Source organism: Pinus tabuliformis, chromosome 1_1, assembly GCF_031772625.1.
Source record: "Pinus tabuliformis cultivar Carrire ecotype Pingquan chromosome 1_1, CPIR1, whole genome shotgun sequence".
NCBI classification, from domain to species: Eukaryota; Viridiplantae; Streptophyta; class Pinopsida; order Pinales; family Pinaceae; genus Pinus; species Pinus tabuliformis.
In genome coordinates this window covers 385,080,662-385,152,750 of record NC_142297.1, presented here as the reverse complement: position 1 = coordinate 385,152,750, position 72,089 = coordinate 385,080,662, and positions in this window count along the sequence as shown.

Below are 72,089 nucleotides of genomic sequence, written 5' to 3'. Positions count from 1 at the left end.
ACTACACAAAGACATGGATCTATATTCATAAAAAGCTTAGGATCAGATTTAAGCTAAACATACAAATGTAACAAACATCAATGATACACAAGCATGTAGGAGAAACTCAAATAGTTTTATTGATATAACAAGAAGACCCAGGAGGAGTTACAACCGATGATTCCTGATCCAGCATCAACCTCCCAGCAAAGAATCCCCTCTTCACCTCCAACAAAGCATAAATCACCCAATACTCTGATATCTATCTCAAAACCAACAGCAATTCTTTGCAATGTACAAAATTCCAGCCTCTGGATCTCTGGGATGAGGGATCCATATATAGATGTATGCAAGGAGGATGAGTCAGCTTATGATTTGACTAGTGTCTTCTCTCTGTCAGTTCTTGGTTCCACTTGGAGACTGAGAGCCTCTTACTCATCCTTGGTCGAGTTCAGTGAGGCAAGTGTCATTGGAGAAGATTCTGGAAGCTTCCATTGTCTTTCCACCTCATGGAATGACACTGCCATTTGTCATTTCCCGCTCAACGCACCCTGATAGTGCATTTAGGTGTGTTGCAACGCACCTAGCTAGTGTATTTGGGTGCTATGCAACGCAACTAGCCAGTGGAGCAGCTGAAATGATCATGATTTGACTGATTCTGAGTAGTTTCTGGTGGAGAACTTCTGGGAGAAGCTATAATTTGTTGACCTTGTTCCTTTAGGGGTCGGAACAACACTTTTAGGGACTTAGGATCCCTTGGTTTATGGACATTTCATGCTTGGAGCTGCAAGGCACAAAAATGTCTATAACAAATATCCAATAAACATTGAGTCAAATTTTCCATTGAGTCTGAATTCTAAGGACTATGACAGTAGCACTGAATAAGGGGAAGACGAAAAAATATCCTCCAAGTCAGTATTTGAAAATCACAGCTGATATTCCTCTTAATGAAGATGAAAATCCTTATACAAATGCTGATTCAATGATGAAGATGTTGCCAAGAAATATTGTATCGAGGAGTAGAAGCAGACCTTTTCGTATCAATGCAAGATGTTCTAGTTATACAAGGGGCAGAGCAGAATATCTGGCGAGAAGAAGTTCTATCAGTGCACTCATTTCAAGTGAATGTTGCCAAAAATATTGCTTGAAACATATGGATTTCAAATTTTCATTAGAGAGTAGGAAGAGATATTTGTCAATGGATAAAAGCATGAAAAATTCATATTTAGTTGGGTGCATGCAATCTACATTGTCAAGTTATGATTATCATATTAAGACTTTATTTATCTGTAGAAAAGCTTTCAAAATGTTTCATTCGATTGGGAATTTTCGTCTCTCGAGAATTCAAGAAAATTTTGAAAAGAATCCCACATTTTATTCAGAAGTACGTCATAAAAGACAGTTTGGGCCATTATCAAATACTGCAATGTCATGGATGAAAATTTTCTTTTCAAAGCATGGAGATTGTATGCCAAATACAAAGACAATACATATTCTAGATAATTTTTCAAGATGAGAAATCTACAACTTATACAAAGAATATGTAGAAGGTGCTGAGGGACATGGTCAGTTTATTACATATCAATATTTTGTGAAGGTATGGAAGAAAGAATTCAACAATGTTCGTATTTCTAAGAAGGCAAGGATGGGGATTTGCAGTACATGTGCTTCTCTTAAATAAAAAAGGGACAAATGTGAAGGGTCATAAAGAGGTAAGAATTCATAACTTTAACTTTTAAAACTGTATATTCATCAAGTATGAAAACATATTTCTTAATGGCTTTCTTTTATGTTGTGTAGATTCAATTGTCAAAGAACTTCAGAAGCATCACGAACAACAAACAATCGAAAGGAAGAAGTTGTACAAGCATTGAAAGAACTGTTATGATAATCCGAATAAATTTTGGGTTTGATCATTAATGGTATGGACCAGAAGAAAACACTTTTACCACATTTTGTTTGCACACCCAAAAATTTACAGGAGGAAAATTTTATTCAGTTTCACTTGGTCAGGTGTATGGTCTTCAATGGGAAAATGTTGCCAAGGGTGTACTTCACAGCTCCAAATATTCATAATGATGCAAATCTGACCATAACCATAATTCATGATGTGCTTTCTCATTGGTTTGGTAATCTTCCTGAAGTTTTGTATCTACAATTGGACAACACTTGCCGTGAAAACAAAAATCAAGTTGTTTTTGGATATCTAAACATGCTTGTTGAATGGAGAATTTTTCAAAAGGTAAAGGTTGGTTTCCTTCTTGTTGGGCACACTCATGACCATATTGATCAGATTTTCAGTCGTTTTTCAGTCACATTGAAGAGGAAAGAAGTTGGGAGCTTGCCATCACTAATTGAATGTATTAAGAAATCATACATGCCAGAGCCTACTTTTGATGTGTTGGAAGAAACTGTTGACATGCGAAGGTTTATTCTGGGATCATATGGTGAGGGGAAACGCATTGAACAACTTAATGAAATTAGCTTCCAACATCAATTTCATATCAAAAAAATTGATGGGAAAACACTAATATGGGGCAACAAGTATTCAACTACTGCAGAATGGGCACCGTCATTAGGTTTGCAATTTTTGAATTTCATTCTAGATCATCCAATATTCGCATCAAAAATATTGTTATTACAATCAGTTGGTGAAGTTCATAATGCATGCAAACAAAATAGAGATAGAAATTATTCTGATTGCCTAGAAGAAATTAAAAAATGTATTAGCTATACATATGAGTACTTTGACATTTCTAATTCAGTTTGGTGGGAGTCATTTTTCAATAATCAAAGTGATATCATTTCAACAACAACAAATGAAGATATACCTTTGAAAAATCCATTTATTTGGCCACAAAATGTGTCGAATGAACATGAGGAAACAAACATTGTTGAACAGCAACAATCTCAAGGTATTACTAATTCTTCACAGGCAGAGGAAAGAGAGATGTATATTGGTTCCAGAAGATCTCATGCACAACGTGAAGCCATGGAAGACCTTTACAAGGGTTCAGTACAGGATATTAAGGAGGGTTGCATGATTGCAGTGCTAGCAGATGGAGATCACAATGGCTATCCATTCTGGGTTGCTAAAGTTATAAAGGTCTTTACAGAAAATGAGGATGTTACAAGTGTTGAAGTACATTGGTATGCCACAAATACACACCCATTCAATGGTGTGTATAAGCCAGAGATGGTAGTTGACAAAAAAAATGGTAGAAAGAAAAAGAAAGGGTACAGATATAAATCGCCGCCACACAGACATATTAAAATCGGAGGATGTTGACATACTTGTTTATGACTTCAATTTAACAAAGAGAGGAACTCTTCACTTCAAGACGATAGAGATTCTGAAAAGGTTGTTACCAGAAGGAACAGTGTTGAGATGGGAGTCTGCTGAAACCAGTCGTAGATCTAGAAGAATTTTGAAACTTGAAATGATGGGCTTGCATGTGGACTCAGATGGAGCACTAGTTGATGAAAGAGAAGAATATGGAACATCTTCATCAGCATCCAGTCACTCATCTGAAGATGTGAATTCTGATGGTGTGCAAGAAAATATGAGTGATTTTGAATAATTGTTTAAGACAGTTTATATAACTAATGTATGCATCGTATCTTGAAATAAAATTTATGATTTCCATATGGTGTTAAATGAGAAGTTATGAGGCATTTTTATGTTGTTGGATTATATGTATTAATTATGATAATTTTTATTGTTTAAAATATCTACAATGCAATATTAAATTAGAGATATAATGTATGTTTTATTCAATATACAAATAATGACTTTTGAATTCATTTAGTGATGTAATTTGTTCATAATGTCATGGTTTTTTTATTTTATAGTTGAAAAAATTTCAATTTCTTTTGTATCTAGCATGTTATGGTCGAGAACATGTTGAATTTATACTTAGGAAAGAAAATTGATATTCTACCAAAAACATTAATGTGTTTTTTTCCTCATAAACAACTTTGTTTGGCACATAAAAATTTGGTTTTACTAGCATTTTTTAAACATTTTAAAGTTTGACCCTAGACAAATCATCGTTCTAGTATCATCACTTTTTTGTTTTCAAGCTGTATTTTGTACGAAAATTTTCTTTTCACTGCCATTTTTAAAGCATGTTCAAAATTGACCTTAAAAAACAAAAATCATCGTTCTAGTATACACACTTTTCGTTTTTAGCACTGTTTTTGATGTTTTTTCGGGGTTTTTTGGCCAGAGTTCCCGTTTTGAGTTTATATTTCCCGTTTCCAATTTTACATTGTTTTCTCCATGATCTTTGACTTAATTAAACAAAGAGTGACTATGCCTGGACTGTTGCCTTGGTAATGTTGAAATGTCCTGCAATCTTTGCCTGTGACAAGATGCAATAGCCCTAATGCGACAACACAAAAACTATCTCAATTCAGTGTTTAACTGCCATGACCAATTCCTTCATTTTCCCATAGTAGCTATGCTGCAATAGTCTCACTTGGAGCAAGGGTTAATTTGCACATGGACATCTCTCTTTTGACAACGAAGGCATTGTCTTAGGCTCTCATCTAATATATGTTCCTAAGATATAATAAACTTATGGTGTATGAGTTATCATCATTCTTACTCCTTAGTTATATTATATGTGTTGGAAATAATACTGAGAGGGGGGGGTGAATCAGTATTATCAGATCAGTAAAACCTTTACAATTTCATACTCAGAAATATATACGCTACTTCAGTTAAGTGAACCCGTGTGTACACGCTACTGTGTCTAAGGCAACTAGCGTATATCCAGAAATCTTATGATTCAGTTAGCTTATGTTCAGTAAATGCATCAGAACATTATTAACCATATTAACAGTAAATAGGTGCAGTATAACAGAACAGATCATCACACAAAAGCCACACACATGAACACCATGATATAAGGTGGAAACCCAATGTGGGTGAAAACCACCTGCTGCAATTTGTCTCTTTCTTCTCTATAAAGAAACTTCTTTTACAATGTATGTAGAGCCTCTAACTTGCACTTGATTATCCATCATTACCTACAGCTTTTCCTCACTTATCCCTCTCTTTTGCTCTATTTTCCGCATAAACTTACCCAGATCATTACATTTGATGTCTTTAAGCATAATTAGTTAACTTTGCTTATGTTTTACTGTTGGTTTAGATTTTTGACATATAAACAGAGTTTCCGCAGTTGTTCAGCAATTCCGCAGCTGTTCAGAGATTCCGCAGCCTTTTTGTTGTTTGATATGCTCCACGTGTCCTCTCAAGGAACGAGCCACATGGGCATGTTGGGTTGGATGTACACATGGATCGTATGCTATTGGTTGAGCCAAACCAGTCACGTATGCCCTTGGTCAACGCAGGTATTCCCTCGGTCAAACGGTCAAGTTCTAAACGGTGGCATGAGAGCCGTGAGAAGTTGGGACACGGAACCATAGCTGGCACCTCCTCCACGCCACGAAGACAGCTAAAGACAGGATCCAAACATAGATTTGTCTCCCATGATGACCGTTTCCCTCAAAAGTGCACGGAGTTGCCTACGTGTTTGCTGCACAAGTTAATTAGTTAAGACTGCGTGTTGCTGTGTAGTTAATAAGTTAGGCTGTAGTTGCTTAGTTCACGCAGAGAGTAGTTGCCTCTGTGCTTATAAATAAAGCGTGTGCCAACGCTTATAGATTAGCTTTTTGAATTTTGTAATTGCTGCGCTGATTCTGTTATAAAAACTCTGTTTTAGAAGGCTGTTCCTACAGCACTTTTCACTGTATTTTGACATGCTGGTTTTATAAAAAGAAGACTGTTCTGTTCACCTTTTCATAGCTGATCTTTTAAGTTGGTTGCGTGGATGGAGGGCCCCCATCTATGACAGCCCGTGTACATAGTGTTTGATTTCATTTTCCTGCTTTCAGCAATTTCTATTTCTTTCATCATGTATAATAGTGTACCATTTGATCTCATGTCATTTCATTTCCAACCTTTATTTTAAATTGATCAGTATTGTTCTTTTGCAAGTTTTTAACCCGGGATTGTTTTGTCTTTGTGTATTTGCTTTATATCTGATGGTATTTTCAGTTGACATGTTCAAAGTTGCTGCCTTTACTCTATTTTCATAGCTGATTTCTAGTTTAGTTTCTCAAAGTTGTATGTTAACATATTGATGGTCTCTTTATCATAGGTTGTTCATCTTTTAGAGATCAGAATACTAATAAATTACAGCTGGCTTTGAGTGCTTTTTAGACTAATCATTAACTACTTCCTAATCGTGCTTCACATAATTCCATATGCTGAAAGCAGAGAGTTAGGAAGAGCTGAACATTATAACTAGTCTTTAAGGTAGATTTTTCTCATTTTTGATCACTTTTTAAACTCATCTCTAACTACTTCCTAATCGTGTTTTACATAGTACCATATGTCGGAAGCAGAGAGTTAGGAAGAGATAAACATTATCATTGGTTTTTAAAGTGGTTTTCTTACCTTTTTATTTGCAGCAGCATGAATAGTGTCTAGTGCCATTAGAAAGTGGTTCTTTGCTTTCAGTTTCATTTCAAGTTATTTATTTATTTCAAGCTTTTTCTTCGCAAGTTTAGAAGGTAGTTAGAAATCACTTGTAACACACACTCACTCATCTATTTATAAAATCTCCATTCCATCTTAGGAAGATAAATTGACCACAAACAACACCCCCAAACGACAAAAAGATCTAAGAGGTTGCTTAAGTACATATAGTACACCTTCACTTCATCAGCTTACGAGCTCCTGGTTGACAATTAATGACATCAATTTAGAAACACTAAATTGACTAAACATTTTGGCGTCGTTGCCGGGGAAGTGAAATTAAGTAGCCATATTCTTAGAAAAAAAAACATAAAAATTTCAAGGAAAGAAGTTGATAACCTATCAAAGTATGCTCTCCTCTTGCACTTCAAGGTGATCTGGAGGATCAGAAAAGAGAAAGTTATTGATTTGGTAGTTTCTTGAGTATGCTCTCTTCTTACACCTAGAGTGAACTGGAAGATCAGAAAAAGAACTATTAACTTGACTTGAAGAAAAATAATAAAAAAAAATGACATGCATAGAGCTAGAGATTCTAGGGGAAGGTTTTTAGCTAGAGCTCGAAGTTCAATTTTTACAAGTCCATCTGCTTCAAGGGATAGACAAGAGACACCTCCCTTATCTCCAACCGACACTCCTAGTCCTAGAATTCCTGGAATTCAAGAGCCAAGAGTTGACTCTCCTACACCTTCTATTGAATTTGAACCAAGAAGAGACTCTTCTATTTCTCCTACAGAAAGACCAATTGTAATTGAGGAAGTGGAATCATATGAAGAAGAAGGAGAAATCTCTTCTCATTCACCTTTTGTAGAGGAACCAGAAGATTTTGAAATCCCTAGGAGAACCATCATGGCAGACGAAGAAGGAGGTGGTAGAGGTAGAGGTAGAGGTAGAGGAGGAGGAGGAAACAACAACAATAATGGAGGTAGAGGTCCCCTTGGAGGAGGAAATAGAGATGGGGATAATTCATTTGGGTTTCCCATTGTTAATGAGGATTCCCGAGCCACTATGAAAAACATATCACCATCTGTCCTCCCAAATTTCCATGGGTTAAGGACTGAGGACCCTGAAACATTTTTATTTGAGTTTGAAGTGGTGTGTCGAACTTATGACTACCTGGATGACTCTCAGAAACTCAAATTGTTCCCTTCAACACTGAAGGATCAAGCCTTGAAATGGTTCATGGGGTTACTCACTCAATCCATTAGGTCTTGGGATGAAATGAAACAGACATTTTTGGATAGATATTTGGACTATTGTATGCCTACTAATCACAAGGACGAGGTTTTTAAAATGATACAAAGAGAAGATGAGAGCTTAGAAGATTTACTTGAAAGATTTCAATATAACTTGAAAAGAGCAAAAATGAGTAGCTTGGATGAAGAGACCTTAAAAGCCCTCTTATTAAAAGCCATTAGGGATGAATGGATAGATATCTTAAACATGATGGGGAAAGGGGATATTTCTCAACTTTCACTCAATGATATAGCAGAACTTTGTATCCATCTCTCAAGAGGCAAATCAAAAACTCAAAAAGGGCCTAGAGATCCTTCTCTCCTTAGAGCAAATAAATCTGCAACAGGATCAGTAAGTAGGGCTGAAATCGGCAATATGCTTGATGAATTAAAAACTGACATCTTAGGGAGTCTTAGTGAACAACTAGATACCCTTAAGATTCACAATAAACAAAAAGCAGAAGCTGAGGCTTTGGCCATTTTTTGCCCGAAATGTAGAAAGAAACATGCTTTAAGGGAATGTCCCTTGCACACGCACGTTGTAGAAACATGTGTAATTTTCTCAGAAACTCATGAGACTAAGGATTGTCCTTCAATACCTGGCCTCAAAGCAGTCTTTCAATAGGATCCAAGTACACTTGAATCTCTCTGTTTTATTGCAAGGAGACCTTGGCAAGGGCAACAGAATCAAGGGTTTAACAACTCTATGAATTCTCAATCCCAACCAAATTGGAATCCTTGGCAACAACCTTGGCCTCAACCTCAAAATGCTTTTCAAGCATGGATGCAAAGCATGCAAAATCCTTATGGGAGATTTGCTCAATTCTATCAATATCCTCCATCATTTCAGAATCGGCAGGCTCCACAACTTCCAAATCAAGGTCAACAACTATCATTGCCATACCCTCAACAACAACAACCTCCTCCACAAAATCAAAATTCTCAACTCTCGCTTCAATCCCAGCAGAAATCAAATCAACTTCCCTCTCAGCCATTACCAAATCCAAATAATAGGAACCCTCAAAATGCTTACATGATGGAAGGTCAACCATTCCCTACCTATATGGTTGTTCCTCTCAATGAAGTACAACTCAGATTAGGTAGAATCTTAGATCAACCTTCTACAAGTGTTCAAAAACCAAGCATTTCTGAGGAAGAATCTCTCAAAGTCAATAAGGGTTCTGAAGTATCACTTCAAAACCAAAATATCCAAAAAGAAAAAGAAAAAGAATCAACCTCTACAACTCCCATAGTTGAGCAACCTACACCTTTAGCTACACCTCCTTTTCCTGAAAGATTACAAATTGACAAAGGAGTGGAAAAGCAAATATGGGTGCCTGACTATAGTTTTCTAGATGAATTGAAGAATGTCTGTATCAAGATCCCCTTGTTACAAGCCATTAAGGAAATTCCCATTCTAGCGAAGACAATAAAGGAGTTGAGTTTGAAGAAAACAGGAAAGAGAACCAGAGATACCAAAAGGATACATCTAGTTGGAAAAATTGCAGACATTATGATGGGTAAGATTACCATGCAAAAGTATGTGGATCCGGGTAGCCCTATTGTCAAGACTCATATTAATGGGGTTGAAATCCCAAATACTTTGATTGACTTAGGAGCCGCGATCAACATCATGAGTAGACAGACCATGGATCAGTTAAAGCTTCCTAACCTTCTCTTTACACCTACTTTACTGCAACTTGCAGATAGATCAATCATTAAACCTGATGGTGTATTGGAAGACATTCCTGTCTCCCTAAATTCTTGGGAATATCCAGTTGATTTTATGATTTTAAGTCCCAAGAACAATCTAGGAGGACATCCTCTTATTTTAGGAAGACCTTGGCTGGCCACAACTGATGCTTTTATCAGTTGTAGGTCTGGGGACATGTATATATCAGATGGTAATTCCACCAAGAAATTCAACTTGTATCCTCCAGCAAAGGCAATAACAGAAATAGGAGAAGATGAGTGGGTTGATGATGAGGATACTATTCAACCTGTTCTAACCATCTCTGAGATCAGTGAGGATAGTCAAATTCTAAATACACTAGAAAATTTTGAAATACCTTTAGAATATGACTCTACACAGTTTCAGTTAGATGCAGACATTGAATATCTCTCCTCTAGACAGATGTCTCTCTTCTCAATGGAAGAGTTTGGTAGTTCTACAGTTGAAATCCTTCCAGGAAAAACATTGAACATTAACAAAAACTTGGAAAGACCACAACAAGAAGAATTAACTAAACTTTTGCAAAAACATTCCACTGCATTTGCATGGGAATACACTGACATGAAAGGAATCGATCCTAAGACTTGTATTCATCACATCTATATTGAAGAAAACAACAGACCTATTAGGCAACCACAAAGAAGGATGAATCCAAACCTTAGGGAAATCGTGAAAGAAGAACTCCAGAAATTGCTCAAGGTAAACTTCATTTACCCCATTTCATATAGCCAATGGGTTTCTCCCTTGGTTATAGTGCCCAAAAAGAATGGTAAATGGAGAGTTTGCATTGATTATCGAGAATTGAACAAGGCAACCTTAAAGGATCATTTCCCTCTACCTTTTATTGATCAGGTACTAGACACTTTAGCAGGTAAAAAGTATTTCTCATTCTTGGATGGTTTTAGTGGGTATAATCAAATTCAGGTACAACCTGAAGATCAAGACAAAACCACATTTACTTGTCCTTGGGGAATTTTTGCTTACCGAGTACTCCCTTTTGGATTGTGCAATGCACCCGCTACATTTCAAAGGGCTGTACTAGGAATCTTTTCAGATCTGATTCATGATTGTGTAGAGGTATACATGGACGATTTCACAGTTTATGGTAATACATTTGAAGAAGCTTTGGAAAATTTGGAAAAAGTACTGATAAGATGTAAGGAAACAAATCTTTCTTTAAGTCATGAAAAGTGTTTTATGATGTTTACTGAAGGGATTGTTTTAGGACATCATATTTCAGGAGATGGAATTAAGGTTGATAGATCCAAAGTTGAAGTCATCTCTAAGTTACCTGTTCCAAATTGCCAGAAAGATGTTAGAAGTTTTCTTGGGTTTACTGGATATTACAGAAGATTTATTGAAAACTTCACTAAGATAGCATCTCCTCTTTTCAAATTGCTTACCAAAGACTGTGAGTTCAAATGGGATCCTGAGTGTCAATCTGCCTTTGAAGCTTTAAAGACTAGAATATCTGAAGCACCCATCTTAAGGGGGCCAAATTGGAAACTCCCTTTCCACATTTCTACTGATGCTTCAAATACAGCTCTAGGAGCTGTTTTGGGACAAAAGGATTTGATCCCTTATGCCATTTATTACACCAGTAAAAATTTGACTCCCACTGAGTTAAATTATACTGTTACAGAAAAAGAGTTCTTAGTTGTGGTACATGTGATCAATAAGTTTAGACACTACATAACCGGCTATGAAACCTTTGTCCATACTGATCACTCTGCCATAAAATATTTAATGAACAAACCTGTTACTAATGGTAGAGTTACAAGATGGCTTTTACTCTTACAAGCATTCAACATTACTGTGTTAGATAGACTTGGAAAACAAAACACAGTAGATGATTTCTTGTCTAGAATCCAAAACACTAATGAGGATTCTCCAGTAGAAGATAAGTTTCCAGATGAATACTTGTCTGCAGTAACTACCAAGACTCCTTGGTATGCAGATATGGCTAATTATCTAGTTACGGGGAAGCTTCCTCTACACTTATTTCCTAATGAGAAAAGGAAAATCATTCAGGAGAGTTCACATTATTCTTGGATTTCTAATGAATTGTTCAAAACAGGGCCAGATTGTATAATCAGAAGGTGTGTTCGGGAAGATGAAATGCCTGACATCCTTAAGGCATGTCATGATGAACCATGCGGCGGGCACTTTGCTGACAAGAGGACAGCCTATAAAATCCTTTCTCTAGGATATTATTGGCCTTCTCTCTTTAAAGATGCAAAGCAGTATGTTAGAAGGTGTGACAGCTGCCAAAGAGTTGGGAGACCAACTCCTTCAAATGAAATGCCACTACAGCCTCAGGTATGCATCGAACCCTTTGAGAAATGGGCTCTAGATTTCATTGGACCAATTAAACCACCATCAAAGCAAAAGAAGTATATACTGGTTTGTACTGATTATGTTACTAAGTGGGTAGAAGCCAAGGCATTGCCTTCTGCCACTGAAAATTCAGTTATTCAATTTCTTTTTGAGGATATTTTCACTCGTTTTGGTGTCCCAAGGGAAATTGTAACAGATCAGGGAAGCCAATTTACATCTAAATTGATGGAGAAGCTGATGGAGGAATATAAGATCAAGCATAGAACATCTACTCCATACCATCCGCAATCAAATGGCCAAGTGGAATCTACCAATAAAGTTCTTGAAGGCATTATCACCAAGACTGTTCATCTTCATAGAAGAGATTGGGCGGAAAGGCTTCCTGAAGCCTTATGGGCCTATAGAACTACATGGAGGAACACAACAGGACATTCTCCGTATGAACTTGTTTATGGGAAGGAAGTCCTGTTCCCCATTGAGTTCCAAATCAAGACCTTCAAGATGGCAGTCCAATTGGGGATGAGCCTCACAGAAACCCAAAGACACAGAATGGACCAGCTAAATGAGCTAGATGAAATAAGACAAGATGCAATTCTAAGGACCGATCTAGTTCAGCACCAAAGATCTAAATGGCATGATCGTCGTATCAAAGAAAGAAAGTTTCAGAAAGGAGATTGGGCTCTATTGTTTGATTCAAAGTTTAAGGACTTCAAAGGAAAATTTCAAACTCATTGGCTTGGGCCATATGAGGTTGATGAAGTCTTTAGTAATGGAGCAGTTCGAGTGAAAACTATTGATGAATTTCATACTCCTCTTATTGTGAATGGCCATAGATTGAAAGTCTACCAGAGGCCACTCTCAAAAGAGGAATTTTTCAAGTTGCTTAAAGAATATTCTGCAATCAGTTTGGTGGAGAAGGATTCTTCTCCTCCATCAGCCTAATCTTTGGTTTAAAAAAAAAAAAAAAAAGAATAAATGTATAAGCCTGAAAACCAATCTCTGATTGGCAGTCTTATGCAGAAAACCTGAGGTGAAAATCAGGGTCACCTGACACCTCATGTTTTCCAAAAAAAAAAATCTCTCTCTCTTCCATCTCATTTCGCCATTTCATCCACTTCATTCACCATCTCATTCATTCAATCACTCTCACTCCACCTCATTTCTTTCCATTCATCCATCCATTACATTCCATTCCATCAATAAAGTCATTGTCAGATTTATTTTTACACAGCTAAAGTTGTTTTGTGCAGTCAGAAGGGTATTTCTGCAGTTTCTGCAGCTGAGGAGCAATTCCGCAGCCAATATCCCAATTCCGCAGCCAATACACTTTCTGTACCTGCATAAAAAAAACACAGTCTGTTTAAAGAAGGAATCTGCAGTCCAAAGGTCATCAACAAAAATTGAAAGGTCATGTAGCCGCAACAAACAATGAAAGGTTAATGTCAGATAAGCAAAAGGAATCAAAATGCGGACACCTAAGGTATGATCTAATTTCTAAAACTATGGTTATAACATTTTGCATAGTTTACGGGTAGTGTTTTTTGCCATTCAATGTAATGATTGCCAATCCTCTCCATTACTCGACCGAAATCCCCGTATCTCTCAGCCTTAACAGCCACCATTCATCACGATTTAAAAGCCCACACACGGCTGCGTTTCCATTTAAATTTTTGTACCTAAGTGACGTAGACAATTGTACTACGACTCTCTGCGTTATGATTCCGCAGCCAAATGTACACTCATGACCGAAGTCTAAGGACTTAACCGTTTCTTCCCATCATTCATAACCCTCCTACGCATGTATTATCTCATTCACTCAATTGTTTCACTTCCGCATTTTCCTTGCTTTCCACTGCTCTACCTTATTCACCACTCTGTCATCGTAACCATACTCTGTTTCGTTTCTCTCCTCTGCTAAACTTTGACCGCTGTTGTGAATGTATTACGGCTGTTGTGTTGAAGTCGTAAGTCTACTGTGTGGAAACCACTGTTGAAGCCGTAAAGCTGTTGAGTTAAAGCCACTGTTGAAACCGTATAACCCTTCCTCAAGAGTATTAAAACAGAGCCGTAAAATAGAGCCAGAGAATCGATGGGTAAACTTCTGAGGGCAGAGCCAGAGGGCTCCAAATTTCTGGAAGGATATCCCCAAGTCAAAGACCCTTTGCAAAAGGCAAATTGGCTCCAGTGCATTCAAAAATTCAAGGGTTATCACAGAGAGGTCACAAAGACTTTTGCACGTTCTTTCAAAGAGAAAGACAACCAAGTGGAGATAGGAGATCTGAAATTCACAGTCACCGAGAGCAGTTTGGCACAGGCCACTTCACTACCACAAACTAGAGAGAGATGGTTCAAAAACCGATCAGTACAAGACCAAAAATGGAAGCAAATTTTGAAGAATCCAGGTATGGACACTAGCATCTTTATAAAAGGAATCCCTGTTAATCTTGTCAAAGAAGAATGGACAGCTCTGCTTCTACTAGTACAAAAATTCTTTACATGTGAGGGAAGGTTTGGATTTCTATATGTTTATCATGCCAAAATTATGATGCATTTCTTAGGAGAGCATGACATTAACCTTCCATACTTTTTACTCTCAATCCTTAGAAAAATGTGCTCAATAGTCCAAAGAAACCCAAGAAACATTGAGCCACATTTATACCATCATGGGCTTGTCAAAATACTAGTTGAAGAACAGTTAAAGGCCAAAAGGGATACCTAGGAAAGATTTCTTGTGAGAAACCACTTCGAAGAGGCAGGAGAAACCTCTGTGCCTCGAAAGAGTAGAAGAAAAAGAGAAGAGGTTACCCCAGAAACTGTTGTCCAAGAGGAAACTGTCCAGGACCTTGTTGAAGAAGAAAATGTTGCCCATCATTCTGAACATGAAATTGACCCTGAACCTGCTGTAGACATTGATCAAAGAGTCCAAGGAATCATTACAGAAACCCTGCAAGAATTTCTACAAGAAGCTGCTCAAAAGAAAAAGGAGAGTAGGAAGAAACAAAAGAAAGATAAAGGAAAAGCCATAGCCCAAGAAACCTACCTTACTCTTGAGAATTCCAGTGAAGAGGACACTCAGCCATTGGCACATAGGTTGGCCCAACTTCATGAGGCTACCCTTTCCAAGAAGATGCAAAAACAAAAACAGAAGCAACAAAAAGAAAAACAGAGCATCACCACCGTGAGAAGGAGCAGCAGGTTACAAAGCAAAATGGGGGCCACAAAGAACAAAGAGTCATTCTTTATTGACTTGAGCACACCTAAAAAGGTTGCTACAAGACTTGACTTTGAGAAAAGCTCTCCACATGTTGAGCAGGTTGAGACTAGCCCTCCACGTGAGGAAAGTCCTTTTGAGCATGAGCCTGAATTTGAGCATGAGCCTAGTCCAAAGAGGTCACCAGAGATTGACCCAGACCAGCAGAGAGTATATAACTACTTGGAAACATTAGAACAAGCTGTTGCTGGTCCAAGCACTATTCTACCTCTTGAACAACAAGTCCAATCACTGAAGCAAGAAGTATTTGAGCTAGAGGTACTAAATCGCCACATCAAACAAGAAAATGAAAAACTGAAGGAACAGAGCAATGTGGACAAGATGATCCAAGATAATACCATGCTTCATATGGGCCTTTGGCAAAAGGAAAACAAAAAGCTCAAGAAGAAATGCAGGAAGTTAAACAGAGCTTTGATCAATTTAAAATTCAGATGTTTGATGAAAAGACCAAGAGTCAATGTGGCCACACAGAGGAAGAAGAGAAGACTAGATGTCTTAGCAGAGGCATCTCAACAGGTGGATTAAACAATGTTTTTGTTGCATGAGGACATGCAACACCCTCGTAGTGGGGGTATGTAGAGCCTCTAACTTGCACTTGATTATCCATCATTACCTACAGCTTTTCCTCACTTATCCCTCTCTTTTGCTCTATTTTCCGCATAAACTTACCCAGATCATTACATTTGATGTCTTTAAGCATAATTAGTTAACTTTGCTTATGTTTTACTGTTGGTTTAGATTTTTGACATATAAACAAAGTTTCCGCAGCTGTTCAGCAATTCCGCAGTTGTTCAGCAATTCCGCAGCTGTTCAGAGATTTTGCAGCCTTTTTGTTGTTTGATATGCTCCACGTGTCCTCTCAAGGAACGAGCCACATGGGCATGTTGGCTTGGATGTACACATGGATCGTATGCTATTGGTTGAGCCAAACCAGTCACGTATGCCCTTGGTCAACGCAGGTATTCCCTCAGTCAAACGGTCAAGTTCTAAACGGTGGCATGAGAGCCGTGAGCAGTTGGGACACGGAACCGTAGCTGGCACCTCCTCCACGCCACGAAGACAGCTAAAGACAGGATCCAAACATAGATTTGTCTCCCATGATGACCGTTTCCCTCAAAAGTGCACGGAGTTCCCTACGTGTTTGCTGCACAAGTTAATTAGTTAAGACTGCGTGTTGTTGCGTAGTTAATAAGTTAGGCTGTAGTTGCTTAGTTCACGCAGAGAGTAGTTGCCTCTGTGCTTATAAATAAAGCATGTGCCAACGCTTATAGATTAGCTTTTTGAATTTTGTAATTGTTGCGCTGATTCTGTTATAAAAACTCTGTTTTAGAAGGCTATTCCTACAGCACTTTTCACTGTATTTTGACATGCTGGTTTTATAAAAAGAAGACTGTTCTGTTCACCTTTTCGTAGCTGATATTTTAAGTTGGTTGCATGGATGGAGGGCCCCCATCTATGATAGCCCATGTACATAGTGTTTGATTTCATTTTCCTGCTTTCAGCAATTTCTATTTCTTTCATCATGTATAATAGTGTACCATTTGATCTCATGTCATTTCATTTCCAGCCTTTATTTTAAATTGATCAGTATTGTTCTTTTGCAGGTTTTTAACCCGGGATTGTTTTGTCTTTGTGTATTTGCTTTATATCTGATGGTATTTTCAGTTGACATGTTCAAAGTTGCTGCCTTTACTCTATTTTCATAGCTGATTTCTAGTTTAGTTTCTCAAAGTTGTATGTTAACATATTGATGGTCTCTTTATCATAGGTTGTTCATCTTTTAGAGATCAGAATACTAATAAATTACAGCTGGCTTTGAGTGCTTTTTAGACTAATCATTAACTACTTCCTAATCGTGCTTCACATAATTCCATATGCTGAAAGCAGAGAGTTAGGAAGAGCTGAACATTATAACTAGTCTTTAAAGTAGATTTTTCTCATTTTTGATCACTTTTTAAACTCATCTCTAACTACTTCCTAATCGTGTTTTACATAGTACCATATGTTGGAAACAGAGAGTTAGGAAGAGATAAACATTATCATTGGTTTTTAAAGTGGTTTTCTTACCTTTTTATTTGCAGCAGCATGAATAGTGTCTAGTGCCATTAGAAAGTGGTTCTTTGCTTTCAGTTTCATTTCAAGTTATTTATTTATTTCAAGCTTTTTCTTTGCAAGTTTAGAAGGTAGTTAGAAATCACCTGTAACACACACTCACTCATCTGTTTATAAAATCTCCATTCCATCTTAGGAAGATAAATTGACCACAAACAACACCCCCAAACGACAAAAAGATCTAAGAGGTTGCTTAAGTACAATGTACTGGTGCAGTCATTTACCAGAACGTAGGCTACAACCTGCAGAGGGCTACAACCCTCATAGCTCTTGTACTAGCCAATCTATTTACTAGTACGTAGGTGCCTACCTACAGAATGCTCCAACCTTTACTCGTTTTCCAGCTGCTACTGGAAGGGAGCTACAACCCCCTGGCTCTTGTACTGGCTGATATGTTTACCAGTACGTAGGTGCCAGCCTACGATCTTCCCGGGACCATGTTTCATACATTTTCATACTGGATCCATAAGACAATCACCATTGTAGTACAACCTGCATCATCAATCACTGAAACACCCAATACTGAATCACTGAAACCCTGTCAACAACAACCAGACAACATAACAACAACCAGATCCAACTCCATCTTCAAATATCATACTTCACATTGTATACGCTACTTCGACGAACCCAACCTGCATGCATACACTCTTTCACCAAAACCAACCCGCGTACAGATCTGCAAATTCTAACTTATAACTCCGCAGCTATATCAGACATCAAAACATACCCAAATCATAACAATAAACATGCGTCAATAGATCTGGTCTATCCACAGTCATACCATATGAAGATAATCATTCCAAGCCTTGAGATCTCGTTCCATCATTCATCATCCTCCACATGAGTGAAACCTTGGTTCAGATCATCAACCCATAACCAGCACTTGGATCTCACACTTCCTCAGATCTTCATCACTCACACACTCTTGCACCCTATCTGGCCTAATGATATTCTCCTTATATAGGCTTAGGCCCTTCACAATACCACGATCCAAAACCATAGTAACACAATACCATCAACTTCAAAACTAGGGATCAACACGTCCGTCGAGACACCATGGTCCAAAACCATAGGCACAACTTCCAAGGACTAACCGCCACGGACCAAAGGTATGTTTTCACATGTACGTGCTTTTACTGAAGCCAACCTGCATGTACACGCTGATTCTCCTTAATGAACCTGCGTATATCTCTTTCTTGTCCTGCTGTACTAAGATCTGTCCTCTAATTAAGTTGCCATCACCTGTACCTGCCTCTGAGTGAGTTGCCATCAAGGACAACACTTGTATCATAATGCCAATAATCTCCCCCTTTGGACTTGATGGCAACCACCACACCAAGTCGCTCTCCCCCTTTGACATCAAGGGCAAAGGGCGGACCAAGATATCCTCCTCTTTGGTATACCTTTTGCTGTACATACTCCCCCTGAGTACATGTTGAAATTTCTGATTGGGCTCCCCTTTGTATATGCCAAGTTGTATCAATCCATCCATGCTCCCCCTGAGAAGATGCAAGTTCTAAGACCAGCCATTCATTCAAGACCATGACTATCATTCATCATATATGATCTGTACCATAAGCAACAGCCTGCAATACCATTCCTTTGATCAAATAGCAAGATGTATCATTTAGCTTCACAGACTTTATCAACAACTTCTAACCATAATGCCAACCATGCATTATTTGAAGTATATGCTCTCCCTGAGCCTATGCCATCTGTAGTTAGATCTGATCATGCATACATCAGTAATAAACATCAAGATCATCAAGTTAGGATTAAACACTTCTAACATCTTACAAGTATCAAAACATTTCCAAACATCCTTAGCAGAATGTAATCATTAACCAAGAGAGTAGATATTGGAATGAATCATATCAGACCCCTTTTCTGAGCCTATCCCCACTGCATTTCTTCAGACTGACATATACGCGATTTTGCAGTGTGAAACTCGCGTATATACACGGATTTCCTTCATGAAACTTGCGTATGAGAATTAGAACACTGAAGTTTGACACTTTCAGCTCCCCCTGAGTTTGTTATGTCTGTGCTATGCTGAGTACCCTGTGTTGTGCCACATCTTTCTGACTGAACTTCCTTCTTCTTCCATATCTTCAAGCATGTTGATGATTTCTTTTTATCATGAGCTTTGTTCCTGCGATCTTTTGCTCTATGTCCAAACTTGTTACATGCATAGCATCTTACATGTTTCATATTCCTCCTATAGCAATCGGCATATTTGTGACCAAACATATTGCAAGAAAAGCAATATCCATTAAAGTACCTTGAATGTGATGATCTTTCTGCATGATGGTCTTGAAACCTTCTTCTTCTACATATGGCGGCAACATGTCCAAGATTATGACATACATGGCATTCAACATTATTCAATGGAGGAGTAAAAGATTTTCTTTGAGGAGTCTCTTTCCTTGATTGTTGATGGGATTGTCCTTTCATCTCCTTGTAGAGCCTTTCAGATTTTGCATTAGAGATTCTTGTCTTACTTTGTGAACCAGATTCATCTTCAATAGACTCATGAAAACCAAGACCAATTTTGATAGCAGGGGATCTTTAACTACTAAGAATATCATCCAAGATCTTAGTACTATCTTGAAATCGTAATAGTTTATCTGTTTCTTCTAATTTACTTTTCAAGATTTTTACCTCAACTTGATGTTGTTCTTCTTTTTCCAAACATTGCTTCTTCAAGGTCTCTTCAACTTTCCTTCCTTCATCCAGCTGATGCCTTAGTTTGAGGATCTCGTTTTCTTGCTCTTTATTCAGCACTAGTAGCATTTTGTCGAATTCTGGAGGCACATTCCAACTGATCTTCTAATCTGATGATTTCTTCTTTAAGGGCATTCTCCCTTTTGCTAGGTAGATCTTGCTGATCTATGGTTTGATCTGATGCTTCATTTGTTTGTCCATCTTCATTCTGAGGTGATTCAGGATCTGAATTCTTTCTTCCACTCAACGGCAGGTTGTCATTGTTCCTTTGAGCTATCTTCTTCTTCTAACGTGCTTTCTTCCCCATTGTTCTACGAATCTCCTTCAAGCGATCAAGCTTCTCTGAAGGACCTGCTCTGATACCAATTGTTGGAAATAATACTGAGAGGGGGGGGGGGGTGAATCAGTATTATCAGATCAGTAAAACCTTTACAATTTCATACTCAGAAATATATACGCTACTTCAGTTAAGTGAACCCGCGTGTACACGCTACTCTGTCTAAAGCAACTAGCGTATATCCAGAAATCTTATGATTCAGTTAGCTTATCTTCAGTAAATGCATCAGAACATTATTAACCATATTAACAGTAAACAGGTGCAGTATAACAGAACAGATCATCACACAAAATCCACACACATGAACACCATGATATAAGGTGGAAACCCAATGTGGGTAAAAACCACCTGCTGCAATTCGTCTCTTTCTTCTTTAATAAGAAACTTCTTTTACAATGTATTGGTGCAGTCATTTACCAGCACGCAGGCTACAACCTACAGAGGGCTACAACCCTCATAGCTCTTGTACTAGCCAATCCATTTACTAGTACGTAGGTGCCTACCTAAAGAATGCTCCAACCTTTACTCGTTTTCCAGCTGCTACTGCTCTTGTACTGGCTGATATGTTTACCAGTACGTAGGTGCCGGCCTACGATCTTCCCGGGACCACGTTTCATACATTTTCATACTGGATCCATAAGACAATCATCGTTGTAGTACAACCTACATCATCAATCACTGAAACACCTAATACTGAATCACTGAAACCCTGTCAACAACAACCAGACAACATAACAACAACCAGATCCAACTCCATCTTCAAATATCATACTTCACATTGTATACGCTACTTCGACGAACCCAACCTGTGTGTATACGCTCTTTCACCAAAACCAACCCGCGTACAGATCTGCAAATTCTAACTTATAACTTCGCAGCTATATCAGACATCAAAACATACCCAGATCATAACAATAAACATGCGTCAATAGATCTGGTCTATCCACAGTCATACCATATGAAGATAATCATTCCAAGCCTTGAGATCTCGTTCCATCAATCATCATCCTCCACATGAGTGAAACCTTGGTTCAGATCACCAACCCATGACCAGCACTTGGATCTCACACTTCCTCAGATCTTCATCACTCACACACTCTTGCACCCTATCTGGCCTAACGATCTTCTCCTTATATAGGCTTAGGCCCTTCACAATACCACGGTCCAAAACCATAGTAACACAATACCATCAACTTCAAAACTAGGGATCAACACGTCCATCGAGACACCATGGTCCAAAACCATAGGCACAACTTCCAAGGACTAACCGCCACGGACAAAAGGTACGTTTTCACATGTACGAGCTTTTACTGAAGCCAACCTGCGTGTACACGCTGATTCTCCTTAATGAACCTGCGTATATCTCTTTCTTGTCCTGCTGTACTAAGATTTGTCCTCTGATTAAGTTGCCATTACCTAAACCTGCCTCTGATTGAGTTGCCATCAAGGACAACACTTGTATCATAATGCCAACAATCTCCCCCTTTGGACTTGATGGCAACCACCACACCAAGTCACTCTCCCCCTTTGACATCAAGGGCAAAGGGCGGACCAAGATATTCTCCTCTTTGGTATACCTTTTGCAGTACATACTCCCCCTGAGTACATGCTGAAATTTCTGATTGGGCTCCCCTTTGTATATGCCAAGTTGTATCAATCCATCCATGCTCCCCCTGAGAAGATGCAAGTTCTAAGACCAGCCATTCATTCAAGACCATGACTATCATTCATCATATATGATCTGTACCATAAGCAACAACCTGCAATACCATTCCTTTGATCAAACAGCAAGATGTGTCATTTAGCTTCAGAGACTTTATCAACAACTTCTAACCATAATGCCAACAATGCATTATTTGAAGTATATGCTCCCCCTGAGCCTGTGCCATCTGTAGTTAGATCTGATCATGCATACATCAGTAATAAACATCAAGATCAAATCATCATCAAGTTAGGATTAAACACTTCTAACATCTTACAAGTATCAAAACATTTCCAAACATCCTTAGCAGACTGTAATCGTTAACCAAGAGAGCAGATATTGGACTGAATCATATCATACCCCTTTTCTGAGCCTATCCCCACTGCATTTCTTCAGACTGACATATACGCGATTTTGTAGTGTGAAACTCGCGTATATACATGGATTTCCTTCATGAAACTTGCGTATGAGAATTAGAACACTGAAGTTTGACACTTTCAGCTCCCCCTGAGTTTTTTATGTCTGTGCTGTGTTGAGTACCCTGTGCTGTGCCACATCTTTCTGACTGAACTTCCTTCTTCTTACATATCTTCAAGCATGTTGATGATTTATTTTTATCATGAGCTTTGTTCCTGCAATCTTTTGCTCTATGTCCAAACTTGTTACATGCATATCATCTTACATGTTTCATATTCCTCCTATAGCAATCGGCATCTTTGTGACCAAACATATTGCAAGAAAAGCAATATCCATTAAAGTACCTTGAATGTGATGATCTTTCTGCATGATGGTCTTGAAACCTTCTTCTTCTACATATGGCTGCATCATGTCCAAGATTATGACATACATGGCATTCAACATTATTCATGGGAGGAGTAAAATATTTTCTTTGAGGAGTCTCTTTCCTTGATTGTTGATGGGGTTGTCCTTTCATCTCCTTATAGAGCCTTTCAGATTTTGCATTAGAGATTCTTGTCTTACTTTGTGAACCAGATTCATCTTCAATAGACTCATGAAAACCAAGACCAGTTTTGATAGCAGGGGATCTTTGACTACTAAGAATATCATCCAAGATCTTAGTACTATCTTGAAATCGTAATAGTTTACCGTTTTCTTCTAATTTACTTTTCAAGATTTTTACCTGAACTTGATGTTGTTCTTCTTTTTCCAGACATTGCTTCTTCAAGGTCTCTTTATTCAGCGCTAGCAGCATTTGTCGAATTCTGGAGGCACATTCCAACTGATCTTCTAATCTGATGATTTCTTCTTTGAGGGCATTCTCCCTTTTGCTAGGTAGATCTTGTTGATCTATGGTTTGATCTGATGCTTCATTTGTTTGTCCATCTTCATTCTGAGGTGATTCAGGATCTGAATTCTTGCTTCCACTCAACGACAGGTTATCATTGTTCCTTTGAGCTGTCTTCTTCTTCTGACGTGCTTTCTTCCCCATTGTTCTACGAATCTCCTTCAAGCGATCAAGATTCTCTGAAGGACCTGCTCTGATACCAATTGTTGGAAATAATACTGAGAGGGGGGGGGGGTGAATTAGTATTATCAGATCAGTAAAACCTTTACAATTTCATACTCAGAAATATATACGCTACTTCAGTTAAGTGAACCCGCGTGTACACGCTACTCTGTCTAAAGCAACTAGCGTATATCCAGAAATCTTATGATTCAGTTAGCTTATCTTCAGTAAATGCATCAGAACATTATTAACCATATTAACAGTAAACAGGTGCAGTATAACAGAACAGATCATCACACAAAAGCCACTCATATGAACACCATGATATAAGGTGGAAACCCAATGTGGGTGAAAACCACCTGCTGCAATTCGTCTCTTTCTTCTTTAATAAGAAACTTCTTTTACAATGTACTGGTGTAGTCATTTACCAGCATGCAGGCTACAACCTGCAGAGGGCTACAACCCTCATAGCTCTTGTACTAGCCAATCCATTTACTAGTACATAGGTGCCTACCTACAGAATGCTCCAACCTTTACTCGTTTTCCAGCTTCTACTGGAAGGGAGCTACAACCCCCTAGCTCTTGTACTGGCTGATATGTTTACCAGTAGGTAGGTGCTGGCCTACGATCTTCCCGGGACCACGTTTCATACATTTTCATACTAGATCCATAAGACAATCACGATTGTAGTACAAACTGCATCATCAATCACTGAAACACCGAATATTGAATCACTGAAACCCTGTCAACAACAACCAGACAACATAACAACAACCAGATCCAACTCCATCTTCAAATATCATACTTCACATTGTATATGCTACTTCGACGAACCCAACCTGCGTGTATACGCTCTTTCACCAAAACCAACCCGCGTGCAGATCTGCAAATTCTAACTTATAACTCTGCAGCTATATCAGACATGAAAACATACCCAGATCATAACAATAAACATGCGTCAATAGATCTGGTCTATCCACAGTCATACCATATGAAGATAATCATTCCAAGCCTTGAGATCTCGTTCCATCATTCATCATCCTCCACATGAGTGAAACCTTGGTTTAGATCACCAACCTATAACCAGCACTTGGATCTCACACTTCCTCAGATCTTCATCCACACACTCTTGCACCCTATCTGACCTAACGATCTTCTCCTTATATAGGCTTAGGCCCTTCACAATACCACGGTCCAAAACCATAGTAACGCAATACCATAAACTTCAAAAATAGGGATCAACACGTCCGTCGAGAGACCATGGTCCAAAACCATAGGCACAACTTCCAAGGACTAACCTCCACGGACCAAAAGTATGTTTTCACATGTACGCGCTTTTACTGAAGCCAGCCTACGTGTACACAATGATTCTCCTTAATGAACCTGCGTATATCTCTTTCTTATTCTGCTGTACTAAGATCTGTCCTCTGATTAAGTTGCCATCACCTGTACCTGCCTCTGAGTGAGTTTCCATCAAGGACAACACTTGTATCATAATGCCAACAATCTCCCCCTTTGGACTTGATGGCAACCACCACACCAAGTCACTCTCCCCCTTTGACATCAAGGGCAAAGGGCGGACCAAGATATTATCCTCTTTGGTATACCTTTTGCAGTACATACTCCCCCTGAGTACATGCTGAAATTTCTGATTGGGCTCCCCTTTGTATATGCCAAGTTGTATCAATCCATCCATGCTCCCCCTGAGCAGATGCAAGTTCTAAGACCAGCCATTCATTCAAGACCATGACTATCATTCATCATATATGATCTGTACCATAAGCAACAGCCTGCAATACCATTCCTTTGATCAAACAGCAAGATGTATCATTTAGCTTCATAGACTTTATCAACAACTTCTAACCATAATGCCAACAATGCATTATTTGAAGTATATGCTCCCCCTAAGCCTGTGCCATCTGTAGTTAGATCTGATCATGCATACATCAGTAATAAGCATCAAGATCTCATCATCATCAAGTTAGGATTAAACACTTCTAACATCTTACAAGTATCAAAACATTTCCAAACATCCTTAGCAGACTGTAATCGTTAACCAAGAGAGAAGATATTGTACTGAATCATATCAGACCCCTTTTCTGAGCCTATCCCCACTGCATTTCTTCAGACTGACATATACGCGATTTTGCAGTGTGAAACTCATGTATATACGCGGATTTCCTTCATGAAACTTGCGTATGAGAATTAGAACACTGAAGTTTGACACTTTCAACTCCCCCTGAGTTTGTTATGTCCGTGCTATACTGAGTACCCTGTGCTGTGCCACATCTTTCTAACTGAACTTCCTTCTTCTTCCATATCTTCAAGCATGTTGATGATTTCTTTTTATCATGAGCTTTGTTCCTGCAATCTTTTGCTCTATGTCCAAACTTGTTACATGCATAGCATCTTACATGTTTCATATTCTTCCTATAGCAATCGGCAGCTTTGTGACCAAACATATTGCAAGAAAAGCAATATCCATTAAAGTACCTTGAATGTGATGATATTTCTGCATGATGGTCTTGAAACCTTCTTCTTCTACATATGGCTGCAACATGTCCAAGATTATGACATACATGGCATTCAACATTATTCATGGGAGGAGTAAAAGATTTTCTTTGAGGAGTCTCTTTCCTTGATTGTTGATGGGGTTGTCCTTTCATCTCCTTGTAGAGCCTTTCAGATTTTGCATTAGAGATTCTTGTCTTACTTTGTGAACCAGATTCATCTTCAATAGACTCATGAAAACCAAGACCAGTTTTGATAGCAGGGGATCTTTGACTACTAAGAATATCATCCAAGATCTTAGTACTATCTTGAAATCGTAATAGTTTATCTTTTTCTTCTAATTTACTTTTCAAGATTTTTACCTCAACTTGATGTTGTTCTTCTTTTTCCAGACATTTCTTCTTCAAGGTCTCTTCAGCTTTCCTTCCTTCATCCAGCTGATGCCTTAGTTTGAGGATCTCGTTTTGTTGCTCTTTATTCAGTGCTAGCATCATTTGTCGAATTTTGGAGGCACATTCCAACTGATCTTCTAATCTGATGATTTCTTCTTTGAGGGCATTCTCCCTTTTGCTAGGTAGATCTTGTTGATCTATGGTTTGATCTGATGCTTCATTTGTTTGTCCATCTTCATTCTGAGGTGATTCAGGATCTGAATTCTTGCTTCCACTCAACGACAGGTTGTCATTGTTCCTTTGAGCTGTCTTCTTCTTCTGACGTGCTTTCTTCCCCATTGTTCTACGAATATCCTTCAAGCGATCAAGATTCTCTGAAGGACTTGCTCTGACACCAATTGTTGGAAATAATACTGAGAGGGGGGGGGGGGGGGGGGGTGAATCAGTATTATCAGTTCAGTAAAACCTTTACAATTTCATACTCAGAAATATATACGCTACTTCAGTTAAGTGAACCCGCGTGTACACGCTACTCTGTCTAAAGCAACTAGCGTATATCCAGAAATCTTATGATTCAGTTAGCTTATCTTTAGTAAATGCATCAGAACATTATTAACCATATTAACAGTAAACAGGTGCAGTATAACAAAACAGATCATCACACAAAAGCCACACACATGAACACCATGATATAAGGTGGAAACCCAATGTGGGTGAAAACCACCTGCTGCAATTCGTCTCTTTCTTCTTTAATAAGAAACTTCTTTTACAATGTACTGGTGCAGTCATTTACCAACACGCAGGCTACAACCTGCAGAGGGCTACAACCCTCATAGCTCTTGTACTAGCCAATCCATTTACTAGTACATAGGTGCCTACCTACAGAATGCTCCAACCTTTACTCATTTTCCAGCTGCTACTGGAAGGGAGCTACAACCCCGTGGCTCTTGTACTGGCTGATACGTTTACCAATACGTAGGTGCCGGCCTACGATCTTCCCGGGACCACATTTCATACATTTTCATACTGGATCCATAAGACAATCACCATTGTAGTACAACCTGCATCATCAATCACTGAAACACCCAATACTGAATCACTGAAACCCTGTCAACAACAACCAGACAACATAACAACAACCAGATCCAACTCCATCTTCAAATATCATACTTCACATTGTATACGCTACTTCGACAAACCCAACCTGCGTGTATACACTCTTTCACCAAAACCAACCCGCGTACATATCTGCAAATTCTAACTTATAACTCTGCAGCTATATCAGACATCAAAACATACCCAGATCATAACAATAAACATGCGTCAATAGATCTGGTCTATCCATAGTCTTACCATATGAAGATAATCATTCCAAGCCTTGAGATCTCGTTCCATCATTCATCATCCTCCACATGAGTGAAACCTTGGTTCAGATCACCAACCAATAACCAGCACTTGGATCTCACACTTCCTCAGATCTTCATCACTCACACACTCTTGCACCCTATCTGCCCTAATGATCTTCTCCTTATATAGGCTTAGGCCCTTCACAATACCACGGTCCAAAACCATAGTAACACAATACCATCAACTTCAAAACTAGGGATCAACACGTCCGTCGAGACACCATGGTCCAAAACCATAGGCACAACTTCCAAGGACTAACCGCCATGGACTAAAGGTACGTTTTCACATGTACGCGCTTTTACTGAAGCCAACCTGCGTGTACACGCTGATTCTCCTTAATGAACCTGCGTATATCTCTTTCTTGTCCTGTTGTACTAAGATCTGTCCTCTGATTAAGTTTCCATCACCTATACCTGCCTCTGAGTTAGTTGCCATCAAGGACAACACTTGTATCATAATTCCAACAATATGTGCTCCCTATCTTTGTGCTCATGGCTGAAATAAATAACTCTCCATTGAATTTCTATTAGCATCATTCAGAAACTCTTGATTGATTGATGCTCTATAAAATGCATCAGCTCTGAGTTACTCATGATCCACTTTCTTGTTGAGTGAGCTAAATTTTTTATTTTTAATATATTTTTGCCGTATACTATTTCTTATGATGGATGGCATATGATATGTAGGAAGCTTTTCACTCTATAGAAGATATTCATGGCCTTGCGTATGGTCAAGAAGATTCCTAAACCTCAAATGACAACAATCTGCTATTCAAAGTTAACAAAGATATTTTGGATATTAGAAAGTCATTTGTATCACGCTTATGCATGGTACAAGCTCTATATCCTCCAGAAAAGCTACAATAAATACTTAGCATAAAAGGATTTATAGCTGATGGAATCATCTGGATTGTTGCCTGCCATTGTCAAATGGGATGAGGGAAATGTGTAGAAAAATCGTATTCTAGAAACCATTTATCTTTGGTTGGGAGTTTACCCATATTGCCCATGATGTAAATAGTTATAATGTCATGTTGAGTAGATTTTTTGCACACCTTTAAGAAGGTATCATTATCGAATGGGGGCTAGAAATCTAAAATGTTATGTATTGAAATAAATATAGGATTATATTTGTCTAGATGGGAAGGTTGATGTAGTTTGATCTTGTAGGAATTAATTATTGGAGAATACCCTATTGCAGAGGAAGCTTTGGGTTGAATGAAATTTCATGAACCTACTATAGAATCTGTGAGCTAAATTATTTTTATTTTTAATATATTTTTGCCTTATACTATTTCTTATGACAGATGGCATATGATATGTAGGAAGCTTTTCACTCTATAGAAGATATTCATGGCCTTGTGTATGGTCAAGAAGATTCATAAACCTCAAATGACGACAATCTGCTATTCAAAGTTAACAAAGATATTTTGGATATTAGAAAGTCATTTGTATCATGCTTATGCATGGTACAAGCTCTATATCCTCCAGAAAAGCTACAATAAATACTTAGCATAGAAGGATTTGCAGCTAATGGCATCATCTAGATTGTTGGATGCCATTTCTATGATGCCTTATGATCACAAGCATGGGGCTCACCATTTTGAGCTGGAGAATGAGAAGGAAAGAAGTTCAAGAATGGCTAGTCTTCTAAGTTTTGGGATTTAGTTTGCATTCTAAAATGGATACCAGAGAAGTGGTAAGTTATTTCAATGAAAAGGCTTAATTTCATCTATCATTGTTTGAGATGTTTGCATTTGTATAGCTTTTTCTAGTATAAGTATTATATTTTATGCTTAGTTCAAGGAGTTTTCTTCCAATATGTCTAATAATAATATGTTTTTTGGGTAGTTGTCATGCTCAACACTTCTACCATAAGTGGTAAGTAATAGGTACAAAGATCATTAAAGAGTTTATTTTTGAAATTAAGTCTTTCCTTGATGTTGCTGAGAAGTCAGAGCACACATAGATTCTTCTAAGCACTTTTTATGCTTGTACGTGGGTTACCTCCCATATGTCTTTCCATATGTACCTTGTACCTTGTTACCTCCCAATGTACCTTGTTAACTCCAAACTTGCAAGTAAACTGTTACCTTCCATATGAAGAATTATCAGCCACTGAGATAGAAATCAATGTTTCACCTGCCAAAGGTCCCAATGTTCAATCAAAAGTAGTACCCATAGCAGCAACTCCACCTCCTATCATCGATCTTCTTGGTTATTTGATAGGTTTAGGCAATGCACTTGTCCCTAAAGATTAGTGAGCAGTCGGCTCTAGGTGGGTATTAGATGGGCAATTCCATTTCATTTTGTAAATAACAAATGGAAAAAATTGGCTTTATTGTTGTTAGATGTGAATTGCATTTACTATGATAAGCATCAACCTGATTAAAGCAACTTGTGATATTTGGTTAATGCTTTGTGCAGGCCTCCATTGCTTGTTTTACTTGCAACATCAGTATGTCAAGGCCTTCAGATCAATGGGAAACTTATATGGCGCGATGGTCAAATTTTTTACAGCTTGAAGCTTTAGAATAACTCTTTTGGTCTTGCAGCTGTTGGACCTCTATAGGTACAGTTCATAAAATGTGAAAATAGTTGAGATATTAGTTCTATTTACTGTAAATATTGCTAGTTTAATAGGATGTAGATGCACATCTATTTTGAGTCGTTTTCCTAAGTTTCATTCCTAGTAAATTAGGTGCCATCATTGCAGCCTGGTAGCTCAGCACACACACACTGCTACCAATGGTACTATTTCAAAACATATCTCTTGGATTGGAAAACACTCTTTTGTAGGTGGAAGCAAAAAATAATCAACAACTTGTTTGGTATTATAATGATAATATTCCATTTGAATTTTTCTTCATTGAGGATGGCAGGATGGAGCGTGGAACATTTCTGGACGTAATAATGAATGATAGGATCTAAATTTTAAGCTTTGGAAGTTTTCTTCATTGAGGATGGAAAGATGGAGCGTGCAACGTTTTCGGAGATAATAATGAATGCTAGGACCATTCCCTCTCTGCCACTCTTCTTGCGCCTTCGACTCTGTTGGATTTTTAGGAGTTTTGGGTTAGAAGGACTGAGCAGGATGGACAAGTCCAAGAGATAAAAATGGGAAGAGGAAGAGCACATAGATGGTAAGCTTGTTCTCTCCATTGAAAAGTTGCAGGAAATCCAGGAGGAGCTTGAGAGGGTAAGTTCTCATGCACTCTGAAAACTGTTTTTTGGGGTTATTTTATCTTATTTATTTATTTTTAAATTGGTTTTTTTCTTATATTTTTTTAAAACATTTTTCCCATTCCTTTCACTATGTATTATTTTTTTGATTTATTGGTGCATCTGTGGATTGATTGAATTCCGTAAGCAAGAGGTGAGAAATACAATTGCATAACCTGCCTTATATAGAAGTAGGCGAACTCCAAACTCAGATTTGAAAACCATCTACACTCCCAACCAGGGTCAAGTTTTGAAGTTTTCATGTATTAAATTTACATGAATGACATCATCAATCATGCAAAGACCAGCATCATGAGGATGACATATTGTGGACGCCCTGTTGGGCAGACGAGTTATTCTTTTTGAGATTGAAGTGTTTAATCATAAATGTGATTTCTTTAGTATTTGTGACTGTTCAAAAACTTTTACTTTTATCATGGGACCCACTAACCCTTTAGCATAATCTTGTAAGCAACTTTTTTTCCTAGTGGACTTTTACCATGTGAATTTAGGTATCACATGTCGCTTTATACTTCGGAAGGAAAATCTAGTGTGGTTATATGAAAATCTTGTCTATGTGGTATACTTTTTAATTATTATTAATAATAAGGTAATCTTGCATTGAATTTAGGTATCACATGTAGCTCTATACTCCGAAGGAAATATATGTGTGGTATATTTTTTAATTATTATTAATATTGAGGTTTTTTATGTAAGATAATAATAAGTTTGTTTATGTAAGACAGGTTTTGGTAGTCTTGATAATAAATGTTTTTTTTTTTTACTTTTTGAGAATTTATTTCAATAGAATCACTCGATTCATTATTTTCCTAGAAATTTATTTTTGTGGTTAATATTATTAAAAATGTATATAGTTTTTGATACACGTGGTTAATATTATTAAAAATGTATATAGTTTTATATAGTATCAAGTGCTTTCATGTAATAATATTAGTTGTGATGAATCTCTCATACTACTTTATAAACCGTTCATTTGAACATAAGTTGGGGTGGTGGAGAACCTATGGCCTCCCTCCTTATATTTTGTTTCAAGTTGAAAAGAAGTTTCATAAAGCCTTTCCTTTGACCCCTACGATTTTGTTTTTTAGGAAGGAGTTTGAGATTGTAAGTGTTGTGGTCATTTTTAAAATTTCATGAATAAAGCTAGCCTTGATGATCTCATCCACAAATTAAGGCATTGTGTTATGTAAGCTTATCTATGATTTGTAATTATTAGCACAAGACACCATTAAAATCATTTCAATAGTTGGCATCTTCAATATACAAGTCTCAATAAAATCTATTCACATGTTGGAAGTAAATCCAAGGATTATAGAAAGACAAATGTGATGGGATGGATGATCAAATTCATGTATACTTTGCAAAGAAAAGGTTGCAAGATATTTCAAAGATTAACAAGGTGTCACAATCATAAGATAACCTTGTACTTGTTGAACCACACATGGTATGTTGAAGGAGAATGGTAGTTTTAAAAACCATTGGAAAAGCCTCCATGTACCACTCATAAATTGCTATGCTCTTGACCTTTGAGAAATTCCAGAATACCAAATATGCAAAGAAATACAACCCAGAACATAGAACAAAATGAGAAAAAGAACAAGTATTTTATTATTAAGAGATGAAAGCAGTGTTCACTTGAATCTTCGAGGGGGCAACCTCCAACATAGCAGAGCTCAATTAGAAAATAAGACTTGATATATCTCAATGGGGAGTCTCTATCCTTTATATAGGATTCATAAATACAATACCATGGGTCATTACCATGGTTCTCTCAATACCATCTATCTAATACCATGGCCCGTTTGCAACTAACTGTGGTCCCTTTCTTAAATGCAGGTCAACCACTTACAATTATTCATACGAGCTTTACTGACTCTTTGACTAACTATAACTATGACTCGACCCTATTACATAAATAAAGGGGTTAGGGTTGGACCCTAACATAAATCCCAATGAGGTTTCTTGCAATCCTTATACAATGGTTGGAAAAGTAATTAGTGATGACTTGATTTTCAACCAAAATAAATAAAAAAGGGGAATTTATCTAAATGAAACGGGAGTTTTAATCCCAACTAATTATGTCCAATGGAAGTTCAAGTTCATGGTTTGAAAATATCATCTAGGAAGTTATTATTCATGGAATTCCATTAAAATTTACAAGCATAGAACCTACCAAAATTTGGAGCCCCATGTCAAATATCAAGCATTATCCACTACCCCAAAGTTGTAAAATATTCACATATTCTTGTTTTTATACTTTCATTTTACATTTTGAATTAGTTGTAGGATTAATAACATTCCCTATGGCTTCCAAAGAAATATGTTGTTCCTTCTAAAAACCATTTCTCACAACCCTAAAGATGAGAGCCTAGTTCACCATGAACTATATATTTTCACAACCTATGTTACTACAGAAACACCATACAAGATTTTCCATGTAATGTTTGGAAAATTCTAGGATGCTTGTGATTGAATTCCCACCTAGGATTGTGTCTCTCTATGTGCCAAAATTGATAATCCTTCTCAGCAAGCCATGATTTCCATTGATTATTCTTGAATTACTTTTCCTATAACTACTACATTTATTTATCAGATGTCAATACTATATAAGAATTTTTCACACTTGGACAATGAAAATCCTTCATCACAATATTTAAAACCATAAAAAAATTCAAGTAAAACACCTATTGCCTCATTGCCTCCGAAAAGGAGTCCCTCTTCTTGAAATTATCTTTCCTTTCCAAGCTTTTTCCTTTCCAAATCCTTCTAGAGAAGCAATTTTTGTGATTTCTCTCATACTAGAATATGATGATGATGATATTGTAGATGAAGCTACCTTGGGAATGATGGAAAATATTTTTTGCTAACTCCCCAATTAAAAACACACTAAGAGAAACATAAATACCATGCTTATATACATGTTAGGGATTTATTTAGTAGATAAATATAGTGTATAAACACTACCTCTTGGATTTATATCTTGAGCATATCAGATTATCCTTAATAGTGGAAGTAATGTTTCTTGAATATTTTACTTTAAAAATGAAATTGCAATGGACACTAATGGTGATAATTCTATCAAAACAGTTTAGAGTATCTTAAGAAATCGTACTTGGCTTATAGGGCTCTACTAACATGTAAATATTTTATGATTGGATCATTGCTTTCTATTTAGTCTAAGAAGTTTATGATTAAGAGATTTCCAAGATCTATAAAACCACAAAGTTGAAATAAATTAGTCATGAAGATCACAAAGTATGCTACCCTAATTGAGAATATAGATTGTTCACTTTATCTCTTAGCAAATGCAAATATGTATATTAATCTAGTTGCTAGAGACAAATCCCTAATTCATAGATCTAATTATAACTAGAATTGTGATACCTTCTCCATAAATTTCTAAAGAATCTTAACTATGCCTTAAAAATGTATCTCCAAGCATTAATGTTGTACAAGATATTACTTATTGATTTTGGGCTTGGGATGAGAGAGATAAAAGAGAGATTGACCATTCTCAAATTAATCACTCACTTTTCCATACATAATTTCCCTTTTTTACCTCGCACCATGTACCAATTTTTTCTAATAATATTATAAAGCTTGTCATGTGCATAAATAGGGCATATATCAAAAGGTATAATGGACCAATGAGTTAGGAAAGCTTCCATAGGGCATATCTTGGAAAGTATAGAAAATCAATGGATAAAAGTTTTACCTCATGTAACATGAATATCTTACTTTTATCTCCTCAAATTTTCACTGTCTAAAACATCACAAAATGGAAAAATGACTCATTCACTTCCTAAACCAAATTTTTGCTCCACTTTTAAAATGTCAATAGTATTCCCTAGGTTCTTTTGCTTACTCTGAATCTCTTTGAGCTTAGATGTTTTTCAATTATACTCAAGTCACCACTACTTGTAAAATTGGGTGAGCTAACTCATACTACATGGCTTACTCAACTTGACATAATATTATTTCATATGTCCTCATTGTGTTGGAGTTAGCACGAGCAACATATATCAACATATATCGTTGGAAGTGTCCAAGAATAATCATTTGAACCATATATCCTATGCTCCCATTTAAGCTAGGTATTTAGAGTAAAAATGAATTCAAAGCTAAGATATCCAATTTGGCATCAAAAATCCAACAACAATATTTCCAACAATCTTCATCTTACAATTTTTATCTTCAACATCTATAGTCTTCCCATATCTTTCACATTAATTAAAATAATATTTCCAACAATCTTTGTTGGAGAAATGACATGAACCCACGATTTCCACAATTTCTATCTTGAGGACTGGGCTTAAATGGATATCGAGCACATTAATGTCAACTAAAGAGCAACCCCTAAACATGAAATACTTTAGGGTTTTTTTGGGATTTTTACCCATAACATTAGGAACTGCCCATGGTAAAAGTAGGTTGTTTGTTTGAGTTGAGCCTAATGTAAAACTATAAATAAGTATACAATGTTCTATGATAGGTATGGCTAATAAATGGACCATGCGAAACAAACATTCTTGTAGATTAACTCTTTTTTCAATTTACAACAAGTGCACCAAGGGCCTGGTTTTGTGAAGGCTTCTAAGGTTAACAGTATTGGGGCCTTTGGGTCTAATAAAGTATTACAGGTGCTTAACATTGAGTTTGTGCTTAAAATTTATATATTAATAATTTATTTTAATATCAATGTTAAAGATAAAAGTGAATAATTATCATTTTATATAAATTTTCAAATTGAAGTATATAAATTTCTAATATTAAAAATCACGTAGTCTAACAAGGCGAAGGAGTTTCCTGGAAAGTTATGAAAATTCCGATTATACTTAGAGAAAATCCAACAAGGATTTTTGTAAATCCAAATTATAATTGTTAAACTTCAGAATGTTTTTGATGGTGTTGAATCCATATCCACCATCAAAAACACGATTCAAACATTGCCTCTACAAGATTTTTTGAGTTTTTTTTTGTGTGGATTTCGACCACTTTTGGCCGCCCAGGAAATTCCTTCGCCTCCTTAGGTGACTCCATTAAAAATTCTAAAATATGTTGATAAATTATAACTACTAACTTGTATTTTTTAAAAAATCTATTAATAGTTTATGGGATTTTAGATAAATAGTGATAGATGTGTACGACAATAATATAGCCTCACCATTTCCAAACTTAAAAAAAAAAATCATATCATGGGGTGGGTAGGCCACCGGCGGTGGACCCGGCCCACGCCCCAATGTCCTCCACCATGTCATATTACGCGCCGTTACATTTGATACGGTACTAGTGGCCCACGTGGCCAGCCCCAAGCGGTCCACCCCAAAACAAGTTATACCACCCAAGACAAGACCTTGTATGTTAGTACACCACGTGGGGATTACAGGGGCGGGCCCAATGCGGACCTGACCCCCACTCATATATTCTTTTGCCCTGTTTACTGATGTAACTACTCAGATTTATTTGCAGATCTGGGCCAACGAGTTATTTCTGCACGTGCAATGTGACAGAGGAGTTCTTCTTGGATTTCTTCACGTGCAAAGGGGCAGAGTTATTTTGCTTGGGCGGAAAAAAAAATTGAAATCTTTGTTACTATTAGAGTGAAAAATGTAAATATTTTTAAAAAAAATCTTTGTTCTGATTATTTTTACTCTAACTACATCTCTATTTTTATTTTCATGATGTCAATACTTTGTAAAAATACTTAAAAACAATGAAAATCCCTCGTCACAATATTTAAAACTCTAATTGTCTCATTACTTCCTAAAAGTAGTCACTCCTCTTGAAATTGTCTTTCCTTTTGAAGTTTCCATCTTCTCAAAGCCTTCTAGAGAAGCAATTTTGGTTATTTCTTTCATACTAGGATATTGCAGATGAAGCTATGTTGGGAATGATGGAATATATTTTTTGGCTAATCCCCCATTAAAAACGCATTATGAGAAAAATAACTACTACGCTTATATGCATGCATGTTACCCATTTATTTGGTATATGCATATTTGGATCTATATTTTGAACTTATACAAATTATCCTTAATTATGGAAGTAGTGTTCATTGACTATTTCATTTAAAAAGAATAAATTGCAATGGACCTTAACCCCATTGTTGAATGGCGATAATTTTGTCAAAACATTAGAAAAACCATGAAGAAAGTCTACTTGGTGTATAGGGCTCCACTAACATGCAAATATTGCATGATTGAATCCTGTAATATCCCAACATCAAAATTTTAATGAGATATGGTACACTCTGGGTGTTCTATTGAAATTCTTGCACTAAAAACACCTAACACAATAAAGATATAAGAATGCAACCTCTTCTTTATGCAAATAAATAGAAACAAAATTATATGCCCACACAAGACCTACTAAAGCTCGTGCCTTGGCATGTATGGCTACCCATCAACAAATAAATTAAATATATTGAAGCACAATCGTAGATCCTAGATGGATCGACTACACAAATTACTCCCATGGGTTTTCATACCTAGGATTAACTAGAACTAGCCTTGTCAAGTTCACAACAAAAGCCAAATAGATAAATAACTCTCATATCCCCTTTAGAGGCTTGATTGACTCTTTAGAGACTTTATTCTATTGTTTTCCCTCGAAAAACAAAGGCAAATACAATGGGCCAATGCCATGGGCAACTGCCACATTAAATACCATGGGAAGATTCCATCCACTTTGACCATATCCAAATATCTCTCTCTCTCTCTCTCTCTCTCTCTCTCTATCTATCTATATATATATATATATATATATATATATATATATATATAGATATATATATATATATATATATATATTACAAATCCTCCCGCCCAAATATTGTTTGCCCTCAGATAATCCACTTCTATCCACAAAAGAAGCATTTTTATATTGATACCAAGATCCCATACAACCCAATGTGTTATTCCATGCCTCCATTCTAAATGATCATGAATGGATCCTTTGATACCTGAATCCAAAACAATCCTTTGGTCAATCCTACCCCCAATGGATTCTCCTAAATCCCAATGCCACCTAAGTCCTAGGACATGTTGGTTATGACACCACCTCAGCCCTCCATCATTGCTTGTGCTTGAAGGCCCAAGTTGCAATATACCCTTGGCTAAGAGTATCCTCTCAATAGAGTTCCAACTCATAATCTCTCGTAAATCCATCTCATGGGAAGTATATAATGCATGAATCCCTGCACATGCTCAACTCATGTTTCCCCACCCGATCACCCATCATGATCCATTTGTATAACTCTTCCTTGCTATCCCCAATGTATAATGGCAGGTTGGTAGAGTTGCAAGCCTTATCTATGTACTCTTGTAGAGGGATGCTCTGTGATTCCCAAATGTACTCCTCTTCCTGCCTTGTGAGGGACTTGAGTCATTCCTCAACACTAGACAACTGGGTCATTGATTCAATGCATACCCCTTTGATGTCCTCAAAGTTTCTATTCTCCTGTAAGACAATGTCTCAGGCTGCCCCAACTCTCTACTTCAACATCGTAAGATCTATCTTGAAATGCATGATCCTTTCACAAAAGTCCTCTACTAGAAATTCTCGTGCCCTGTAGAATGTCTCTATATTTGACTGCACAGTATGCCCCATGACCACAACTTTAACTTGAACCTTTGTTTGACCCTCCAGAAATGGCTTATCCTGCATACTATATTTGTCATGATACCCGGCATGATCATGCTCATCATGTTGGTTTATTATTATTGGCTCCTCATTTGGTTATGCTAGAATGTCTTCTTCCTGGCCTTTTTCACATGTGGGGATACGTTGTCCACCCTCTTTGATTGTCAAACATGGATGTATTGGTGGACTGTTATCTATACCTGATTATCCATACTCTTTATGGATGTTCTCCTAGATATCTATAAAATCAACTACCTCTTCATCAGGAGGAATTCCCTCCTTCATTTCCCGATTTACTTTGTCAAGTTGATTTTGTTGGATACCTATAGTAATAGGTTTCATATTTCATGATTGGCAAGAGAAAAGCCAAATATGCTCTGCTTTGGTATCCCAAAGATCCCATATTTCTTAGAAAGCAAGAGCTGGGTAAAGTGTTTCTAGTATTGAGGACCTTATTTCAATTTTTTGTGGATGATTCAACAGTTTAATCTGGATCATGCCATGTTTCAATTTTGAGTTGTAGAATAGAGAAAGAGGTCTGTCCAAACAGCTTAATCTTGGCAGACAAGTAGTTTAGGTAGAGAAACAAAGGTTTCCAAAAGTTTAATCTGGGACCTTGGAAGACATAAGGGTAGAAGTAGGTAGAGAGAAAAGAGGAAAAAGCCAAGGAAAAGAAAAGGCAATTGAGGGTTGCAAGTTCAAGTGCCCCTCCAAGAAGAAACAAAAAATGCTAGGCAAAATAGTTGGGTAGGCAGTTGTGGTTGCAGAAAGAATATGATCACCATTACACAAGTATCAATAGGTCTCTTGCCAAGGCAATTGATCTATCAGCAAACAAAGTGGTGAATTCCATGAAATTACAGCAAAGAGCATCACTAACTTCTTCTCTTTCCCTCTCTACTCCATCACTAACACCCCCTTTCTAAATTCCCCTCCTTCATTCATATTAACTCCTAATTCTACTATATAACATCCCTTATCTTACCCCACCCCTAATACTATTAACACTAAGGTGTATAAAACCCCAAATCTTATGTATATTCCCTCCCCTAGGCATAATAGCCGTGTATTTTTCAAAAAAGGGACCAAATGGCATCTGGCCACTTTGGTGAACCTATTCCACCCATTTCCCCTTTGCTGCAGGTCAATTTGCCTTCAAATCACCTCTGCATTGCTAAAACCCACTTTCCGAACCCATTTTGCCTATAAAACCTTTGCAAAGGTCAAATGCCCGCCTCTGGCACGTTTCCCAACCCTACCGCATTGTGGTTTAATCAAAACATTTGAAAAAACCGACATAAAACCCACAAATTTTGATTTTTCCGCCCCTAATATCAAAGGCGCATGTTACCCCTCCGCCAGCCGTCGGATCAAGCCCACCAGATCCGACGGCCCACAGCAATATCGGAGCGCCTCCCGTGACCACACGTTAACTTCCGGGGAAGTGACGTTGCGCCTTGTCACGCCTCCTCCACGCGTCGGGCGTTAAACCATCTCGGAGCCCGCTCTGACATCCTCTGCGCCGTACCTTAACCGCCCCGGGAGACTGCAACGGTTAAGGCCTTAACCGTGACCGCTGCACGTTAACCGCCGCCTACCCGCCGCTAATTCACCGCCACGTCGTTGCCTGCCCGTACCCGCTTATGTTATTGGCCCACCTCACTGCTGACTGGGCTGCCACCTCGCCTCACCTTTGACCAGTTGCCCACTGCCACGTCGCCCGATGACGTCAGCTGACGTCACCTCACCATGACCCACCAATGACGTCATGCTGACGTCAGCAGAAAAAAGCGCCAAATGGTAAAATGACCCATATTTACCAATTTTTCCCGTGTTTTTACCATTTTCACTGTGTTTTTTACTGAGCGCTCTGCTTGACCGTTTGAGCTCGAATTTTCACCAACCAGCCGATTTGCCCGGGCGACCTCCTCAAAAAGCACCTGTGCACCTGTGTTTCAACCTCTGCTCGTCAAATTACAGGTATTTAGACCATTTCGCCCTCCATACGACCTTCATTAAGCTCAAAATTGCTCACAGAGATAATAGAACCATAAAAACTATATTTGCACCGTTCATTCCCTTTCATTCGTCCAGCATTATCATTGTGAGGGCCAAGAAACACTTGCAGAGCTCTAGAAACCTGCAATTCCCGTTAAACCTCTGTAATTCTGCGTTTTCCCGGCAGAGTTGCTAATAGACATAATTCACCCTGTCAGAGAGTTCAGTTACACCACAGAGAGGTTCTGTCACTAGAATCCAGTAGTATTTCAATTGCTACTGAGAGAATTCCCCTTGAACACTCAAAACCTCAAATTGTTTCCACAGAAGACTGCCTCCAGACTGTGTTTTCACCATTCCACCTGTCTATTTGAAATTCTGGTAACTTGAACAGCTATGGAGACCCCTATTGCACTGAACATTAAGCCCATCAATGCCCCTCACCAAGAACTAGCATGGAAAGCCCTGGGAGACATGGACTACCAAATGCTGGATTGGTTTCCCATGGGAACCAAGTACAATGTGCTAATGCTGAATGAACTAAGAGCCCAGCACCTCAGTGGAGCAGATATCTTGGGGATTTGGGAGTCAAATTTGCCCATATACAACCTTCCCCAAGTCAATCCAATGCCAGAGCTCATTTACAGCTGCCAGGAATGCTATGACCCCAGCCAAAGGGCAGTCATAAGCCCCACAGGCCTAGTCCTGTTCCAGATCACCCCAGAGAGCATAAACCAGATGCTGCACTTCAATACAGCCAAGAAATTGACCCCTCTGTCCATGCAGAATCTAATTAACACAGGGATCAAGCTGTCCAGTGACCAGATCATCAAAATTAACCAACTGTTTGTCACACCAAGCTCAGAAACAGTCAGAACCCCTCCTATTGGGTATCATTATCTGAATGAGTTGGGCAGAATGCTGGTGGATCTGATTAGCTATGTCCTAGGGTTCAGGGGGCTGGAAGATGTAGATGAAAGTATAATGGCAATGCTGTCCATGTTTGCCCCTGGTAAGCCTCCAGCTGTGCAGTATGATTATGCAACCTACATAGCAGAGAAGATCCATGATCAGTTCATGAATCTGAAAAGGGAGAGACTGTTCAGGTACTCCTCATATATCTACCATTTATTCCTTTTCTATCAGCCAGCTACCTTCTCAGTTCCTTTGAGGCCACTCAATGCCCAAGGAAGCCCAAGATCAGTTGTTTTCTGGACCTATGTGTTTCATTTTACCTCAGTATCACCCTATACATACTGTGAGTTCATTGATCTATTTGTTCATCCGGCCCTAACAGTTCTGCAAGGCACTCCTCCTCCTAGATTAACCGATGAAATGAGGAGGATTCTACATCTGAACAAATCCTACAATATTGGCAACTGGTACTTCTACCAGAACCACACAGTCATTAGAATATATGGCTGTGAAATGAACCCATTTAGGTTGCCAAGGTATGTCCCCATGAGGCTGTTTGCCTTGGAGTATTTCAGGCAGTTTGGGAACTCAGATTACCTTCATTTTCAGAGTAGAAACAAGAAGTCACAACTGAAGGTAAGAAGCCAGCTAGGTTCCTTCCTGTATAACAAGAAAGAGGAAGGATGGAAAGAGGCACACAGCATGCTGGAAGGCCTCAGATTGCAGACCAGTTTTGAGTGGATTCCTTATGACCCCAATCATAGTATCTCCCTCAGGAGAATTAGATACAGACTGGGCAACTATGCACATAAAAGACAACCGGAAATAGAAAAGTATGCCAATGCACTAGATTGGGAAGAGGGTACACTAATAGAACAACTCACTGAGGTAGAATTGCTTGAGAAAGAAGCCAGGAATGTACAAAAGGAAACTGACTTGGAAACTTGTGCACAGGTGCCCCACTCCTACAGAAAGCAAAGTGGAACAGCTGCTGGATCTTCAGCAGCACAGCAGCAAACCACTGAGAAGACATCCCAGGCAGCAAGCAAAGACAAAGGTAAACAGGTGGAACAGCCACCTGTATTGACAGAGGAACAAGTGGACACCTTGCTACAGCAGCAAGAGGAAATGGAACAGCAAGAACTGGGACAGCAACAAGAAAGAGCACAGTCCAGTGAGCAGCCCTTGCAGCAGGAAAAGGGGACAGATCAACCTGGCAATACTGAGCAGCAGCCTCAAACAAATCTGCCTCCCAGGACAGACACCAATATTGACACATCAGTCCTCCAAACACCACAAATGGAGGATGTGACAAGGAAAAGGGAGAGAGAGACCCCCCACACCTCATCTTTCATCAGGGGAGAGAAGAGACAAAGACTGAATGACTCCCAAGAGGAGGACATTGCAGTAAGGCAAGCCATGGGTATGGGCCCACCCAGTGGAGAACTTTCGGCCAGCTCATCCCAGCGAGGACATGACATGACAATGGGAGGAGAGGTCAGCTCCTCCAGTCAAACAAGAAAGGGGCAGTCAAGTATAAAACAGCAATTCATTGACATCAAGAGGAGGAGTGATCCCATAAAGGTGCAGCTATATGATCACTTGCTAAACCTAGCTCCTAGCAACCAGCAGAGACTCATGTCTGCTTTCGATGTGAGCGAAGGCAAAATGATAATGAGCCACTTCATGCCTACATCTTTGCAGCCTCAGTCCACCTCAGACTATCTAAGAACCAACATGGAGGTTCTTGCCAAAGACATACACCCCATGGACAAGATTGAACTACATAAGCAGACTGGGGAAATGGTGTATGCCTCCCTGGCAGATGAGACATTGGAGAATTATAAATTAAAGAGCAGCCTAGACAACACAGCTTCTCAGCTGGAGTTAGAAAGAGCTTCATCACAGGCCAAGGACAATAGGATCAAGTCCTTGGAAGAGGTAATCATAGAGATAGGGCATGACCCTAAAGATGTCAAAGGCATCCAAGAGCTCCTAAAGATAAGGGATGCAGACATGGCAGCCCTAAGAAAGAAGATCAAACTCCCGGCCACCATCCATCCACAGACCGATGAAGTTGCCCAGCAAAGGCAAGAGAAGGATGCTACAGATCTGCTGGTGTCCTTATATAAAGAGCTGGTCAGGACTCAGGACCAGCTAGGACAAACTGAAGCTGCAAAGGCAGCACTACAGGAAACACTGAAGCAAAGAGAAGAGGGCCAACCCTCCCAGCCTCCTCCTGTCATAATAAATCTTGAGGAAACCCCTCCCAAGATTACTCCTCCTCTTCAGCAAACAGAAACTACAGCACCATCCACAGCAGCAACAACTACAACATCAGAACAGGCTGCTAGCTTAGACATGCAAAAGCTGCAAGCTGAGATCCAAGCCATGGAATCTCAAATGAAAGAGCTGGATGAGCTTAAGAAAACCTTGGCTAAGGTAAATGAAAGGTTTGACAGGAGCAAACAGAATGAGGCAACCAAGGACAGAGAGGTGAAAGCTCTTAAAAAGAGAATTGCTGAACTAGAGAAGGAGCTTGCACTAGAAAGGGTGACAGCTGATATGAAAGCAGTGTTGTGGAGCAACATTGGGAGGTCCATTGCCAAACAGTGGCAATATATTGAGACCATGGATGAACAAATGGTGCTCATCACCAAAGCAAACAGAGAAATTCAGAGAGCCAGGGCAAGCCTTGGACACATGCCAGAAACTGCTACAAGGATAATCAACACTCTGAACTATAAGACTAGCTCTCAATTAGCTGTCATGGGAATCACTAACAGGACAGAAGCAATTGCTGTAGCAAAGAGAGTTATTACATTGAGAAACTTGGTGGGAACATTGGAGAGGAGGACCCAGGATATGCAAACTGAGATCAATAGATTCCTGGAAAAATTCGTGACTCTGCAGAACAGAGGCCTCCCCAGCATCTTAAGCAGTGTAGGAAGACTGCTCACCCTGGACAATTACAACAAGAGGATTGATGCCCATGCAGTGGCAGAAATTGCACAACCACCCAGCACTTCAGCAGAGCCAGGGCCAGCCACAGGGCAGAGTATGTATGACAGGGTGGAAAACCTGTTTTTCCTAATGAATGAAGTGGACCATCTGTTTGACACACCACCTAACTTCTTCAAATTTACAGAAGCAGATGAAACTCTGGGTGCAATCCTAGCACACCAACTGCCCACACAGGATGCCTGGAGAAATTTAACACAAACAGTTCTGTCAGGCCAGAATCAGTAGCGCTATTTCTACAGGCAAATAAGCATCATGCGCAAGCACAGTTTTGAGGAAAAATATCTACAGGAAAGAGGCAGAGGCTGAGCCAACTCAGCAGGACCATTGAGCTCACCACAAGCAACAGTCACAATCACAGGTGACAAGTCCAAGACACAGCGTACAAAGCATTAAAGACAGATTTTCCAGCATTTACTCAGAAAATCTCGACCGACTTAGCTGTCTCCAAAGGCTAAAATATCTTCTGACAGAGCATTAAAATGCCTGTACTCTGTAATCAATGCTGCATTAAATTTTGCCCATAATATCTTAAGTAGTTGGTAAGAAAGTAAAATCTGAGATAACTCAGGACTCAGATATTTTGTAAATGACCGCAAGTATATATTCACCCTTCACAGCAGTTGAAGGGGTTGTTGTTATTTTCTTTTGAAGAGCTCTAGCTCGTTGTAACATTTTCAGAGAATTAATACAAAGGAAGAATGGAATTTCCAAGGCTTGGTGTTCTTTGATGTATTGTGGTGAAAGATGAATGTTACAGGATTCCAGGGTGTTGCATAAAACAGCAAGTATTCTCAAATCTCTTCGTTATGTGTCTTTGAGTCTTTTGTTCTCTTTTGTTGTTCTAATGTTTTACACTTGATAGCAAGGTGAAAGGATAGTCCCAGGATTTAACCATGTTTACCCTGGACTCAAACTGAGCTATTATACATGTTTTCCTCAGATACAGTGACAGAATTGTAATTCTTAATTGCTGCAATTCAAAACTGTGTTTTTTACTGTGACAGTCATTCTCAGGGATTCAACTTTTGCCCCTAAGACCTCTGTTTTCTCTTCTTAAAGCTGTCTGTTGGGAACATATAGATGACAAGTGAAAATTCTTAAATGCTTTCACTGTTTGTGTTACCTGTTTCCAGTCTTTTAATCAAAAAATCTGTTCTATTAAGCACTCAAATGGCCCTGTAAGTCCCATCTTTCATCTCAAAGTTTCAAACACATATAGCCACAGACTCCATTGCCCAATGGTACTCAACCTCTCAGAAAACTACTTCACTAGAACCTAAAAGGAGTTTCATCAACCAAAACATAAACAAAAACCAGTGCATAATAGCTAGCCTAAAACCCTATCACAAACAGTTACAAATCATAAAGAGAGAGCCCTCTCTGATCACAGTTTGGCTAGAAACAGTGATCCAAAGATTGGTTAGTGGTTACCCCGGCCGTATTCCCTTGGGAGTCATAGGGAACAACCTGGGTGTTAACATAAATGGCGACTCCGCTGGGGACTTAAGATTTCTTCAATTACTATCTTTTTTCAAGAGCTACCATCAAGCCTGAAACTAGCCAAGAGGCCTTAGGACTGTTTCTGTAAACACAGGGACAGCTTTAGGGAAGAGCTAACTAGGGAAACTTCATCCTAGCTTTGACACCTATATAGTCATTCCAGAATTCTTACCTAGTCCTTGTACATACAAAACTTTCTGTATAAAGTTCTAAAAGAATACTTAGAAGCTGGCTCCCAAAAGAAACCCAAGGCACACTAGGGCAAACCCTGACCCTGATCAACCTGTCATTGTTGATAATCCAAATATCATACCAAAGAACACAAGGAGACGGCAAAAGCAGGAGAAGCCTGCTGATTCAGATATAAGTTTAGACCAACCTATCCTCATTCCAACTCCTTGTAAAGTCCTTTTCCGTTCCACACCTAATTCCCCTAGTTCATCATCAACACCTCAAAGCCCTCCTCTCCCATCTTCACCTTCTGCACATACCCTTTCAATCAGTTTCCCTCTTGTTACCCCTGTTATACCTGTGATACCAGCTGTCCCATTTGTTCCTATTAACCCTATAAATCCCATAAACATGGCTAACAGATATGCACCTCTGCAGATACCAGCCAATGCTCCAGCTCTACCCCAAGACTACCAAACTAGACTCTCATTTTTTGACTCCCAGGGCCCTTTGACAGCTACCCAGCATGCTAAGAAGATGCAAGATCACTTTGAGACCTTTGAAATAGATGATGACAGTGTTAGGATGAGAATTTTTGTCCAAAGCCTAACTGGGGATGTCAGAACTTGGTTTAGATCCTTAAATGCAAATTCCATTGCAACCTCTGAAGTTCTATACCAGGAATTTACCAACAGATGGGAGAAAAAGAGAGATCCACACCATATACTTGGTGAATACAACACTATTAGAAGAGGTCCCCAAGAAACGGTTTTGGAGTATTGTGCTAGGTTCAACAACATATACAATGCTATTCCCCAGAACTTAAGGCCCCCTCCTGATTTGGCCCTTTATAATTTCCCTGATGGTTTTGATTCTGATATGGCCTATCAGTTGAGAGAAAGAGACCCTCCAACCCTTGCAGAAGCCCAAAGAGTTGCAGTCACTGTAGAGGCCAACCTAATTGCCAAAAGAAACAGGGCAAAGCTGGAAAAGAAGGTTGGTTTCAAAGAAGAGCCCTCGGGCTTTGATCAGAAGTTGGATGCAATACTAAACAGCATGAAAAGACTAGGTGAGAGAGTGGAATCAGTAGAAAGAAAGTCATCATGGGAAGCACCACAAAACAATACTCCTAGAAACCCAAATTTTAGGAGAACACAGAACCCCAATATAGGAAAAACAGGTGCTGACCAAGATATCAGACCCCCTTTTCAAGAAAATTATGCAGAAACTTCCTCAGCTAATCAGCTCAATGAAGATCCTGAGATCAACTTAATAGGTCTGGATGGTAAAAGCCATGTTTTCCTAACACAAGAAGACCATGATGAGGATGAAAGCAAAACATTCCAAACACAATCAGGAGAATCCTTTGACTTTAAACAAGGGTATGATACTGCTGTCTATGAAGTCCATAAGCAGTACAAACTAAGAAGTCGGACTGTAAATGCAAATCAGCCTGAGAAGGTAAAGGAGAAACAGCAATCTAAAGAAACCTTAGTCACTGAACCTAATGACAAAACAAACTTGCCTGCAAAGGAAGTAGTGGTTGAGGAGGTCACTGAATTACTGTCCACACCACAAGAGCCCACAGCAACTTCATCCTCTCACCCAAATCCGAACATCACCCCTCAAGACATGGGCATGAGGGGCAGGTTCCAAAATCAAGATGAAATCCAACAAGAAGATTCAATGAACAAGGAAAGGACTGCTATCCGTGACCCTAAAATTCAGGTGGATAAACCCTTTGACCTAGGAACAGAGATTGGCAAGTTAAAGATAGCAATTCCCCTTTCAGAGCTAGCCAAGCATGACATATATAAGCAACAGATCAAAAAATCCCTTCAGCTCACCAACAACAAAGATGATGTAAATGTGCTAGATGACACTCCAGAATTACTGTTTGGCCCAGAGGTAGATGGAAAAACAGTAGTCACAGGGGTTTTACCTTTTTATGTCAGCTTACATGTTCATGATAAAATACTGCATAATGCAATGTTTGACTCAGGTGCATCTCACAACCTTATGCCAAAAGCAGTCATGGAAAGATTAAACTTGGATATAACAAGACCATACAAAGACCTGTTTTCTTTTGATTCTAGTCAAGTCAAATGCTTGGGCCTAATTAAGGATTTATGTGTGTCCCTGGTTCAATTTCCCAACAAAACCATTTTAATGGATGTTGTTGTTGCTGATATCCCACCCAAATATGGAATGCTCCTATCAAGATCATGGGGAGCCAAGCTCCAAGGCTCCCTGCAATTGGACATGTCATATGCAACCATCTCTGTCTTTGGACAACCCAAGAGACTTTATAGGGAAACACTCATGAAATATATGGTCAGCAGTGAAGAAAAGCCTCAAAATTTTCCAATATATGCTGTCCATTCGGACATAGACTCCTTCATCCTCTTCAATGACAGCACAAGCTCCTTAAACAATGACATTAAGACCGAAACACCCATACAAGAACAAAACATCGATCAAACAAGTGGCACCTGCCAAATTTTAATCAGCCCAACAGTACCCATTCACCCTCCTTTAGTTGTAAAAAATTGTCAAACAAATGATGAAATTATCCTAGGAGACAAATGGGAAAAGAAACCTCAACTCATGCTCACATGGCCATCCCATGAAAAGAATTTAAGATCCCCTGACCAGCAAGATAGTCTGTGGGTCCTAGAGTTTGATGGCTCAGTTAACAAGTTAGGGGCAGGAGCTGGAGTATGGATACATAACAAAAAGAAAGCCTGTGCACAAGGCCGGGCTTATAGATTGAACTTTAAATGCACTAACAACATGGCAGAATATGAAGCTCTGCTACTAGGCCTCAAGATTGCAAAATCATTACAAGCACATAGCCTCTCAATCATGGGGGACTCTGATCTAGTAATTCAACAAGTAAAAGGGGATTTTGTCACCAATGACAAAAGATTAAGGTCCTATAGGTCTGCTGTAATTGAAATATTAGAAACTTTCTCCGAGTTTGTTATCACAAAGATTCCAAGGGGCCACAATCTCCATGCTCACAGCTTGGCAACATTTGCCAGCACCTTCAAATTCCCACTACAACCCAACAATTGTTTCACAGCAGAGGTCAAATATAGGCCTTCTATTCCAAACAATGTCAAAGAGTGGCAAGTATTTGAGAATGATAGGCAAATAAACAACTTTTTAACCTTGCAACAAGAGTTTACAGGATTAAATATTGACCTTGAGACAGCAAGTCAATCTCAAATTCTTGATGGAGCAAGTCAATCACAATTACAGTTTCAACAGTCTGCCCACCCAATGTCACCTAGGACAGCAAAACAACTACTCAGTCCAACCATTTTCAACAAAGAAAACATTCAGCAAATTCACCAAATTGACTGTGAAGAGCTGAGCAACGCTGAAGATGAAATCATACAACTCAAAGACAATCTTCTTCCAGCAGGCCTTACCCCACTAGAGGATATTTTTGACTCAAATGATGTCCCCAGGAAACCAAAGATGCAGCCATTAGATGCAACAATTGAAGAATGTAACATTGGTACCACTGACAAGCCTAAAATAATAAAGCTATCTGCTGCTTTGCCCCCTGACCAAAAACCCAAATATGTTGACCTCTTTAAAGAGTTCCAAGATGTCTTTGCCTGGGGTTATGAAGACTTGAAGTCTTATGATACCTCTGTTATCCAGCACACCATTCCCCTCAAGCCTAATCAAAAACCATTCAAACAGAAATTGAGAAGAATCAATCCTGTGCTTCTTCCTTCCATTGAAAAAGAATTACAAAAAATGTTCAAAGCTGGGATCATAGCACCAATCAGGTTTTCTGAGTGGATTTCAAATTTGGTCCCTACAAGAAAGAAAACTGGTGAGATTAGACTTTGTGTAGACTTAAGGAATTTGAACCTAGTGTCACTCAAAGACAACTATCCCTTACCCAAAATGGACCACATCCTTCAAAGAGTAGTAGGAGCCTCAAGAATATCATTGTTGGATGGCTTCTCAGGTTTCAATCAAATCCTGGTACACCCTGATGATCAAGACAAGACTGCATTTACTACCCCATGGGGTACTTTCAAGTATGTGAAGATGCCCTTTGGATTGAAAAATGCAGGGGCAACATTTCAGAGAGCAATGGACATTGCTTTTGCAAAGGAAATTCATGATTTCTTGGTCATTTACTTAGATGATCTTACACCCTTTTCAAAATCTGACCAAGAACACTTGAAACATCTGAGACAAATCTTCATAACATGCAGGAAATATGGTATTTCCTTAAACCCCAAGAAGTCTTTATTTGGCTTAGAAGAAGGGAAACTTCTAGGTCACATCATTTCGAAAGATGGCATAAGAATTGATCCAGATAGGATACAAGCTATCCTACAAATGCCTCACCCAAGGAATGTCAAGGAGCTGCAAGGATTCTTGGGAAAAATCAACTTTTTGAGAAGGTTTATCCCAAATTTAGCAGAATTAATCAGATTACTAAACAATATGCTAAAGAAAGATTCAAAGGTCAAATGGACTGTTGAAGCAAAACAAGCTTTTGAAAGTATAAAATTGGCCTTGACTCAAACCCCAGTGTTAACTAACCCTCAGTTTGACAGAGACTTCATCATTTTCTCCTTTGCCTCCCAACACACTATTGCTGCTGTTTTATTACAGAAAGATGACCAAGGGAATGAAAAGCCCATTGCTTTTTTCAGCAGAGCTCTTAGAGATGCCCCCCTAAAGTACCAAATAATGGAGAAACAAGCCTATGCCTTGATCAAAGCCATCAAAGACTTTAGGATTTACATCCTTTACTCCCATGTTGTAGCTTATGTACCAAGTCCTATTGTCAAAGACATTCTCACACAAGAAAACTTAGAGGGAAGGAGAGGAAAATGGATTGCAAACATACTTGAATTTGACATTGAAATAAAGCCTACAAAGCTGATAAAAGGGCAAGGTTTGGCCAAGTTAATGACAGAAGCAAATTTCCAAGCCTTAGATATCAACCAACTGGACAGTGAAACAGAGCTGGCGACTCCAAAGATCAATGTAGCCTTTGAACAATCTCCATGGTACTCTGATATCTGTTATGTGTTACAAAACCTGTGTGCTCCCCCAGGACTGTCCAGAACTAAGTCTAGGTTCCTAAAAATGAAAACATCTAAATTTTGTGTGATAGATGAGAATCTACTCTGGAAAAACCATGAAGGTATTTTGCTGCACTGTCTTCTTGAGAGTGAAACTGACAATATTATGCAAGAATTCCATGCTGGAGACTGTGGTGGACATCTGTACTGGAAGTCCACTGTGGACAAGATATTAAGGGCTGGTTATTACTGGCCCACTATGTTCTCAGATATGAAGAAATTCACAACATCATGCCACAAGTGCCAACTGTTTGAAGGCAAAAGACAGTTGCTGCCACTTCCTTTGAGGCCCATTGCAACAGAGAGACCTTTTCAACAATGGGGCTTGGATTTCATTGGAGAAATTCACCCCTCATCTTCAGGGCAACACAGATGGATTCTAACAGCAACAGACTACTTCACCAAGTGGATTGAAGCTGCCCCATGCAGACAAGCAAATGATTCAGTAATCATTCAATTTTTGGAGAACAATATACTGGCTAGATTTGGCTGCCCAGACAAGATAATAACAGACAATGCTGCTGCCTTCAGATCCAAGAAGATGGTAAACTTTTGCCATAAATTTCACATTACTTTGGGCCATTCTACAGCTTACTATCCTCAAGGAAATGGTCTTGCTGAATCATCAAACAAAAGCCTGATAAACATCATAAAGAAAGTGCTGGAAGAGAACAAAAAGAACTGGCATAAGAAACTAGTAAATGCTTTATGGGCAGACAGATTAACCACCAAAAGATCAATTGGGACCAGCCCATATGAGTTAGTCTATGGATTAGAGGCCAGATTTCCTTCATCACTAGGAGTGCCAGTTATGAAACTTCTACAAGAAAGCCAAGCAGAGCCAAATGACATGCAAAGAAGGATTAACCAGATAATTTGTCTACAGCAGACCAGAGAACAAGTTTTCAGCAGAGTGCAGATACTACAAGAGAAACTGAAAAAGGCCTTTGACAGAAGAACTAAAGCTGAAGATTTCAATGTAGGGGACAAAGTTTTAAAGTGGGATGCAAGAAGAGAAGAGAAAGGAAAACATGGGAAGTTTGATTCTTTATGGAAAGGACCATTTGCTGTCCAAGCAGTACAAGGTAATAACACCTACTTCCTAAAAAGCTTGACTATAACTGAACTGGATGAAGGTCCTGTCAATGGCAGGATGCTGAAGCACTATTTTGACTGTTCACTATGATAGAAATTCAGAGGTTCATTGTATATATGCAATTGTACATATTCTCTTTTGATTTAAATTGTATAAAGAGGTTTTCCCAAATGCTGCACCTAGCAGCAACAGGCAGATAGAATCAGAGGTTCTCCAAGAAAGAAGCACACTATTTTGACAGATTATATGCAGCAGATTTTAAAGACAAAGATGGGCAGTCAAGCAACAAGGCAATCTGACCTGCTGTTCTTGGTCTTTCAAAAGAAAAACCATCCCCATGTGGAGCCACTGTTGGATACCTATAGTAATAGGTTTCATATTTCATGATTGGCAAGAGAAAAGCCAAATATGCTCTGCTTTGGTATCCCAAAGATCCCATATTTCTTAGAAAGCAAGAGCTGGGTAAAGTGTTTCTAGTATTGAGGACCTTATTTCAATTTTTGTGGATGATTCAACAGTTTAATCTGGATCATGCCATGTTTCAATTTTGAGTTGTAGAATAGAGAAAGAGGTCTGTCCAAACAGCTTAATCTTGGCAGACAAGTAGTTTAGGTAGAGAAACAAAGGTTTCCAAAAGTTTAATCTGGGACCTTGGAAGACATAAGGGTAGAAGTAGATAGAGAGAAAAGAGGAAAAAGCCAAAGAAAAGAAAAGGCAATTGAGGGTTGCAAGTTCAAGTGCCCCTCCAAGAAGAAACAAAAAATGCTAGGCAAAATAGTTGGGTAGGCAGTTGTGGTTGCAGAAAGAATATGATCACCATTACACAAGTATCAATAGGTCTCTTGCCAAGGCAATTGATCTATCAGCAAACAAAGTGGTGAATTCCATGAAATTACAGCAAAGAGCATCACTAACTTCTTCTCTTTCCCTCTCTACTCCATCACTAACACCCCCTTTCTAAATTCCCCTCCTTCATTCATATTAACTCCTAATTCTACTATATAACATCCCTTATCTTACCCCACCCCTAATAGTATTAACACTAAGGTGTATAAAACCCCAAATCTTATGTATATTCCCTCCCCTAGGCATAATAGCCGTGTATTTTTCAAAAAAGGGACCAAATGGCATCTGGCCACTTTGGTGAACCTATTCCACCCATTTCCCCTTTGCTGCAAGTCAATTTGCCTTCAAATCACCTCTGCATTGCTAAAACCCACTTTCCGAACCCATTTTGCCTATAAAACCTTTGCAAAGGTCAAATGCCCGCCTCTGGCACGTTTCCCAATCCTACCGCATTGTGGTTTAATCAAAACATTTGAAAAAACCCACATAAAACCCACAAATTTTGATTTTTCCGCCCATAATATCAAAGGCGCATGTTACCCCTCCGCCAGCCGTCGGATCAAGCCCACCAGATCCGACGGCCCACAGCAATATCGGAGCGCCTCCCGTGACCGCACGTTAACTTCCGGGGAAGTGACGTTGCGCCTTGTCACGCCTCCTCCACGCGTCGGGCGTTAAACCATCTCGGAGCCCGCTCTGACATCCTCCGCGCCGTACCTTAACCGCCCCGGGAGACTGCAACGGTTAAGGCCTTAACCGTGACCGCTGCACGTTAACCGCCGCCTACCCGCCGCTAATTCACCGCCACGTCGTTGCCTGCCCGTACCCGCTTATGTTATTGGCCCACCTCACTGCTGACTGGGCTGCCACCTCGCCTCACCTTTGACCAGTCGCCCACTGCCACGTCGCCCGATGACGTCAGCTGACGTCACCTCACCATGACCCACCAATGACGTCATGCTGACGTCAGCAGAAAAAAGCGCCAAATGGTAAAATGACCCATATTTACCAATTTTTCCCGTGTTTTTACCATTTTCACTGTGTTTTTTACTGAGCGCTCTGCTTGACCGTTTGAGCTCGAATTTTCGCCAACCAGCCGATTTGCCCGGGCGACCTCCTCAAAAAGCACCTGTGCACCTGTGTTTCAACCTCTGCTCGTCGAATTACAGGTATTTAGACCATTTCGCCCTCCATACGACCTTCATTAAGCTCAAAATTGCTCACAGGGATAATAGAACCATAAAAACTATATTTACACCGTTCATTCCCTTTCATTCGTCCAGCATTATCATTGTGAGGGCCAAGAAACACCTGCAGAGCTCTAGAAACCTGCAATTCCCATTAAACCTCTGTAATTCTGCGTTTTCCCGGCAGAGTTGCTAATAGACATAATTCACCCTGTCAGAGAGTTCAGTTACACCACAGAGAGGTTCTGTCACTAGAATCCAGTAGTATTTCAATTGCTACTGAGAGAATTCCCCTTGAACACTCAAAACCTCAAACTGTTTCCACAGAAGACTGCCTCCAGACTGTGTTTTCACCATTCCACCTGTCTATTTGAAATTCTGGTAACTTGAACAGCTATGGAGACCCCTATTGCACTGAACATTAAGCCCATCAATGCCCCTCACCAAGAACTAGCATGGAAAGCCCTGGGAGACATGGACTACCAAATGCTGGATTGGTTTCCCATGGGAACCAAGTACAATGTGATAATGCTGAATGAACTAAGAGCCCAGCACCTCAGTGGAGCAGATATCTTGGGGATTTGGGAGTCAAATTTGCCCATATACAACCTTCCCCAAGTCAATCCAATGCCAGAGCTCATTTACAGCTGCCAGGAATGCTATGACCCCAGCCAAAGGGCAGTCATAAGCCCCACAGGCCTAGTCCTGTTCCAGATCACCCCAGAGAGCATAAACCAGATGCTGCACTTCAATACAGCCAAGAAATTGACCCCTCTGTCCATGCAGAATCTAATTAACACAGGGATCAAGCTGTCCAGTGACCAGATCATCAAAATTAACCAACTGTTTGTCACACCAAGCTCAGAAACAGTCAGAACCCCTCCTATTGGGTATCATTATCTGAATGAGTTGGGCAGAATGCTGGTGGATCTGATTAGCTATGTCCTAGGGTTCAGGGGGCTGGAAGATGTAGATGAAAGTATAATGGCAATGCTGTCCATGTTTGCCCCTGGTAAGCCTCCAGCTGTGCAGTATGATTATGCAACCTACATAGCAGAGAAAATCCATGATCAGTTCATGAATCTGAAAAGGGAGAGACTGTTCAGGTACTCCTCATATATCTATCATTTATTCCTTTTCTATCAGCCAGCTACCTTCTCAGTTCCTTTGAGGCCACTCAATGCCCAAGGAAGCCCAAGATCAGTTGTTTTCTGGACCTCTGTGTTTCATTTTACCTCAGTATCACCCTATACATACTGTGAGTTCATTGATCTATTTGTTCATCCGGCCCTAACAGTTCTGCAAGGCACTCCTCCTCCTAGATTAACCGATGAAATGAGGAGGATTCTACATCTGAACAAATCCTACAATATTGGCAACTGGTACTTCTACCAGAACCACACAGTCATTAGAATATATGGCTGTGAAATGAACCCATTTAGGTTGCCAAGGTATGTCCCCATGAGGCTGTTTGCCTTGGAGTATTTCAGGCAGTTTGGGAACTCAGATTACCTTCATTTTCAGAGTAGAAACAAGAAGTCACAACTGAAGGTAAGAAGCCAGCTAGGTTCCTTCCTGTATAACAAGAAAGAGGAAGGATGGAAAGAGGCACACAGCATGCTGGAAGGCCTCAGATTGCAGACCAGTTTTGAGTGGATTCCTTATGACCCCAATCATAGTATCTCCCTCAGGAGAATTAGATACAGACTGGGCAACTATGCACATAAAAGACAACCGGAAATAGAAAAGTATGCCAATGCACTAGATTGGGAAGAGGGTACACTAATAGAACAACTCACTGAGGTAGAATTGCTTGAGAAAGAAGCCAGGAATGTACAAAAGGAAACTGACTTGGAAACTTGTGCACAGGTGCCCCACTCCTACAGAAAGCAAAGTGGAACAGCTGCTGGATCTTCAGCAGCACAGCAGCAAACCACTGAGAAGACATCCCAGGCAGCAAGCAAAGACAAAGGTAAACAGGTGGAACAGCCACCTGTATTGACAGAGGAACAAGTGGACACCTTGCTACAGCAGCAAGAGGAAATGGAACAGCAAGAACTGGGACAGCAACAAGAAAGAGCACAGTCCAGTGAGCAGCCCTTGCAGCAGGAAATGGGGACAGATCAACCTGGCAATACTGAGCAGCAGCCTCAAACAAATCTGCCTCCCAGGACAGACACCAATATTGACACATCAGTCCTCCAAACACCACAAAAGGAGGATGTGACAAGGAAAAGGGAGAGAGAGACCCCCCACACCTCATCTTTCATCAGGGGAGAGAAGAGACAAAGACTGAATGACTCCCAAGAGGAGGACATTGCAGTAAGGCAAGCCATGGGTATGGGCCCACCCAGTGGAGAACTTTCGGCCAGCTCATCCCAGCGAGGACATGACATGACAATGGGAGGAGAGGTCAGCTCCTCCAGTCAAACAAGAAAGGGGCAGTCAAGTATAAAACAGCAATTCATTGACATCAAGAGGAGGAGTGATCCCATAAAGGTGCAGCTATATGATCACTTGCTAAACCTAGCTCCTAGCAACCAGCAGAGACTCATGTCTGCTTTCGATGTAAGCGAAGGCAAAATGATAATGAGCCACTTCATGCCTACATCTTTGCAGCCTCAGTCCACCTCAGACTATCTAAGAACCAACATGGAGGTTCTTGCCAAAGACATACACCCCATGGACAAGATTGAACTACATAAGCAGACTGGGGAAATGGTGTATGCCTCCCTGGCAGATGAGACATTGGAGAATTATAAATTAAAGAGCAGCCTAGACAACACAGCTTCTCAGCTGGAGTTAGAAAGAGCTTCATCACAGGCCAAGGACAATAGGATCAAGTCCTTGGAAGAGGTAATCATAGAGATAGGGCATGACCCTAAAGATGTCAAAGGCATCCAAGAGCTCCTAAAGATAAGGGATGCAGACATGGCAGCCCTAAGAAAGAAAATTAAACTCCCGGCCACTATCCATCCACAAACAGATGAAGTTGCCCAGCAAAGGCAAGAGAAGGATGCTACAGATCTGCTGGTGTCCTTATATAAAGAGCTGGTCAGGACTCAGGACCAGCTAGGACAAACTGAAGCTGCAAAGGCAGCACTACAGGAAACACTGAAGCAAAGAGAAGAGGGCCAACCCTCCCAGCCTCCTCCTGTCATAATAAATCTTGAGGAAACCCCTCCCAAGATTACTCCTCCTCTTCAGCAAACAGAAACTACAGCACCATCCACAGCAGCAACAACTACAACATCAGAACAGGCTGCTAGCTTAGACATGCAAAAGCTGCAAGCTGAGATCCAAGCCATGGAATCTCAAATGAAAGAGCTGGATGAGCTTAAGAAAACCTTGGCTAAGGTAAATGTAAGGTTTGACAGGAGCAAACAGAATGAGGCAACCAAGGACAGAGAGGTGAAAGCTCTTAAAAAGAGAATTGCTGAACTAGAGAAGGAGCTTGCACTAGAAAGGGTGACAGCTGATATGAAAGCAGTGTTGTGGAGCAACATTGGGAGGTCCATTGCCAAACAGTGGCAATATATTGAGACCATGGATGAACAAATGGTGCTCATCACCAAAGCAAACAGAGAAATTCAGAGAGCCAGGGCAAGCCTTGGACACATGCCAGAAACTGCTACAAGGATAATCAACACTCTGAACTATAAGACTAGCTCTCAGTTAGCTGTCATGGGAATCACTAACAGGACAGAAGCAATTGCTGTAGCAAAGAGAGTTATTACATTGAGAAACTTGGTGGGAACATTGGAGAGGAGGACCCAGGATATGCAAACTGAGATCAATAGATTCCTGGAAAAATTCGTGACTCTGCAGAACAGAGGCCTCCCCAGCATCTTAAGCAGTGTAGGAAGACTGCTCACCCTGGACAATTACAACAAGAGGATTGATGCCCATGCAGTGGCAGAAATTGCACAACCACCCAGCACTTCAGCAGAGCCAGGGCCAGCCACAGGGCAGAGTATGTATGACAGGGTGGAAAACCTGTTTTTCCTAATGAATGAAGTGGACCATCTGTTTGACACACCACCTAACTTCTTCAAATTTACAGAAGCAGATGAAACTCTGGGTGCAATCCTAGCACACCAACTGCCCACACAGGATGCCTGGAGAAATTTAACACAAACAGTTCTGTCAGGCCAGAATCAGTAGCGCTATTTCTACAGGCAAATAAGCATCATGCGCAAGCACAGTTTTGAGGAAAAATATCTACAGGAAAGAGGCAGAGGCTGAGCCAACTCAGCAGGACCATTGAGCTCACCACAAGCAACAGTCACAATCACAGGTGACAAGTCCAAGACACAGCGTACAAAGCATTAAAGACAGATTTTCCAGCATTTACTCAGAAAATCTCGACCGACTTAGCTGTCTCCAAAGGCTAAAATATCTTCTGACAGAGCATTAAAATGCCTGTACTCTGTAATCAATGCTGCATTAAATTTTGCCCATAATATCTTAAGTAGGTGGTAAGAAAGTAAAATCTGAGATAACTCAGGACTCAGATATTTTGTAAATGACCGCAAGTATATATTCACCCTTCACAGCAGTTGAAGGGGTTGTTGTTATTTTCTTTTGAAGAGCTCTAGCTCGTTGTAACATTTTCAGAGAATTAATACAAAGGAAGAATGGAATTTCCAAGGCTTGGTGTTCTTCGATGTATTGTGGTGAAAGATGAATGTTACAGGATTCCAGGGTGTTGCATAAAACAGCAAGTATTCTCAAATCTCTTCGTTATGTGTCTTTGAGTCTTTTGTTCTCTTTTGTTGTTCTAATGTTTTACACTTGATAGCAAGGTGAAAGGATAGTCCCAGGATTTAACCATGTTTACCCTGGACTCAAACTGAGCTATTATACATGTTTTCCTCAGATACAGTGACAGAATTGTAATTCTTAATTGCTGCAATTCAAAACTGTCTTTTTTACTGTGACAGTCATTCTCAGGGATTCAACTTTTGCCCCTAAGACCTCTGTTTTCTCTTCTTAAAGCTGTCTGTTGGGAACATATAGATGACAAGTGAAAATTCTTAAATGCTTTCACTGTTTGTGTTACCTGTTTCCAGTCTTTTAATCAAAAAATCTGTTCTATTAAGCACTCAAATGGCCCTGTAAGTCCCATCTTTCATCTCAAAGTTTCAAACACATATAGCCACAGACTCCATTGCCCAATGGTACTCAACCTCTCAGAAAACTACTTCACTAGAACCTAAAAGGAGTTTCATCAACCAAAACATAAACAAAAACCAGTGCATAATAGCTAGCCTAAAACCCTATCACAAACAGTTACAAATCATAAAGAGAGAGCCCTCTCTGATCACAGTTTGGCTAGAAACAGTGATCCAAAGATTGGTTAGTGGTTACCCCGGCCGTATTCCCTTGGGAGTCATAGGGAACAACCTGGGTGTTAACAGATTTATTATCATCAACCTGTCTTATAATTTTCTCTGAAAAACATGGTTTTGTTGCTCACCAGTTTTACTTGACTGCTTGGATCCTTCATAGGTTCTCTTCTAAAAACCGGTGAAACCAACTGTGGATGAATCTTCATGATCTGCCCTTGTTTCCTCTTATCACCTAGACATGAATGGTTAAGGGCCCAAGTTCCCTTGCAGATAAAGCATAGTGCTCTCATCCTTAGTTCATTATTGATGCATATTTTGTTCTTGCTTCCTCCATCAATCCTTATCAACTCCTTCGTAGTGAGCACCCTTTTGAGTAATTTTATGTTTTTCTTGACAAACTTCTTGACTAGATCATAGGATCTCTGTGGTCCTTCCTCCAAATGGTCAACAATTTACATCTTAGTATCTTGCATATGTGAGCATGGCCTTCTAATAATAGAGACAAAATCTTTTGCATGCTTGTTTTGACATGGTCTGAATGAGCTGATGTAATACTAGTGTAAAATTTATGGAGCAACTAAAAGATCAACTCATCACATTCCAAATTCAGTATGAATGTGCCAAAGTTGAATTCTTCCATGACTGTTAAAAATTTCTACATCGGTTCTAAAAGGTAGGAAGCATGATGTTATTCAACCCTTTAAGGCCTTACACTATCAACTACAATATCTCCCTCATAAGATCATTATTGTTAGACAATACTTAGGATGTCAAAGCTATGATCTTGCTGAGACAAGAAGAAATTGTGAGCTTGACCTCTTCACAAGGATGCTCTGAGAGTTTGGGTTGTATTAATGCAAGCATAGATGGCTTGAGATTCCAACTGAGTTTCCTCCATTCTAGTTGCCCCACCTCTAAGATCCATGTGTCTAATTCCTCTAATTTCTGAAGGTCTATGTTTGACTTTGTTCGTTGCAATTAAGATCCAAGTGTGAAGAACTTAGCTCCTCTTCCTTTTCCTTCCTTCACTTTCCATGGGCATTTTTGTTACATAATGCCATAGACCATTTTTGAGAAAGACTTGCTATTCTATTATAAATTAGTATTGCTAAGAAAAGGCCCCATGCTTCTTTTATTTTATCTAGAATTTTGTCCAAAATTTTATGAGTGTTTTCTAGGGAAATTCCCATCTCCCCTCATACGAAAGCATGAATACACTAATTCTTCAATGGATTTCACCCCAAGATAAGGTAAATACAAACTTCATTGGTAATAGTAAGATGATTGTACCACCTCCTTCCTTTTCTATTCCCTTTTTTTTACACAAAATCTCCTTTCTATCGTCAAAATCCAAAATTTGACAAACCCCTTGTCAAATGCTAAAACCAATCAAAATTTTAAAAAATATAAACATGGTTTAGTCCATAACCTCCCATCTTTCATGCTTCCACACTGAGATGTTTGAGCGGAAAATCTGTCTAGATGGAAATAGAATTAGTTTTCAGGTAAAGACTTGGATCTTCATACACTAATCAAGAGTCTGTGGACCCAATAATTATGCCCATGCGAGTGATCAATGGATCATGTGCGACATTGAATTTGGTGTTAGAGGTTTCAAATGTATAGGCATAAGACTATATTCGACAATGATAAACCTCTACACCAATCCAACCACATAATGCAACATGCTATATAATGAAAAGAGACATAACATTACTTTATTTAATTATGGTAACCCACCACAAAATCTTTTGATGAAATATAATTTACTCAATTCCACAAAAACATGGTGTCTTTGCCTCTATGACTAATGTGTGAGTGATCTTGATGTAGTGAGATCAATTTATCTAATGTAATAAAACAAACACTTTGGTGTGTACCTGAAGAGGACCATGGTTGGCTCCTTGACCAATGCTACGGTAAAAATAATCTTGGCTCTACTATTAAGAGTGATGACAACTTTGGCTCCCGTAATGAATCATTGGCCAATTCCAGAACCAAAGCCTATGAAACTTTCTCAGATCCTTCCTGCGCTTAGAGGGTTGTGGTGACAGTGCAATGCCCAGGCTATGTCCACTTCCTTTCACCTGGAATAGATATGGGGATGCTCAACTCCTTTCTCTACTTAGACAGTTGTTGTGATAGTGTTTTGGCAATGCGACCAATGCTCAGGCTATATCAGCTAATCAGCATTCAACCCTCATACTCCCTTTCACCTTCCATTGAAACAAATTAGAGGCTGAAACCAATCTAACACCTCTACTCATTAGATTGCTCGTGGTTCATTTTAACACACAAAATTACCCTCCTCGCGACCTCAACTGCTCCTGAGAAACATCACCCTTCAGATCAGCAATGCAACTATTTGATTATGAGTGCCTCAAATTTCCTTCTGTCAGTGGTATAGTCCCATGTGATTGATTCGATGGGTCTGCGTAATTTTTGGCTGACCTCCTTGCTCTAGTGATTTTAATACTCCCTTTCGTGGGAGGTGCCTCCCGGAAGGTGAAATGTTGGATCAAACCATTGTTGACCTGATCCATGGCTCAACAATGTCGATAGAGTGTTTTGATGCAATCTATGCCTATGGCTATTAGTTCTATCCTCAATGGCCCTCAGATTCACTTGCTAAAGAAAAAATATTCGGCCCTCTCTCCCTATTTAACTCAGTCCCCTTTGACAAAAGTGTTATCACCAAAAATTGAACATCTAGCCTAATTTACTAGATGGATCAAAGTGCACCATGTAAAGTCAATTTTACCATAGTAAAATTGCTTTCATTGTGAGAAATTGCTTAATAAAACACCTTTGTTAAGTAATTATTAATTAAACCCATGAAGAATAATTAAGGAATTTAGACTTCTGTGATCCATAACATTGTCTAGATAATCTTCGGCAAAATCACATAATCAACCTTTTGTCGACGCGTTTCGAACCAACCAGTGTGGTTCATCGTCAGGACAAGTTGAAGAACTGATGAGGCTTAGCTTGATTAAATAGAGTGTGTAGAGACTCCAATGGTTATATTGCAACGGCTAATTTTGACCTGAGGATCAAAGTCAAACCCCTAATTTTTATTATTAATAGAAGCATATAATATATTATAATAAATTTATTGTTTAAATATAATGGTCATTATATCTTCATATTTATTAAACAACCTATATTTATTATTATCCCCAAATTTTATTTAAATACAAATAAACAGTATTAAATTACTATTATTCTTAGAATTTAGCTACAATAGGTAACTGTGTATTTATTTAATAATAAGTGTTTAAATTAGCGGGTCCAAAGGTAAACTAGATATAAGTTATGGTAAACTAAATAATGGTAAACTAAAAATAATGGTCCTTAATAAACTATATCTTCATACACCCATATTTATTATATTCCCAAATTATTTAAATTACTATTATAATATAGTTACAATAGGTAACCGTGTATTTATTTAATAATAATTATTTAAATTCAAGGGTCCAATGGTAAACTAGATCATCATTTTTATTAATTATTTAAATGTAATGGCCAATTCGAAATTAAAATAATAAGTTCATACAATAATTTATGTTTATTAATAATCTATATTTACTTAATAAATTCTAATTCTAATATTATAAATAGTATTCTAGTTAAATCATTATTATGTAAATACCATAATTAAAGAGCATGTTTATTAATAATAGCATATCCACTAACTCAATATTATATCATATATTTCTAATAATTTCTTGTTTATCATTTAAACCTCTTATAATTAATTTTGTAATTTATATCCATTAAATTATCAGTTAAAGGAAATAACAAGGTGAAGAAGAATTAAAAACCAATGCAAAGAATCTAATCTAATTTAAAATCACCCCTGGGATAAGGTTAATACCATAATTAGCCCGAAATTACTTAATAACAATTTACTAACTCCTGCACTCCAAAACCCGCCAAAAACAGAACTTAAGGAGAGGGAAGACAGAAACCCTGAGACCTAACAAAAGGGGAATGAGGAGGCTAGGAAGACAACGCTGGGACCCAGCAACTGCTAATCTTCCAGCCATCATCCCTATTAAGATTGTTCGGCCTTTTCTCAATCTCCAGGGCCTCTCTAAATTTGCGATGGTGAAACTGCGCAACTCTGGCAATGACTTGAGCATCTTCTATACAAACATGATGCATAGTCTTCCCCGCATGCTCAGCCAGGGCTGAGGACTTGGTCCTACCATGTCTTAAGTCAGCTGAATGCTCGCTAATCCGTTGATTGATTGAGCGACCAGTCTCACCAATATAAGGGGTCCCACAGGAACAGGGAATGACATAGACACCCTTCATGTCCTTAGGGTCAATAGGATCTTTCACAGACCTGAGGGAGCTACGGATAGTGCGGAGAGGTCTAAAGGTTGCGGGCACATTGTACTTCCTCAGAACCCTCGCAATCCTATCTGTGGTCCCTTGGATGTAAGGAAGGTTCACACCCAGGATATGGTCTTTAGGGACTCTTCGGATTGAAGGCTCCTTCTTGGCCCTGAGGAAGGCTTTTCGACCCAGGTGCCTATTATAACCATTCTTCTCAAAGACATCAAGGAGATGAGCCTTCTCCGCTTCCAGGCTCTCCTCATCCGAAATTCTTACAGCACGTGTGGCCAGCGTGCTAAGAACCCCTAACTTCTGAGCGGGGAAATGATGCGAAGACGCATGCAAGTATTGTTCAGTATGCGTCTTCTTTCTAAACACCTGATGAGAAAAGGAACCATCCACCATAAAATTCACGATGGAAAAAGAAGATAATGGTTGTCTTCCATTCTTGGATGTTCTCATCTCTAAGAAGGTGGATGGTTCCTTTTCTCATCAGGTGTTTAGAAAGAAGACGCATACTGAACAATACTTGCATGCGTCTTCGCATCATTTCCCCGCTCAGAAGTTAGGGGTTCTTAGCACGCTGGCCACACGTGCTGTAAGAATTTCGGATGAGGAGAGCCTGGAAGCGGAGAAGGCTCATCTCCTTGATGTCTTTGAGAAGAATGGTTACAATAGGCACCTGGGTCGAAAAGCCTTCCTCAGGGCCAAGAAGGAGCCTTCAATCCGAAGAGTCCCTAAAGACCATATCCTGGGTGTGAACCTTCCTTACATCCAAGGGACCACAGATAGGATTGCGAGGGTTCTGAGGAAGTACAATGTGCCCGCAACCTTTAGACCTCTCCGCACTATCCGTAGCTCCCTCAGGTCTGTGAAAGATCCTATTGACCCTAAGGACATGAAGGGCGTCTATGTCATTCCCTGTTCCTGTGGGACCCCTTATATTGGTGAGACTGGTCGCTCGATCAATCAACGGATTAGTGAGCATTCAGCTGACTTAAGACATGGTAGGACCAAGTCCTCAGCCCTGGCTGAGCATGCGGGGAAGACTATGCATCATGTTTGTATAGAAGATGCTCAAGTCATTGCCAGAGTTACGCAGTTTCACCATCGCAAATTTAGAGAGGCCCTGGAGATTGAGAAAAGGCCGAACAATCTTAATAGGGATGATGGCTGGAAGATTAGCAGTTGTTGGGTCCCAGCCTTGTCTTCCTAGCCTCCTCATTCCCCTTTTGTTAGGTCTCAGGGTTTCTGTCTTCCCTCTCCTTAAGTTCTGTTTTTGGCGGGTTTTGGAGTGCAGGAGTTAGTAAATTGTTATTAAGTAATTTCGGGCTAATTATGTTATTAACCTTATCCCAGGGGTGATTTTAAATTAGATTAAATTAGATTAGATTCTTTGCATTGGTTTTTAATTCTTCTTCTCCTTGTTATTTCCGTTAACTGATAATTTAATGGATATAAATTACAAAATTAATTATAAGAGGTTTAAATGATAAACAAGAAATTATTAGAAATATATGATATAATATTGAGTTAGTGGATATGCTATTATTAATAAACATGCTCTTTAATTATGGTATTTACATAATAATGATTTAACTAGAATACTATTTATAATATTAGAATTATAATTTATTAAGTAAATATAGATTATTAATAAACATAAATTATTGTATGAACTTATTATTTTAATTTCGAATTGGCCATTACATTTAAATAATTAATAAAAATGATGATCTAGTTTACCTTTGGACCCGCTAATTTAAACACTTATTATTAAATAAATACACAGTTACCTATTGTAGCTAAATTCTAAGAATAATAGTAATTTAATACTGTTTATTTGTATTTAAATAAAATTTGGGGATAATAATAAATATAGGTTGTTTAATAAATATGAAGATATAATGACCATTATATTTAAACAATAAATTTATTATAATATATTATATGCTTCTATTAATAATAAAAATTAGGGGTTTGACTTTGATCCTCAGGTCAAAATTAGCCGTTGCAATATAACCGTTGGAGTCTCTGCACACTCTATTTAATCAAGCTAAGCCTCATCAGTTCTTCAACTTGTCCTGACGATGAACCACACTGGTTGGTTCGAAACGCGTCGACAAAAGGTTGATTATGTGATTTTGCCGAAGATTATCTAGACCATGAAGAATAGTTAAATAAATCACTATTTATTTTATTTTCTTCTAGGAATAATTAATTAAACCATTGTTCAATTATTATTCCTTGTCATATTTGACCCAATTATGAAAAATCAAAAGATAAATTATTAATTATTAATTATCTTATTTTTCTCTAGGAATAATTAATTAATCACTAATTAATTATTATTCCTTGTCAAATTTGACTAAATCCCTTAGGAATAATTAAATAAATCATTATTTATTTATTATTCCTTAACCAATTTCTTGAGGTGATAAATAAATCATTTATTTATTTATTATTTCTAAATAAAAGTCTAAATACGTTTTCCCTCCTAACCAAATATAATAAAATATTCTAAGAGGTTATTCCAAGAATGGGGTTAATAATATTTTATTATTGGTCATTATTCGAATATAACTCAATATTTTGTTATAAATAGAGGGGTTTTCCATTCATTATTCACTTTCAATTATTTTCGTTGTTGCACTCATTGCTGTAACTCTTATTATTTTCATTGTCGCACACCATTTCTCTGCCATTTGAGTTCCCATTAAGCTCAAACATTTTATTTGTTGGGTTTTCACATTATAGAGGAGAGAGACTCTACACAAGCTGAAAACATTTTAGGATTGACAAGAACCCATCCCATAGAGGGGGACTGGTAAAATTTATTTGTTCCCTTCACAAGTGTTATAATAAAATATATTCTTTGTATATCTAGTTTCCATTGGATGATTGGAGTTATTACTGTTTCTTTTTGCTGTTTAACTATGATTGTGTCATAAGTCAGGACTTTGCTACATTTTGTTTCTATCATTTGCTGCAAATCTACAATGTTTAGTAGTCATTTATATTGTTCAGACTGTTTGTCATCCGTAGTCTTAACTGGGTTCTTTTCGTACATCTTTGAGACAAAAACACTACAAAAAAATTGGCAACTCCATTGGTTTTTTACTTCAGATCAAGAAACTTGGGTGACCTTCAGTTTTCAGGTTAGGGTTTCTTATTTGTTCAGACTCTTAATGTTATTTACCAGCTTTCTAACCCTAGATATGTCAAATTTCTAACTTCTACAAGTTTTCTGGTCTTTTCTGCAGGTCACAGGAACGAGCTGCGACAGAGACGGTAGTTTTTTTGAGATTTTCTGACCAGGAATCAAGGATCAGAAATCACACTTTTTAGCCCAAAAAGTGTGATCTTGAGTCTAGAGTGCATATTTCACCCCAAAAACTACGATCCCCCCTAAAAATAGGTTAGTACTTGTGATTTTACGGTTTCCGGGTTTTTACCATATCTGTTTCTGGGTTTTGTCGAGACCTGTGTGTTGGGTTGTTTGACCTCTGTCTTATCCTGATTAGGCCTTAATCTACTCCAATTTACTCGTCAAAGTGGAATTTATCCCCTTAGGGCTTCTAGTACGCTTCCACCTTTATAGGAGGAGTTTAGCTGAGTAAGAAGTCTAAGTTTCTCCAGCACTTTCGGCCATTTTCCAGATCTATACCCTTTTCTTTCAGATCTCAAAAGATGGGTTGTTTCCATCCATGGTTTCATATTAAACCTTGTTTGGTCATTGGCCTTAGGGTCCCATTAGTTTCCCTAGGATTTACACCCATCTACCTATCCTTTTGTAGCGATCTTCCTCTCTGGTTTTTTGTTGTTGCTGCACCACATTCCAGTAGCCTAGTGTCATTTCATCCCAGTGACACCGACACTTAGATCCCTTGAACTTTTTAGTGTGTTTTCAGTCGATTTCACCACCATCCAGCGCAATGTTTGCAAATTCAGTTTGGGTGTGGTTTAGTTAATGGTTTTGTTGTTCATTTACTCTTGTTAATTTTAGTTTATTTTCAACAATATTTTTTCTTTTTTACAAACACGACCTGGGCTTAATCAATAAATACACTTGCACACAAGCACACCTTAAGCGAAGGGTGGTTGGTTTATGTTGAGATTGCAACAAGATGATGGAGCTTAGTGAAAAGAGTCGCCTTCACTGAGTGGGCCCGCAGGCTATTTTTGGCGCAAGTCTATTTTTAGACTATGTCTATTTTTAGACATATGGATCATGTCTATGTTTATGGATGATTGATCAAGTTGGGAAAAATAGATGGACTTCTATTTTTGATGAAAGTGTGAGTGATCACAGTGTGAGTGATCAAAGTCTATTTTTAGACTGGCTGTCAAAAATAGAAAAGTCAAATATTATTATCTCACAATAATATTTGGACTATAAACTTAATCTTATTCTCTTGGAGCACTTCAGTTTGAGCTACAGAGGTGGCACATGCAGCTGTCAGAAGGAAATACGCTTTTCTTATGAGTCAGTTGAGTTGTTGCATGCATGACTTCAGTTAGAACTCAAGTGAGTTGAGTTTAGTGGACTCGAGGTACAGTTGATGGAGTTGTGTTCAGTTTGACTTAGTTAAACTAGTTGTAGTTAGTCTAACTGCAAATAGACTAATGATGAGTTGTTAAACTAATTATTAACTCATAATACAACTAAAAAATACATCAGTTAACTCAGTTGCATGTCAGTGCATGTTCAGTTCAACAGGGACAGGTGGTAGAGAATCAGATTGCTATCAGTTGTGACTATAGTTGTGCATTAGATCTTGTACAATCAAGGGATTGAGTATGCCAATGAGTTTGCTCACGTATTTGGCCCACATTTTAGCCTTTTCTCACGTCCACAAAGAGTGAGTGACTATTTTGCAGGTGAAAAACGAGTTTGGGAAGCTATTCTCATCAGTTCTTGAGCAGGTATTGAGCAGTGGAGGCAGGCAAGCAGTGGAAGAGATTTGGAGATCAGATCTGAGCTGTATTGTGTGTAACAGAGGTGGAGATACTTGTGAGAAGTATTATGATGTGTAATGTTACATGACTCAATCATTAATATACAGATAGTTGGGGTTTTTAGCGCGATGCTTTCCCCGGGATACATACTGTGTTAATGTGTGAATGCTCTTGATGTTTTATTGTTATTGGTACTGCTATATTGTTGATCAACGTAGAGGAGCTTATGTATTGTGTATGTTTTCCGCAATAGTACATGATCAGGATAATCTCCATTGAATATGTGTTAAATTATTCAAAATTTCTACATGGTATCAGAGCTAGATAATTGTAGAAAAAATTTCTACATGGTATCGGAGCTGTTGATCGTCAGATCTACTATTCAGGAAGTGTTTACATTCTATTTCTCTAGGCAGAGCCTGTAATCGGGCCAGGTAGCCTCTGGATTCATCCTTCCTTTGGAAGTTGAAATATCCGGTGAAAGCCCATACAGTCAATCTCTGTACGAGAAATATTTTGTTCTCACGAATTCTAGATCAGAAGCAGTTGAGTTTGGAGCTGGTGGAAAATCGAATTTGCAGCAGTGTTGTTGAAATATCTTTCAACGGATTGCAAATGTTATTCCAACGAAAGAGCGACCTGGCGCTCAAGGATAAACTCAGTAACAATAAAGGTGAGAATGGATCTTCATCAAAGGTATCTGATGAAGAGAATTGTGCTTTGGCTGCCAAAGCAAAGAAGGGGAAGAACAAGAAAGCTTCTCATTCCGGTGCGAAAGGCAAGAAGCAGGATATGTGTTGAGAATTGTTCATTTATGTAATGTAAAGGAGGTTGCCCCCTCGAAGAGGCTGAATTCTAAGGCGTTGATCTATCTTTTCTATCTTTTCTTGAGCTGGTTTCATAACAATATGTCCAAAGTGAAGTGTTTTCACTGTCACCAGCACGGACACTATGCCACAAATTGTCCGCAGAAGAAGAAGAAAAAGCAAGCTGCTGGATCTGCAGGGGGAGAGGCCTTAGCTTCTCAGTTTGAGCTTGATTTTTCATTGATCGCATGCTTGGTTTCAAGTGTTATGGGATCAGTGTGGTTCCTGGACAGTGGTGCGTCTTTTCACATGACGGGAGATAGAGATTTGTTCTCTGATCTGGAGGACAAAGATCTTGGAGTGCACATCGAGATGGGCGATGATGGTAGATACAGTGCCACCGGTATCGGTACCATTTCCTTTGAGAGGGAGTCTGGTAAACCCTTTGTATTGAAGGAAGTCATGCATGTTCCAGGATTGAAGAAGAATCTCATCTCAGTGGCGATGTTAGAAGACAAGGGGTATGATGTTGTTTTCAGCGAGGGAAAGGCCTTCCTGCGCAGCAAGACAACTGGTGAGACCCGGAAGATAGGGGTTCGAGTGAGGAACCTTTATCAGTTGCATGTAGATGGATGCGCAACAATGGCAGGCAAGGCAGGAGGATTAGTGAGCCGGGATGATGGCGAGTTGTGGCACAGGAGATTGGGTCACCTTCACCATGGAGCCTTGAAGATACTGCAGCAGATCACTACATGGCTTCCTAAAGGCACACTTGCGCAGTCAGATCAGTGAAAGGGGTGTACTTTGGGGAAGTTTGTGAAAGCCACCTTTCACGAGAAGGATAGTCGCGCCACGACGATCCTTGAGAGAATTCACACAGACGTGTGTGGACCTTTCTCAGTTGCTTCGACAGCAAAACACAGGTATTATGTGATTTTTGTTGATGATTTCTCTCGTAAGTGCTGGATCTTCTTCATGCAGAAGAAGAGCGAGACATATTCAAAGTTCTGTGAGTTCAAAGCATTGGTCGAGAAGGAGTCGGGGAAGAAGGTGAAGGCTCTTAGGAACGATAATGGTGGTGAATACATCTCAGACGAGTTCAAGGATTTCTGCAAGGCAGAAGGGATTCGTAGAGAGCTCATAGCTCCCCATAACCCACAGCAGAACGGGGTAGCTGAGTGGAAGAATAGAACGATTGTGGGTGCTGCACGGGCAATGTTGCATGATCAAGGCCTACCCCTTCAATTGTGGGCGGAAGCATGCAATACAGCAGTGTATGTGCAGAACCGTTGTCCTCATAGGATACTTGGCATGAGTACACCTGAGGAGGCTTATTCTGGTAAGAAGCCTGATCTTTCTCATTTGAGGATTTTTGGTGCTAACGTTTACATGCATGTGACGAAGGATGCCAGAAAGAAGTTGGAGCCGACTGCAGAGGTTGGGATATTTGTGGGGTACACTGATACGCCCCACAACTATCGTGTGTATTTTCCAGACAGTGGTAAAACTGTTGTGCGACGGGATATAAAATTTCAGGAGGAGAAAGCCATGAAGTGTTTGCTTGAGAGGGAGCTACACTTGCATGCAGATGAGGAGTTATTAGTTCCTAAGGATGAGCTTCAGGACGTGGATCAGCCACAGGACGAGGTTCATGGAGTGGAAGAGACCACTCATGCAGCGCCAACCATCAGAGGGCGAAAGCGCTTGACAGAAGCTGAGCGACTGGCTCAAGATGCAGAGAAAGTTGTAGGACCACCTACAGCCCAACGCATGCAGAGACAGTCACCTGATCGGTACACTGGATACATGGCTCTTATGAGCAAGTGTGTTGTGACTGAGCCATCCTCTTTCGAGGAAGCTGTGGAGGATCCCGCATGGGTAGACGCCATGGTGGAAGAGTATGATTCTATTGTCAGAAACAGTGCATGGGAGATTGTTCCTAGACCGGAAGGGAAATCAGTGGTAGGTTCGAGATGGATCTACAAAGTTAAGCAGGCAGCTGACGGGAGTGTGGAGAAGTACAAGGCAAGATTTGTTGCCCGAGGCTTTTCACAGATTGAGGGGATCAATTATGAGGAGACCTTTGCACCTGTCACAAGGTATTCTTCCATACGGACGATTCT